The sequence below is a fragment of the Mytilus edulis genome, chromosome 11, assembly GCF_963676685.1.
Source record: "Mytilus edulis chromosome 11, xbMytEdul2.2, whole genome shotgun sequence".
Classification (NCBI taxonomy): domain Eukaryota; kingdom Metazoa; phylum Mollusca; class Bivalvia; order Mytilida; family Mytilidae; genus Mytilus; species Mytilus edulis.
In genome coordinates, this window is record NC_092354.1 from 9,609,866 (window position 1) to 9,672,288 (window position 62,423).

The 62,423-nt window shown below is 33.7% G+C and overlaps 1 protein-coding gene and 2 pseudogenes across 1 annotated transcript; 1 reads left to right on the top strand and 2 right to left on the bottom strand.

Annotated features, from left to right (window-relative positions):
• Positions 1-32,146: 32,146 nt before the first annotated feature.
• Positions 32,147-32,768, top strand: LOC139495079 (uncharacterized; annotated as a pseudogene).
• Positions 32,769-34,674: 1,906 nt separating this feature from the next.
• LOC139495081 (uncharacterized) lies at positions 34,675-36,341 on the bottom strand (annotated as a pseudogene).
• Positions 36,342-36,526: 185 nt separating this feature from the next.
• Positions 36,527-39,536, bottom strand: LOC139495080 (uncharacterized). The gene has a single exon (XM_071283232.1). The coding sequence runs from the start codon at positions 38,930-38,932 to the stop codon at positions 36,527-36,529; it is 2,406 nt and encodes an 801-aa protein (XP_071139333.1). The 5' UTR covers positions 38,933-39,536.
• Between the last annotated feature and the right edge of the window lie 22,887 nt (positions 39,537-62,423).

Sequence of the window (62,423 nt, forward strand, 5' to 3'; positions counted from 1 at the left end):
AAGTTTCATGCAAGGTATCAATACAATTCATGTTTTATATAAGTTTCATTATAGAATTATATAATAATTATTAAGTGTGTTTAACGGCTGAATTATCAATTTGCATAGCTGAATTAAATCAATATGATTTAGGTTAAAGTATTGGAATTTGTGACTAGGGCTAGTATCAACATTACAATCAAGGCCGAGTGTGGATCAGTATACACTTATACATCCAAGGGGTTTTCAACAAGCCCATCAACTTCAACTTCATCAAAGATGGTAATTATTAATAATGACCTAATAACTGTTGCAAATAAATATTCAGGATCAATGCATAAGTAAAAAAAAACAACATGCATATATGGACAAACATATCAATATGCTTCATATTTTTGCCAATTTTTAATTGAATTTCTTTTATTTTGTAATTTTATTATTTTGTAATGACAGAAAGAAAGTAATGAGGTATCTATTGTTATTTGGTTTTATTGTTTTGGCATTTCTTCTTCTTTTCTGATTGTTTTATTTTGTTATATTTATTATTTTGTCGATAAAAGGAAACTTCTGACGTTCCAACTATTCCCGCCTTCCCAGCTCTTCAATCAGATCTAAAAGACTTTGACATGGGAGATGAAACTGACGGTGGTACCAGCAACACTGCGTTTCCGACCACAAAAGGCATTATTGATGACCTTACAAGATTAATAAAACCACTTACAAATGAGGCAGAAAGTCAAACAACTGACAGCTTTGTGAAACAAATCACGACAATCGGCGATGATTGTAAAGTATGTAATGAGGGACAACTAAACCAGCGGGTTATTTGGGTTGGATGTAGCTGTAAGACAACATGTAGCTACTGGGTCCATGCTCGTTGTATGGGTATAGCTGCCAAAACCAATGCACCACTTTCAAAAATAAAATTTTTCTGTCCGAAGCATATTGTTTCGGCTGAATAAACTTTATATGTCAAGTTTTGTTCTCTTTAATTACCTTATCTAATCTGTCGACATTCCTGCAAACTTGTAACCATTTGTTGTTGTCGGGTAATCCAGCGGGAATGAGTAGTTTGGTTTTTCGGTTATAATTCTCAAGAATGAAATCACTCCTTCTCCCTCAGACTAATTCCCACTTACACTGTAAGATTCGTTATCCTCAATGAACGCAAGTACTTCAGGCGGACATTGTACTCTGACAAATAAATCTCTTACGAATGTCTCCATGTAAAAAGACATGTTGAGGCCAAAACAAAGTGGCGAAAATTTTAATTTTGCAGTTGAATAGCAGCCGTATTATTTCGTCTGACCCCTGCCCTAAATACATGGAGTGCCAAACATTAGGTAAATACTATTTCGGACATTAAAGCATAGTTATGATTTTGGACACCCGACAACCACTGGTAGTATCCTACAGCAGACACTGGTTCATTCTTATTTGTCTGCTCGCTACAATAATTCTTCAGCAGCTCCTGAGCCATGGCAAACATAAAAGCTGTAGTATCTGCCAACTTTTGTGGTGATCTGTAAAAAAAAGATATCAGCTAGGTTTCTTCTAACATCGCAATTTGAAATGGGCAAACAAAAAACCTTGAAATGACGAACCAAAACAAATGAAATAATGATATTAAAAATCAGCTTTAAAGCGGTTTTTTTTATTCGGTTAATCAAGAAAACGAATAATCACGCTACAAATTTAAAAAAAGTGTTATTTACATTATCAAACAGTTTAATTTAATCCATTTCAAATTTTAACCGAATATTGAAAATACATACTGGTAGCACCTTGACAGGCCTGGAGAGCTTTTATGGATGAGCATCCTAACATTTTAGCTAAATCAATAAGTCCAATGTCCCATAAAAGCTTGAACAAGGCTTTAACCATGTTTATTTCATAGTGCCCTTGTCCTGTAAGAAACAAAATATACTATATAGTCAACATGCAAACATATATATTTATTTAATGGACTTGTGGTGAATTTTATATCTTTATATGTTAATCTGCTTTTTCAATATTATTCTAAATAATGTTACATAAAACATTATTGTTGCTTCAATAAATGTCATAACTTAGGTTGGGTGATATATAAACTTAGGTTGGGTGATATATATGCATTTGCGGCATTTAAAATAAAACAAAATATGGAAAGGCAATTTGCGCAAAAGCAAAGCGCTACTTCAATTTCATATCTAAAAAAATGATGATACACTTGCGTAAACGTACCTGGCAGTAATAGGATATTGTTGTATTTTCGGCATTTTTCAAGAGGTGTATCCTCGCAATACCCTCTGTAATTTCTATGTTCTTCAAAATCCGTTATATCCTCAAATTCCATATAACATTCAGGGCAAACCATATGGTTGTCGATGACCTTGTTGCCAATTGTATATGGAAGTGCATCGAATCCAAGCACTGTCCATTTTCTTTTTGACTTTGTTAAAACTTCTATGTGATCAAATACCTAAAGTACAAAGTAAACTCAATAAAAAGACCTTAACATGCATGAAATATTTGCCACTGGATGTTAAGCAACCAACAATCAATCAATAAAAAGACAATGGTACACGAATCAATCTGTATATATATTCATGGTTGTATTCAACATTTTGGCCTATCTTGTTAATAATTAATAAATTACAAGGTAGAAATCGTATATATGTTACTTAAAAAAAGATGTGGTATGATTCCCAATGAAAGAAATGTCCACAAGACACTCAGTGGTCACCATACGACCTTCAACAATGAGTAAAAAACATCGGTAACACAATATTATTGTTAAATTATATTAATTGATTTAATTATGCTGCTATACAGTTCTAGCAATGGCAATAATGAATAGTAGTGTAAGGATTGAAGGAAGTAGTTAATCTAACAAAATATTATATAAATACCTTTTCTACAGACTCGAACAAACAGGGTTCTCAAAACAAGGGTCTCCCATCACAACTTTAATTTTGTCAACAGGATGTCCACTTCTTACAAAGTTGTATCTTAAAAATACAATGTTATATATTACAGTTTGTATAAAGATACATTTTTATTGTTAAATTATTGTAGATTGGTTGCTTAACGTCTAGTGGCAAATATTTCATGCATATTCAGGACGAGAACAAGTTCACAATATATACAATAGGTAGGTCTTGTCAAAATAGAGGCCATCTGGGATGATGGTCGGGGAAATTTGGACTGCCACTGGAAAATGAGGGTTTATTGGATAGGGACGGAAATTTTGCCTTGCAACAGGCCACCTACGGACCCCTAATTGAGTTGTTGCAAGGGTTCTTAACGTGCAAAGAGCGTGGCACTCTCTTTACACGAGACATCGGATTTAACGTCCCCATTCTGACCGGACGTGACTGCGAACTTGATACATCCCGCACAGCCAAACGGACGCCCCACTTCAGCAAGTGTTTTACTGCCGGTCGGGAGAAGACCAAGTGACCATATTTCTATTCCCCATTATCATATTCTAGTCACCCTTGGGGAGTTCATACTTTAATTCTTGATTACAAAAAATATGACCAGAAAAAACCTTAAATGATCGTCGAATCACCCATAAGTTTGGATGTTGCACATAGAAAGTAAAGCACATTAGGAATCCCTATTTAGTTTATTATCACCCGAGCTTTTGGCTAAGATGTCAAAGAACAAATGTATGAACTATTTAATCATCGAAAATATCTAAAGACAAGTAACTGGATTTCCCAAATGGCAGCAGTCGTAGGAATATTCTTTGTCGTCAATACGTAGTCAACTACGTCAGTAGTCTTTTAAAATAAGTTCAACTGTTCATGCTGTTGGTGGCAATTTTAAATTAGAAGACGAAATTTTTGTTTCTTTTTCTATTTGGAGGCAGGGGTTCAAATAAGCGGTGATCCGAGGTCCGCGACTTTCCACTTTTACAGTCGGACTTTCGACTTGCTTACTAGCTACGCCCGACGGACCTCCCACTTGAAAGGAAAAAAATAGCTTTGCATTATATATTCATCATTATTAAACATGACAGCGATGTTCATTTTGTTCAACCGCTAGCTTTATACAGAAAATCGCCGACAAATACTGTGTAAATTCTAGTAAAATTGTATTTGACTGACAAAAATTGATGCCGTGAGAGAGGTATATTAAGGGACAAAAATCGTGTCAAGACGGAATACATAGAATAGTGACGTAGTTTTCATAATGGTATGCGCATGCGTCAAAATAGAAAAATGGCTGCTTCCATAAAGATGATATGAGAAAGATGATATCAAGATATGTGATATAAAGAAAAGCGCCTGTTTAAATATGTCAGAACCAGTCAAAAAAGTATGCCATGACAATTGTAATTATCACAGACAAAACATTATTGTGTTTATTCGATATTAAAGTTGCTGGGTACTTTTATGATTATGATATATCAAAATAAATTTATTTTTACTTCTAACAGTAAAACTACAGACTAACGAACTCCCCCATCTATTACATGGACAAATTTTGTCACACAGAACAGACACATGTATACCAACACCCCAACCTGTCTCATGGATATTTTTATGACACATATAACAGACATATTTAAACTAATACCACCCATTGTTAGTTATATGAAAATGGTATGTCACATAGAACAGATACATGTATACCACACCCCCATCTGTAACATTTTATTTCACATAGAACAGATACATGTATACCAACACTCCCTACTGCATCTTCGCTAACTAAGGGTTACGATCCACTCCCGTTCTCTTCACTTTTGGCGGATTAAGCCAACATTTGTGAATAAAGTGTTGCGCCATATATCGGAAGATGGTAGCACTTGAACTCTTCAATTTAGAGGTAAAAACACGGTGGCGTCTAGATTCTACACACTTGCTAAAGCCGGAAACGAAAATATACATGCACTTGTGCAAGAAATATACAAAGGAACCTCTATTAGTCGATTAAAAATATTAAAATTGTTACTGAATGTGGTCGTATGTTTCGGGATGTAAAGACTTGTACAATAAACACGTGGCGATTGATTACAAACACTTTCTACATTTACACGTGATCATGTTATTGGCGCTTTTTGACTGGATGCAGCGAGTTTCGACTGCAATCAATAAAAATCCTTACCTTGTGTCTCCGAAATTTTATCTCAATCCGCCAAGGGTGAAGAGAACGGGAGTGAATATTTTGTCACAAAGTACAGATACATGTATACCACACCCCCACCTGTTACATGGACATGTAATATCACATAGAACAAATACATGTATACCACACCCCACCTGTAACATGAATATTTTATGTCACAGAACAGATACATGTATACCAACATACTCGCCTGTTACATAGACATTTTATGTCACAAAGAACAGATACATTTTTACCAACAGCCCACATGTTGCATGTGCATTTAATTTCACATAGAACATATAGATGTAATAATCATATTATATACCCCACCCCCACATATGTTACATGGACATATTTTGTCACATAGAACAGATACACGTAAACCCGCACACCCACATATTACATGGACATTTAATGTAGCATAGAACATATACATGTATACTAACACCCCCACCTGTAACATGGATATTTTTTATGACACATAGAACAGAAACATTTAAACTAATACCACTATTGATATTTTATGTCACAGAACAGATACATGTATACCATTGACTGTTGGTTGCTTTACGTCCACTGGCAAATATTTCATGCATATTCAGGACGAGAACAAGTTAACAATAAATACAATAGGTAGGACTTGTAATAGAGGCCATTTGGGATGATAGTCGGGGAATTTCGGACTGCCACTGGAAAATGAGTGTATATTGGTTAGGTACAGAAATTGTGCCTTGCAACAGGCCACCTACGGACCCCTCAAAGAGTTGTTGCAAGAGTTCTTCACGTGCATGAGTGTGGCACTCTCTTTACACGAGGCATCGGATTTAACGTCCCCAATCTTACCGGACGTGACTGCGAACTTGATACATCCCGCACAGCCAAACGGACGCCCCACTTCGGCAAGCGTTTTACTGCCGGTCGTAAGAAGACCAAGTGACCATATTTCTATTCCCCAGTCACCCTTGCGGGGTTCATGTATCTGTTACAAGCTATACAAAATACTAAAATTAAAAACCCAACAATTTTTTGTAATGTTAAATTCTCTCTTATTATAACTAATTGGATAACTATATTTGGTATGTGCATACCTTGCAAGTTCTTCATGCCCGTCAGACAGTTTTCACCTGACCTCGACCTCATTTCATGGATCAGTGAACAAGGTTAAGTTTTGGTGGTCAAGTCCATATCTCAGATACTATAATCAATAGGGCTAGTATATTCGGTGTATGGAAGGACTGCAAGGTGTACATGTCCAACTGGCCGATGTCATCTGACCTTGACCTCATTTTCATGGTTCAGTGGTTATAGTTAGATTTTTGTGTTTTGGTCTGTTTTTCTCATAATTTATGCAATAGATCTTCTATATTTGTTGTATGGAATAATTGTAAGGTGTACATGTCTAGCGAGCAGATGTCATCTGACCTTGACCTCATTTTCATGGTTCAGTGGTCAAAGTTCAGTTTTTGAGTTTTGGCCTTTTTATCTAATACTATATGCCATAGGTCAACTATATTTAGTGTATGGAAATATTTTATGATCTATATGTCAGTCGTGCAGGTTTAATTTGACCTTGAACTCATTTTCATGGTTCATTGCTCAGTGTTAAGTTTTTGTGTTTTGGTCTGTTTTTCTTAAACTATAAGTTATAGGTCAACTATATTTGTTGTATGGAAGCATAGCTGTACATGTCTGCCTGGCATGGTTCATCTGACCTTGACCTCATTTTCATGGTTCATTGGTCTTTTTTTAGTTATCTTGGTTAATGTTAAGTTTATGTGACAGTCTTTAATAAAGCTTTATACTTAGGACTATCAACATAATATCAATGATAAGTAAAGAAGGCGAGATATTTCAGCGTGTGCACTCTTGTTTATCTTGTTCTAGTTTATCATGGAGACTGCAATGATAAATTATAAATCACAAAAAATCCTTAATCTCACCATTGCACGTGTCAGAAATGCTAAATATATGGACTCATCTTAAAATTCCTTAATAATAACCCTGATTGGTAAGGTTACCGTAGTATTTGATGATTATTTAAGAAAATTGTACCCTGAATTTTATTTTTAGATTTCAGCAACAGAATTCCAAGAGTCTAATACGGTTTATTAAACAGGATTTTATCATTGAATCAACATCCTACAAGAATATAACATACAAATAAGTAATTATGTGCAGGGAAGAACATTTAAACAAAACTGTAAGAGACATACAGTGGTGGTGTATTTTTAAAGAGACCGAAAGAACCTATAATAACTTGCCATGAGTGTATATTTTCAAAACCAGAAGCTCATTCATAATAATATACAATTTAAATTAAAATTATTGTATGAACATTACAGATAAAGTCCCAAAAGAGAAAATTTAGTTTTAAATGAAACAGTTAAGTACAAAACATTGAAATAGGCCTTTCCATGTTGTGTGACATGTAGAAATTTTATGCTTTCACCATTCATGTAGCTCCATATAGAGGAATGGGTCCCTGTCCCCCTCCCCCCAAAAAAACGCATTCGTATCCGACAGCAATCAATCGATAAAAAACACCAAACAAAAATCAAAAGGGAAACATACCATCGACACTTGATACATGTAGCATGCTCTGCATTGTGAATGAAAACTAAATCAACAAAGATTTTTTTAATGTTTTTTTGGACATGAGACAAGCAATGAGAAGGTCCCTACCTTGGTACAGGCGTTTGAATAAATTATTTTTAGAATATTAAGTTGATAAATGGATTAGAAAAAAATCTTTCGTTCTGTCTTTTGCAAGTAAGACCCTTTCCCCTGAGTAATTTGTTTCAAAGTTGATCAACAAATACAACTAAAATCCAGGATGCGAGTCATCGATGTACATGACTTTGCTGGTCTTCTTGCTTTATTGTCATGCCTGTGACATGCGAAAGATACAGATAACAATCCTACGGCGTTAGCTATTTGTATTGAGCTTGATATTTTATATGGTAATTGACTTTAACTGGAGGTTTCATACCTTGTGGCTTATACATGTATAACGAAAGTCTGTATTATGTCTGTTGGCCTTGACCTCATTTTCATTGTCAAGCAACTGCTTGAAAACAAATTTCTATTTTTATTATGTTATTTTCCCACTTACCTATTAATGAACTACCGAATTGGACTATTTAACGGATTTGTAATAACATGAGCAACAGGATGGGTGCTACATTTATATGTGGAACAGGATCAGCATACCCTTCAGGAGCACCCGAGATCAAACCCATGGTGGGATTCGTGTTGCTTAGTCATTAGTTTTCTATGTGTCTTGTGAACTATTATTTGTCTAATTTGCACAGGTCATTAGTCAATAATAAATTTAGTTTTTTTGTCTATTTCTTTTAGCAATACTAGTATATAAAACTAGATATAGTGTATGAAATGATTTTATGATTTAAATGTCTTGTCTAGCAGGGGTCATCTGACGAGTCACCTTGACTTTATTTTTTCATGGTTCATTGGTCAATATGTAATTTTCATTGTTTTGGCTGTTTCTTGTATGATCTTGTATGAGATAAGCAATAGAAAAACTATATTACGCGTGTATAATGATTGTCAGCTATACATGTCTTTCTGACTTAAATTGGTTTATCTCACATTGACTTCATTTTCATGGATCTTTGACAATGTGTGATGTATGTGACACCTGTACTAAAACTCTAACCTTGGTCTATCAGCATAAAATAATTCGTGAATATAAAAGCAAGCGAAACGTTTCAGCTTGAGCATTCTCGTTGCATCTTATAAGTTGTATTTGTCCGAGACATTATTGGTTAGAGCTTACAGGACTGACTTTAATTGTTGAGGACCAAGACATTTGATCAACAAGAAAGAAATAAAGATAGGTTGTATAAAACATGCTCACGACCAAAAAAAGTCATATTTACTTTCTATAATATTATCTACAATATGTTCAGTTACTGTTAAATTCTTGTGAAGACTCGATTCGTGTTCATTTCCAATTAAAAAAAATCATGTGATAGATCGATTCACTTTGGGTTCATAGGTAGAAAATTTGTCTGTAGTTTAGATCTTTTACACTAACCGTGATTTTGAAAGTGCTTTAGGTCAAGGACAAAAAAAATCATTTTTTTGCACTTGAACACTCCTTTACTTGTAACGTAAAAGATGAAGAAAATCCAATAAGACTCCAATTAGTAATAGACTGAAATATCTTTTGTAGAAGTGTTACTGTTTTGGGGAGATTTAACTAACATTTCTTTTCATATTTAGAATTATGTATTTTAATTGGATTCTGCCTTACTACCCTAAAAATTAGTCTAGCTTTTCATTCAAAATCTACTGCTGTAAAATTCTTATGCTATATTAAAACCACACAAAGAACAATACGAAGCAAAGTTCTATTTTCTTGCCGTTGAATAGAAAATATCAGTGTTGGTAAAAATAAGGAATGTTGTTATAATTTTCAATGATACAACTATAATAATTCACCAAAGTTTTAGGTAGATATACACAATTGTAGTCGACTGTACGACCTTCATAGAGTGAGTAAAAGTCGCTATAAAAGGTTTAAACATGTGAAATATGAATATGAAACAATTCATATCAGAATATTAACTGCCTAATGTACATGTATAACAAAACAATTTACAAACAACAAATATTACCGAAATGAACCAACCACAACCACTAGACTACAGGTTCCTGACTTGATCCAAGGTTAATGTTATAAAAATATCTTGAAACGTGTGCTTATTCTTTTGAATTACTTTTAAATTATTACTGATAACAAACTGTCATGGTATCAACAGAATCTTTTCTATCTATAAGAGAAACGTGAACTATATTAAAGACGTCATTGCATTTCAAGTGCTACAAGAAAGTATGAAAGAGCAACAGTTTTAATATAGACGACTGCATATATATAATCTACATATTTAGTTCTATTAATAAAACAAGGAGATGTGGTATGCCTCCCAACGAACAACAACAGAACAAGGATACTATATAAATAACCATAATGTTCAACGTCAGACGTCGACAAAATCGGTTTAACCCACCATATTTATATGCACCTCTGTCCCAAGTCGGACGAAGTCATGTTATAGATATGTCTTTGTGTAGTTATACATTTAGTTTGATGAACGATATTCTGACATTGTGCAATACATCTAGATGACATCTATTTTTTTTTTGTCTCGGACCTATTCAGAACTTCTTGTATGGTGCTGACTGCTTAATATTGAAAAACTGTATTGGTGACCCCTGTCTGATAGTTTTGTATTTGTTGCTAATGTGATTGAATTTGACTGTTTTTATGACAGCTCCTTTTCTGCCTTTCACATAAATCATCAATAAAAACATCATTGCGCATGGAAAGCTGTAAAAGTCATCTTGATAACTAGCGAAACTAATCGTCAGGAAAAAAAACCCGCACTGGTTTACGCCAAAAACATTGAATAACACCAGTTATGACATACAACAAATAACAACAATCAAAAATGAGAAGTCGTGGCTTGAAACAGACACATAACGAATGTGGTCATAAAGTTCATCAAAAGAATCCTCTTTAATGTATTAATGTGTTGAAATGAAAGATTAAATATAGCCATGGAGTTTTAAAATAAAATTCTTGTTTTTATCCCAAACCAACTTATGATATTTGTTGATGATTAATTTTTATTGATTGTTGATTGCTTTATGTCCAGTGGCAAATATTTCACGATGGTTCTGGACGAGAACAAGTTAACAATAAATACAACAGGTACTAGTAGGTCTTTTAATAATAGAGGCCCATCCTGATGATGATCAGGGGGAATTTCGACTTCCACTGGAAAATAAAGGTATATAAGGGACAAAAATTTTGCCATGCAACAAGAAGAGTTGTTGCAAGGGTTCTTAACAGAGATCTTGTCACTCTATTTACTCGAGGCATTGGATTAAACCTCGATATATGCATTCTGACAGGACGTAGCTGCAAATTTGATACATCTTTCACAGCCAGACGGACGCCCCACTTTAACAAGCTTTTTACTGCCGATCGGAACAGGACCAAGTGAGCATATTTCTATTCCCAACTCACCCTTGGGGCTTATGATATTTGTGATAGGGCCCCTTGTGATAGCATAACCGAGTTTTTTTATTAGGTCTTGAATTTGACTACAACTTTCTGTACTTAAAAATAATTGAATTTTCAGTACTGTAAAATAATTAAATTTTCAGTACTGAAAAATGACTGAAATTTTCAGTACTGAAAAATGACTGAAATTTTCAGTACTGAAAATGACTGAAATTTTGAAAAATGACTGAAATTTTCAGTACTGAAAAATGACTGAAATTTTCAGTACTGAAAAATGGCTGAAATTTTCAGTACTGAAAAATGACTGTAATTTTCAGTACTGTAATCAACTTTTTCCCAACATTACTGAAAATGATATAAAAGTTAATGTACTGAATAGTGATGTTTCCTAAAAGTACTGTTTATATAGCGGCATTTAATGTACTGTTTAGTAATGTTTCCTAAAAGTACTGTTTATATAGCGGCATTTAATGTACTGATTAGTAATGTTTCCTAAAAGTACTGTTTTTATAGCGGCATTTAATGTACATGTAAACGCTAGTCAAATTGTTGGTAGTGTATGCAGATATTTTATCATAGGCTGGTTGCAAAAGTAGGGAGTTTCGCCTAGTGGCCCCGCTTCAACTTCACTGTGCCATGTATGAAAAATAATATTCCCTTCCTTTTAGATTTTTCTTTTTTACTATTATTCAACTCAACTATTTACTGTTTTTCTCTTGATGTATTTTTAATTTGTATGAGAGTATAACTTCCTATGTGATATGATGAATTCCGGCATTGGTATTTATAAACTGTTCTGCAAAATCAGCAATGTTTTTATTTTACTAGATCAGTACTTTGTTGATTCCAAATATGGCAAATTTTGTTACCTTTTATAAATTTTTTGGCTGAAAAATAAGTACATGCATGACATATGTCAGAGGTTGCTGAATTTAATCATATTTATGTTTAGTTCCATTCCAATTTTCAGGACAACTATTTTTTTAGAATATAGTGTACTAAAAAAAGTCATTTATAGATTCAGGATATCAGAGCTTCTGTGAAAAAAGGAGTTACCAGGATTTTAAAGAAGCTTGGTACTCGTTCCTGGATTTATTAGATCTAGACTACATAAATTCTTTCCATTGTCCTGACTGTGGGCCAGGTCCAGACACTAGTCATGGATGCTACATCTGTAGCTTTCCGTAAGGAATTGATTTCATGGGAGAGTTTATTTAGCGACAGCAATGACAAATCCAAACCTTCTAACAAAGCTGATTCTTCGAGGTATGATAATTATCAATACAATACCTCATATCAGAAGCTATAGTTGTATTCAATATTATTGCTTTTTTCATGAATTTTGCTTTATAATCTTTTTTTCTTAGGATTTTTCATAATTAGGGATTGAATGAGAGGGTTGGTTATTGCTAAAAACTGGGGGTACACGTAAGGTTGGCAGTGTAAACATTCATGACATCAGGTAAAAAAGCAATACAAGACTAGCAAGAAAATCAATCTGGTAGGGATGACCTCCTTTCTTCCAGAGGAGTAAGGAGTTACCTTATGGAGTATGTAAAACCTAAGGACATTACCAAGAAATGATCGAAAAAACACTTTATCTGATAAAGAAAATGATTGTGATGCTGTAATAACATTAACGGTACCAATTTTTCTGCACCAGATGCGCATTTCGACAAATAATGTCTCTTCAGTGATACAGTGCTTCATCTAATCCATTCTGCTGTTTCCTGCCTCCATCTGAGGATTTCCATAAGTTTCTTGATAAGATATTTTCTGAACCATACAAATCTGTTCAAAATGATAACTATATTAAAATAATGCAAACAACTGTTCCGGTTATTTTTAGACTGTTGTCTCAATTGAAAGAGAACTTCCCATATCAGGAATTTAAGGATTGCCTCCCACATTTTCAACAGAAAGTGTTAGATCCTTAAGAAAAGGATATTTGTTCTTCTGAAGAGCCAATGAGGAGGATGGATTATCCTATTTTCCGTCACTGTCTATAGTCAGAAGAAGAGGACAATTTATTGCAGATAAGAAAAGGCCACAAATGAAAGATGATGTGGTTTCGAAACTTTCTAAAGGACACCCATCACTGTTACCAGGAGTTTTCACCTTGATTTGTCCACATGGTAAGCAAAATATTTTCTCAAACTGTTCTGTTTTCATCTTGAAGTTTATGTTCATTAATTCCTGTTTTAGTTCAGTTAAATCAGCGAACCTTTGTCCACGGAGAAAAGATTTGATATGCGAGAATAACGCAAAATCCATGTAAAAAATGTTGCTTTGGAAGAAGACTACGTTGAGAAAAGTTAACGTCGTCGAACGTCGGAAATATTTGTTTTGGTGCTCCGGCTGAGAGTTGCTTGTGATATTTAAATTGATGACAATACGATTATTTAAGCCGGTACTGCACTCATAAAGTGTACACTTTATCAGTAAATCATGAATTTAGTTATATACTTCTTTTATTTATTTCGGAGTGGTAAATAATATTTAATTGAGATTGTCCTCAAATTTTACGGACAACCCTCGTATAATAACTTTCATTCTTCCCAATGGACATCAATTTTGTACAAGTTGGCATGAATACAAGACGTAATTAGATAATCTAAACAATACTATACGTAAACACTTTTATTGCAATCATTGTCTCGTCGAAAATGTGCTAGTGTTTCCTTATGCAGGATGCAACAAAACATTAACTAAAGGTATAAAGAGTTATTTCATTAAGATACTAGTGAGTCACAAGCGCAAAAACCTTTTTGCACAACAAGAATTCTATGACAAATTACAGAATCGATTTACTAGATCGAGGACAACTGATTGTGCCACTTACAAAGATATATCAGATGCACATTTAAATCAAGTATGCAGTGAAAATGATGGACCTTTAAGACAGACAGAAAATATTTCCTTTACCTTTAACACTGATGGTGCTCCAGTTTTTAAAAGTAGTAAAGTTTCTGTTATTTATGGTAATCAATAAACTTCCATACAAACTGCGGATGATGAAAGAAAACATGATTTTAGCTGGTCTTTGGTTTGGTGACCAAAAACCATCCATGAGCACTTTCCTTTCACTTTTCTGAAGATTCATTCAAGAAGTTAAACAATGGTATTAATTGTTTCTCTCCAGAGCGAGGAAACTTTTTAAGCAAAGCTTTTTTACTATGTGGTACTGTTGACCTACCTGCAAGGTGCATGTTATGTAATGGTAGCGTCACTGGTGAGTCTTTTGTAGACGAAACGGCTGTCTGTTCATATTTCAACTCCTGTTTTGGAAGATAGTAGTGCATAGATATTACCAGACAGACATAGGTGTTGTTCTTATGGGTGAAAAAAGTTAAAAAATGGATGGAATACATATTCATTAATTATAGATTAATTGTTGATTGCTTAACGTCCAGTGACAAATATTTCATGAATGTTCAGGGCGAGAACAAGTGAACAATATATACAATAGGTAGGTTTTGAAATACAAGAGGCAATTCGAAAACCTCAAAGAGTTGTTACAAGAGTTCTTAACGTGGCACTCTCTTTAGGTATCGGAATTAACAACCCCATTCTGACCGGACGTTATTGCGAAATTGATACATCCCGCCCAGCCAAACGAACGCTCCACTTCGGCAAGCTTTTTACTGACGGTCGGGAGAAGGTAAAGTTACCATATTTCGTATCCCCGGTCACTCGCGGGGATTCTGTAGTAAAGAAAATGTTTATCTGTTTTGTTGCAATGAGAACCACAGTGACCATATAAAAAGAATAAGATATTTGGCTGCTCAGAAACTAGAGAATGACGTTTATCCACATGTTCTGCAGAAATTGATCAATGTTTATAATGCTGAAAATTTGACTCCATTAAATTCATCAAAGCAAAACAAAGTTTCATTCCAGGAAGACAATATCATTCAACCCAATAGAAAAACTTGCTCGTTTTTTTAGTTCTGGCATTGTCAACAACATACAGAAAACTCAAAAAAAAACCAGGTGGTTATTCCAAAAGAGGCAAACTGTTTGCATTGTGATGGAGAATTAGATAGTAGGGTCCCCATAACACATAAGTGGATAGCACATAGCAATGCAACTATTGTAACATATTCATACAAATTCTGAAGCAGCTTGGGGCTGAACAGTCCAATTCATCAAATGATGATGCTGGCGACATTGACTCTTTGCCAGTAGAAATAATGAAAACGAAAGGAATGGCAAACATACCACATCTTTTTTTTTTAAATTGAGAGGATGCATGTAGATCTTACTTTTCTGAATACTATTGCTGTTTACAGTTTTATCTCCATCTATTATAATATTCAAGATGATAACAAAACGTGCAAAATTTCCACGGCTTGTCGGATTCGTCTGATTTTTTTTAAAATATTAAGTTAAAAACTACAGGTCACCACGCAATTACAGGTCACTATGCAATCTTCTACAATGAGCAAACCCTCATACTGCACAGTCAATTTAAAGGCCAAAGTTGATAGATGTAAAACAAATTAAATGATAAAACGAGCAGTCTGGTTTATGTACCAGGATTGAGGATATTCAGCATATATATGAAAGTTTATATTTGGTTATCAAAATTATGTTATTGCAATTATAATCATGATCATGGCTGTCAATCTGATTTTTATTCAATACTTATATATTCTAATCCAGCAGTTCAATTTTATTTTCAATTAATTAAACTTATTTATTACAGGCTGCAAGATAGGACATATCTGTAACTTCAATGAAGTCTCCTTTGTCACACGTAAACAGCACATGAGAACACTAGAGTTCTGTGCCTGTGGAGATGATACTGTAATATTGTAACAATATGATGTGTGCCATCTGCATTAAAGCATCTACATCTTGCTTTCCATATTGCTCTTTTATGATGGCTGAACGGTCTCTTACTTGAGTGCCAGGTTTCAGCCAAAGGCTTCTGTGAAGTGCTAGATAACTAAGTTTATAAATTCCTTGTGACTAAGGGAGTAAGTTATTTATATTTTTTATAATATTGATCGATTGATTGTTGGTTGCTTAACGTCCAGTGGCAAATATTTCATGCATATTCAGGACGAGAACAAGTTCACAATAAATACTATAGGTAGGTCTTGAAATAAAACAGGCCATCTGGGATGATGATCGGGGAAATTTGGACCGCCACTGAAAAATGAGGGTATATTGGATAGGGACAGACATTTTGCCTTGCAATAGGCCACCTACGGACCTAAAGAGTTGTTGCAAGGGTTCTTCACGTGCAAAAAGCGTCGCACTTTCTATACACGAGGCATCGGATTTAACGTCCCCAATCTGACCGGACGTGACTGCGAACTTGATACGAGTATCCAACTTGTGTTTCCTCTTCAACCAACCAAGTGTTCCGGACAAATCCTTAGGCCATATCAAACATCAGCACAAAAGAGCTATTTTAAATATAATGACACAACATAGTTAAAAGTTTTACATTCTAAAGACTTGAAAATAATGTGTGTAAGAAATAACACCAGCCAGTCTGAAACCACATACATTTAATTCGCAACATTATATGCTCGTCCTCTTCTCGTTGTCATCTCTATTATTATACGGTAAACAGACATAAAGTCACAAATTTGATAGGACAAACAAGTCTCAAATAATTTGTAGACATTTGTTTGAATATACAAGAGAACGCTTTTGATAAATGAAAATTTATGAAATTAAAATCATGCAAAGGATATCTTTCTTGGCAACATGAAGCCACCTTGACATTTTCTTTTCACAAAAATAATTTGGTCGTTATTGATAAACATTGAATTAGTTTTCATTACAAAGTTGTTTAATATATACTTGATCAATAAAAACTCTTAAAAATATCTTTAATTTTGTTTTTCCTGTCCCCAGAAATATTCTTAAACTTGAATTGTGACTTTTAATCTGTGTTGTTCTGTCCTACTTTATGACTTACTGTAACGGGCTCGTCTTGGTCACTAAATTGGACTTAGTACGATGAAAATCGGTTTTGAAAAGTTTGTCGTTTCATGTATTTCAAGTTATAAATAAATTCATCATTAGATAGCAAGACCAAATTTTAGTATGAAAACTATTATTCAAGTTAGATAGAGAGTAAGTTAAGTACTGCTAACCATTTAATTTTCGAAATTAAAATGAAACCATAAAATGAAAAAATAACTGTTAATTAATTACATCATCGATTCGGAAATTGACTGTTGGTCGGCTCCGATTATTCGTAAACTTTATCCCAAACACGAGCCCATGTCAACTTATATGCTGTTAAAGCATAGCTTAAAATGTAGGTTGAGTGCAACAAAATTGAAGTTTAAACGACCTGGCTATACAGTCATTGCATGTTTGATCCGTTGTGTGGAAATTTCTTACAGAGCATAAAAAGTAAAATCACAATAATACTGAACTTAGAGGAAAATCAATTCGGAAAGTCCATAATCAAATAACAAAACGTATCAAAAACGAATGGACAAGAACTGTCATATTCCTGACTTGGTACAGGCATTTTCAAATGTAGAAAATAGTGGATTAAACCTGGTTATATAGCGTTAACGGGAGCGTCTAAACACCACCTAGGCCGCCTTGGTGCACTAAGCTCATGAAACTGCACAAAGCCCATGATTGGATGGTGCTATGAACAAAATAAACATACCATCGGAGGTAGTTTTTCATGAAGATAATGTATCTGAAATTTTTAGTCATTAAAAATTGCAGTTAAGTCGTAATTTGATTTTTTCTGTCATCAAAGATTTTGTCCGACGGCACGTGCCAGTAATTATCCAGGTAATAAAATCACTGATCCATGAAGAAATAAAGAAACATAAAAATTACACGGCATATATATTACACCTTCGTGTTTGTCGTATTATATATATTTTGTTTATGGATGTATTTTGTTTTTGTAGGATTTAAAACAAAACTTTGAATTTCTTTCTTTTTTTCTGTGTATTTTTTTATAGGTTATTTTAAATTTATGATACTTTGTTTTTAATCAATACTTCATTGTAATTCGAAAGAGCACAATAAACGACTATTATCATAAATTCATTAAATAAGAGCCTTCCCAGTGCAGAAATAATCAAAACAAATCAAATTAAATTTTATTGCCATATAGATCTGTGAGATGTGGGGTTTAGTATTATTTTAAGTTTATCATCTTTAGCAGTATCTTTCCACTTCGAATTGATTTCTATGAAGTCAAAATATTTGTTTGTATAAAAGTTATATTTAGGGCAGTTGAGAAAGAAGTGTTTTTCGTCCTCTTTCTCATTACAGAATTTGCAATATCTCTGATCTCTAGGGATCTTAAGATGTCTACCCTTTTCTATTTAAAGAGTGTGTTCGCTAATTCTGAATTTTGTTAATAGTTTTCTGGAGTCAGATTGGTTATGTTTTAGGTAAAATTCTTGTTTCAAGTTAATCTTTAATATTTTTGTATAGGAACATTTTATTACTTTCATTTAAATCCTTTTATCTTTTTTCCAATAGATTATTGTAACAGACATTGCAATTAGATTTAATTTGCTTTTTTATGTTATTTAATGCTGTACCTGTATTTTGTACAGATATTATTTTTGGATCAATATCTAATTCTGTTAAATTATCAATTTCTATTGTTTTTTACTATATTTCCGCAAATCTTTTGTTTCGAAAAGCGCAAACAAACAATTTTTCCAAAAATAAATTTCTCACAAAGCATCACCGAAAACAGACCTTTTATCATTACTAATTAGGAACAAAGAAAATAATTTACTAGTTAAAAGATAATCCCTCAGAATTGATTGGATCAATTGACAAAGTGATCAGACATGCATTACACAAGTAGAGCGCGTGTCACGTTAAAAATGTTAATAACTTTTAAATCTCTTTATATCATCGAACCATCTTTTAACATATGTTTTTTAATATAATGATTGATCTGAATATATGATCTTGGTGCATATTTAACCTTTGCTTCATATCCTTAGTGCAGTATTTATAAATTCGTCAAGCTTCATTGGATTCAATTAACAATATGACAACTGGACACATTACACAAAATCGGCGCGTGCCATATAAAATGTTAATAATTCTTTTATTTCTGAATATTTTTACACCAAAATTTAAATATATGCTCTTTATTCAAATCTGTATCGTACTGAATGACCTTGGTGCTTATTTGACTGGTCTATCATGGGCTTAGTGCACTTCCTGGAGCTTAGTGCACCAAGGCGGCCTAGGTGGTGTTTAGACGTACTGGCGCTAACCCTCTCACTTTAATGACAGTCTCATCAAATTCCGTTATATTTACATAGATGCGTTAAATAAACAGACACAATAAATAGAATAGTCAAAATATGGGTACATCAGTCATCATCGTATAACAATTTTACGACAAAAGAGATGATTTCAGCTTTCCAATTGTGAACTTTCCATTTCTAAGTAGCAACATTCCAGCAGCACCTGCATACGGGGTATATATCTCCCAATTGATACGATAATCCCGTGCTTGCATTTCCTATCATGATTTTCTTGATAGAGGTTTGCTGCTCACAAGGAAGCTATTAAACCAAGAGTTCCAAATGGTGAAGTTGAAATCATCCCTTCGTAAATTTTACGGACGCCATCACGAGTTGGTTGACCGTTATGGAATAACCGTTTCACAAATGATATCGGATATGTTCCTTACGTCGTAACTACAATCCCCTTCCCTTTCATGAATATGACCTACCGAATTAGACTATTTACCGGATTTGTAATCACTTAAGCAACACGACGGGTGCCACATGTGGAGCAGGATCTGCTTACCCTTCCGGAGCACCTGAGATCACCCCTAGTTTTTGGTGGGGTTCGTATTGTTTATTCTTTAGTTTTCTATGTTGTGTCGTGTGTACTATTGTTTTCCTGTTTGTCTTTTTTATTTTTAGCCATGGCGTTGTCAGTTTGTTTTAGATTTATGAGTTTGACTGTCCCTTTGGTATCTTTCGTCCCTCTTTTAAAAGGAACAATTTAACGGAACACAAAAATCTACTATCTACGAACACATTCATTGATTTGAGTGTCTGATGTCAGAAAATGTTATACGTCACATAAATTTGTCGTTCAATGTGCATTCAAACGAGTTTAAAATTTTACATAGGCAATGTTAGCATTCAGGGTTAAAAAATCAAAAGTATGTAAGAATAAATTTCAGAAATAGACCGAGATTTAAACTAGTCCAAAAGTTATATAAAAAAATTTAAAGAATCCACAAATAGTTAATTCCACTATGCGATTGAATGATTTTGACGTTTGTGGTACTTGCATGTTCAAGTAATAAATCTGAGCCGACTAAGCCTCGTTGTGGAAATATCGTTCGCAGGTAATTTAGTCGTTGGTAGTAAGCGAAGATTTATAACTATAGTATTAATGTATGGACTTTTTCATATTGGCCCTGTAACATGCCCAAGGTGTTAATAATGGCCAAGGGTGGTTGTAATGGCCCTGAGGCAACGCCGAGGGCCATTACAACTGTCCGAGGCCATTATTAATATCAAGGGCATGTTACAGGGCCAATATGAAAAAGTCCATATATTGATACTTTTATTAACCAAATATAAAGGCAACTTCATTCAAGAACAGTCTTCGAGTCTCGGATCCAAAATTATACAGCTATCCACAAACTACAACAGGACCAATACAGAGAAGCCCGTTCCATAAAATTTTTATTAAATGGTTTTATTCTTCGATTAAACAAAGAGTAAAAAACTTACCGTGAAGAAGATACAGGAATTTCATAGCTGAACTTCAACTTGTCTTTTCGCATTCAATTTCGCATGGAATTTTAGTCAACATTGTGACTGTCAGATGTAATTTCTGATTTCTCATCCAAGTACTTAATTTTATGCTATTAAAATTCATTTCATCTAGCAAATAAAAAGTAGCTGGGAAGAATTAATCAGACAGTAAAGTCTGCATAATGCATTCTGAGGATTGAACAACGGAAATGAAACAGTGATCGTTCTCGAAAAAGGCTGTGAAATATTTCCGTTTCAAGTCGTTACAAAACAATGTTAATGAACATCATTTATTAAACTTATTTTTATGATATTAAGTTTAAAAAAGAATAAAAAAATGTCACACTTATTTACAGAAATAAACGACATTTTGTTTTAATCGATATCCCGTTTCAACTGTTCATAATGCATGACTGTGATTTCGTAATGCACGGGTGTGGTTTCGTAATGCATGACTGAGATTTCGTAATGCATGACTGAGATCTCGTAATGACTGGCTGTAGCAATTTCTCCGTTCATAATGACCAGATGTCGAAATTTTCCTTTTATAAAGCATGGGCATTTCTGTACATATTGTAGTAAGTTGGTTAATAATGTCCAATATAAACCTGTTTGTTACCTGTTACGAGACAGAGTTGACCTGACATTGGTGTCTGAATTCTCAGAAATAATGCAAAAGCTTTATTGTGCAGTAACTATCTATAAATGTTCAACCAATTAAAGCAGGTGTAATATTTTAACATGTAATGATCCTGATATAATACTCATCATCAATTGTCCTTTGAACTTGTTTAGTATTGGCTGTGACGAAAATGTAACGATATGTGCTCTCATCAATTATTACAATTTTTCCATCTTCTACCAGCGACCAAATTACTTGAATCGTTGTGTTGAAATTAATCACTGAGCATGTTGAAGAAATAAAGCTACGCTGACTATTAAGGTTCATCATAAGGAATTGAAAAATATGGCCGTGTTTACACCTCCAAAATGACTATGAGTACAGACAAACTGGTACATCAAGGAAAGTTTTAAGGCATGGCAGGAACTAGATATATACAAGTTATATGAAGTCTACGTTTCAGAAAATTAAAAACTTACCTGGATTTTGATGTTCATTTTTTTCCAGTCTGCAGAAGATAGCAAAATAAACAAACACCCGAGTTCCATTTGATACGGTCCACTCAGTTACACAGTTTAAACCTGTTAAATCACCTATTGTTTACAGGTGTCTATTGTCTATCTATTGTCCATTTAAATCAATACTACTCACAACATTGATTATATGAGGGGAGCTTCTCAATCGTTTTCACTACTTAGTTAATTTTTGCACGTTCTGCAGGAACGAAAAAAAATGAATAGCAAAATCTAGAAAAGTTTATAATTTTCTGAAACATAAAATGCATTTAAAATTTATGTATCTAGTTCCTGCCATCCCCTAAAACTGTTGCAGGTGTATAGGTTAGTCAGTACTCAGAGTAAAATTTGGGGTGTAAATACGGCCATTTTAGCCAAAAGGTTATGATGAACCTTAAAACCTTGTTCAGTTGTTTACGGAGGTAGTTATAAAGTAATTTTGTCGTTGGTAGTAAGCGAAGATTAATAACTGTCCAATATGAACCTGTTTGATACCTGTTATGACACGAAATTGTAATAATTGATGAGAGCACATTTCGTTACTTTTTCGTCACAGCCAATACTAGACAAGTTCAAGTACCTGCGAACATTATCTTCACACAACGGAGGTTGGTACAGGTAATTGTAATGTATTTTAAGAGAATGGGTTTATGATTTTTTTTTTATTTTAATTGGAACTTTGAAATTAAAACATCGTCAGTGCTATTTATATTATATATATGGATTATCTTAAAATAAACCTGGAGAGAAAAAAAAGTTTAATAAGATATGAAACATCAATATCTTTTTCAGATAGACTCAGACTCACAGAACTAAATAACTCCCTCAGTAAAGAAGCATTTGAAGAGTCCAACATTTTATCTAAAACATTTAAAGTCAATTGGTTGGGAAGCATTTATTCATTATTTAAATATCTTAATTTAACCCCAGGATATTTGTTAAATCATAAATCTCATATAAAGTCAATTATCATTAAAAAACTCCGAATTAAATATGATGAAATTTGGCTTAAATAAAGGCAACAGTAGTATATCGCTGTTCAAAACTCATAAATCCATGGACAAAAAACAAAATCGGGGTGACAAACTAAAACCGAGGGAAACGCATTAAATATAATCGGAGAACAACGACGTAACACACACAGAAACGGACCAAGCATCAGACAAAACACCACGAGAATAACAAATATAACATGAAAACCAAATACATGAATTTGGGATAGACAAGTACCGTGCCACGTCTTATCTCAATTTCTCAAAAATAGGAAAAACACAAACGACTCAACGTTAAAATGCAACACACACAGAAACGAACAATAATATAACAATGGCCATCTTCCTGACTTGGTACAGGACACTTTTAAAGGGGAATAAAAGTGGTGGGTTAACCAACTAAATAATGACAAACCTGGCATGGTGCAAGGAAATAAATTAAGGACCTATTTAAAAATAATATAGGCCTTGAAAAATTTATTGTTAAATAATTGTAAAACATTAAATGAGTTAACCAAATTTAGAATTAGTGCCCATGAACTTGAAATAGAAAAGGGAAGACATAAAGGAATACCCCAGATAAAAGATTTTGTAAATTATGTAATAATGACATTGTTGAGGATGAAATTCATTTTCTTCTTCAAAGTCCATCACTTAAAACTGAAAGGTCCAGTTTTATTTTAGATTTATCCCCTAAATTTACTAATTTTAAAACTTTAAATGACCAATCTAAATTTGTATGGTTGATGACAAATGAAGATCCATTTGTTAATAACATAATACATAGTGGGTAGCCAGTAATTGCACTAGATCTTTACGGGTTATAGTACTGTTAAATATTTGATTATACTAGAAATAACAAAATTTGAGACACATGCAATTCTTGGTTTGTTTTATTGTTTTTACCTTATTTTCACTTAATATAGTTATTGAAATAGAAAGTTCTGTTGTCATTATAAATGGAGTGTACAGCGTACAGAGAATGTATCAGAATGCTTGGAAGCAATTCACAGTGTACATCACTTATCACACCGATTAACATAATGTAACGAAGCTCATACAGAGTTCATTTCCTCTTCTGTTCCAGTTGATCACTGCTTTATCTTTAAATCCCAAATTTCTCTAAACCATACTCCGTGCAGTAGTTGAGGTTACACTCAAAATTTCTATTATGTAAAAGATCACAAAATTATCTTGCCATCATCTCAAAGGAGTAGGTCCGGTAAGGACTCATTTTGGCCTCAAATTTCAGTTTCATCTGACGAATGTTTTGACCACTTTTTAAAGACTTACGTTATATCTACTTTACGTGAGTCTGCATTTATGTATGCCGTCATACGACAAAATTATTTTTATGTCTACCTGTGCGAATTTCAAACGCGCAATTTTACACCAGTAATGAAAACCTTCTTTCATTTATGGGTAGACTTTACATAGATAAATTCAGCCGTATAGGAAAAGCAAAATGAGAATGTTGAATTTGATGTATGCCTTTTTGTGCTACTTTGTTACATTTGTTGTTTATGTAGTGATATTAAGATGATAACACAACATTGACTGTTGTACCCCTATTTTTGACATTTTTACTCTTTGAGTATGTTTGTTTTGTTCATGCATCGTTGACAATGTAATGGAATTTGATGCGACTGTCATACAAGTGAGAGGTTTAGCTAGCTATAAAACCAGGTTCAATCCACCATTTTCTACATTAGAAAATGCCTGTACCAAGTCAGGAATATGACAGTTGTTATCCATTCGTTTGATGTGCTTGGACTTTTGATTTTGCCTTTTGATTTTTGATTTTCCTTTTTGAATTTTCCTCGGAGTTCAGTATTTTTGTGTTTTTACTTTTTACGTGTCTATTTCACTTGATTTAATTTAGTATAAGTGAAAGATTTTAACTGATTTAGTCATTAAAAACGATCCGATTCAAGCTCAAATATGAAAAATCTCTCAAATATGCCAAAAAAAACGTCACTTTTCGTCACTTTCGTTCTTTTATATCTGGGCGTCACTTGTAAGTCCTGTGTGGACAAGGCGCGTTTTTGGCGTATTGAATTTTAAACCTGATGCTTTTTGTTATCTATTAATCATGTTTGTCTTTGTCTAATATGTTCTCCTATTAATTTGTATTATAGTCCTGTAATATTATGTTGTCATTTCAATGTTATATTTAACTTTGCCATTAAAGTGCGAGGGTTTGGCATGCCACAAAACCAGGTTCAACCCACCACTTTTATTCCCCTTTAAAAGTGTCCTGTACCAAGTCAGGAAGATGGCCATTGTTATATTATTGTTCGTTTATGTGTGTGTTGCATTTTAACGTTGAGTCGTTTGTGTTTTCTCTTATTTTTGAGATATTGAGATAAGACGTGGCACGGTACTTGTCTATCCCAAATTCATGTATTTGGTTTTCATGTTATATTTGTTATTCTCGTGGTGTTTTGTCTGGTGCTTGGTCCGTTTCTGTGTGTGTTATGTCGTTGTTCTCTTATATTTAGTGCGTTTCCCTCGGTTTTAGTTTTTTACCCCGATTTTGTTTTTTGTCCATGGATTTATGAGTTTTGAACAGCGGTATACTACTGTTGCCTTTATTTTTCAGATGGTTTTTGTCAAAAATGAAAGTGGCCGCATCCGTGTTCATCCACAACCTTTATATATGTTATGTATTATCATAAAATACAACTTACATTTCAATATTAAGGATGAACACGAATGCGGCAACTTTCGTTTTACAAGGAAACCGTCTAAAATTTAACTAAAATGATAGAATTTTGAAGATTTCAGTAATTTAGCATGACTTAATGGTGCTACAACCCGATATATGTGCATTGTATTGTCAAAAACAGCCTATATTTATGTAGCTGAAGCATTCAACTGTCCAATAAATAACTAAAATTTTACATTTTAAAATTTTTGTAAAACTGTTATATTTTGGGGCTAAAAAGGGGTCTTAACAAAACAGGGGAATAAATGTAATAGATAATACAATGAGTGAAGCAGGCATCCATCTCTCCTCCGAGGGATGTTCACGGTGTTCTGTCCTTATGGTATGCATTGGTATAGATAATGAAAATTGGCAATACAAATTTAAAAAGCCCCTAAGGAAAGTTGTGAAAGTCAAAGCTGAACGACATTAGTTGAGTGAATTCATGTTGTTATTTGATACTTTATTTTTTAATGATCAATACTTTATTTTAAATAATTGGATTTTTTTATTTCTTTGGAAACGACCATTAATTAGCCATCATTTTAAAATCCCTATCTAGTGCTTTCTTTTTTGTAGTTCATAGTGGAAAGAACAGACAACATTGGTGTGGCCAGACTACTTCTTGAAGTTGCAAGACAGGAAATTGTCAATTCCAAACTGTTCTGCAAGCGAAAGCACAGTTGACGTTTCAACCATCTTCCGACATAAACCATGTATGAAGCGAAGGCAAATACTGCTGACGGTTTCCACATACAGTATTTCAAATATAACCTTAGCAACATGCTTTACATACCACTATCTTCAGAAATATCCATTTCAAACATCGTCATGACCAAGACATCAGTGCAATGATTTCCTTAAACAAAAGAATTATCGTGTTGAAATGAATGCTTTGATTTTTACATCTCTATTTCATTAGTAGATACAAAAGATGGACGAAAGATACCAGAGGGACAGTCAAGCTCATAAATCGAAAATAACCTGACAACGCCAGGTCTAAAAATGAAAAGGACACACAATAGTACACATGACACAACATAGAAAACTAAAGAATACACAACACGAACTCCACCAAAAACCAGGGGTGATCTCAGGTGCTCCGGAAGGGTAAACAGATCCTGCTCCACATGTGGCAAAGTTTCTGCAGATGTTGATTATTTTCAAAATATTAGTAAACGTTGAGGAAATCTTAAAATAAATATGCATTTCTGTTACTGGTAATTTCCTCCTGTCTCAGGAGCACTCCCAAAGGGATAGTCCAAGAAAAGATATTTACAACTTGCGTTAAACTGTACAGTCATCCCACCACCCTTGGTTATTGCGTATACTAAAAGCATTGTTCATTTGGCATACTTTAAGTCTATTTACACACTGTCTATAATATTACTTCTTATGTTTCATCTTTTAGGAGATAAGTTCTCCTCACATGTAGTCCATAACAGAATGTCCTTGTTATTTGTTCAATATCAGTATATTTGTCCTTTTTAAGTGAATAGATGTTCTCACACTTTCGCAGGTAGAGTCAAGAATACGTTTCATTAGAAGTCCTTCTTTTTCAAGATCTGTGTACGTTCTTTTATTGATGTTTTCTACATAACACTTTAGAGTTGTCAATACAATATACACGAAAATAACGAAAGTTTAACTATATACAATTTTGTCATACCACACACAACAGGTTATTTCTTGAATTTAATTTACATCATTCAAAAGTAATCAACATGTTAACAATCATCTTTACTTTAAATATAAAAGCAGCTACAACCATCAATTTCATAAAAATGGTAACAACAGAATATTATTGCAAACACTCTGTCACAGTAAAATTATTTCTAGTCCTATTTTTCTGCATTTATTTTGATTGTTCAACAGAGGAATCATGCATGTTAGATTTCCATGTTTCCCTTGTTTTCAAAGACTGAGGGTTGCAGTGCAAAGCAGCAGAATTTAAAAATAATATCTCAAATATAAACACTTACGCAAAGACAGAATGAGGTTTTTTCCTATGCATTCACTAGACTGTTGGTGTCTTCCTGCAGCAAGTGTCTTTCAATTAACTAAAAACGAGCACAAAGAAGTTTATATGTTAACATAAAACAAATATTCATTAGGCATCAGTAAAAATGCTTTAAACTGAAGGATGCATGTAAATTACAGAAACCAACGAATGTAGCATTATCGTTTAGTCATAGATTTAATAATGCAAGAAATCAAGAAATAAAAATCAATAAATTTATGTTTGCATATGATGTGAAGTTTAAAAACCTCAACCTATATATATATATCATATCTTATTGGATGGACTATAAGGAACTTGTCATTTGTGTGTAGATAAAATTTATTATTTTTACCATAGTTATATTTGGAAATTCCGATAAACAAGTAAAAAGACATTATGAACTGAAAGTTCCGTCCCAACTGTGAAAACAAATGCTAAAATTTGCAACAACTTGAACAAAGACCATGTAATATTCCACAACAGTTTCAGGATTTCCGTTATATTTGTAATAGCTGCATTTAGAAATGGGGACAATGACAACAGCAGTTTTTAAATTTTACTTCACCATCTTACATTCAATGATGCAGGAGCTACATCTATTTCTTTGTTATGTAAACAGTCTATAAACAGGTTTATTATAATGAATCGATGTAAGTTAAATCTCACTTGAAGCATTTCTCAATGCTTTTTGTTTTCTTGGTAGCGTCTTTCCTTCTTCCATGGGATCCATGTTAACTATGATTTTACTTCTGATGTCAAAGATCTGTAATATTCATACAAAGAATGTTATATATGATAAACATATTTTATGCTGATAATATATAGTGAAACTTACTAACAAATTACATGCATATATATGTATATGTAACTAAGACCGTGTTCACACCAAACGCCGTGTACAGTAAACATGTTTGCATTTGGTTTAATGTAATGTACACTAGTTTCACATTAAATTTATTTATGTTACTAGATTAAGACCGAGTAATGTGTTCCATAGATTCTGTTCAGCCTATGTCAATTTGTAGTTTTTATTACTTTAACTTCACTAAAATCAAAGTTTAGAACTATTAATCGCAAATGAGAAGTAGGATAAGCATCAAAATTATGATTGTTGAATTTGAAGATTATAATAAAAAAAAAACATGACAAAATAAAATACTGACAACTGATAACTGACAAAATACTTCAACCCTACAGTACGTGTACTATAACAAATAATTTGTAAATCAATTAGTCAGTGGATAGATTTTATATGTATTATTTGAGGACTCAAATTTATTTGTGTGACCTGCAACCCGCAACCTGCAAAATAGCACTTCCCGGAAATTTCTCTTTGATTTTTTTCCTTTTTTCTCATTGCTATTTTGTAAAAATGTCTTTCCCCACCAATCTGTTGACCTTTTTTTAATACGGTCGCTTTCTACGGTTTCAGAGCTAGCATAGTAAAGTCTTTTTCTCACTTAAAGAGCATACAAGGACCGCCCCATGTTCAAGATTTACGTTAAAGATAAATATTATCTTTTTATTGTCAAATTAAATATTAAATGTACATAACGGTGGCATTATAGAAGTCGCTTTTTATCGATATATTATTGTGTATTCATAATTGGATTAGACATTCATTGTGTATTATAACATTATGTGGTGGAGGTGTGCCTACATCGGCAGAATTTATATCGATACAGATACAGTTGGTGTATAGTTTTAATTATATAAATATTTCCCCCCACACCTTGTACTGAAAACATAGTTTGAAACAAAAAAAGGAATATGAAACACTAAACAATGCATACATGCTGTTATATTAGATCTGGAAAACTTTTTATAAACTCTCCTAACTATAAAATTATATATCAACACTTTGGCCCTCAAAAGTATCTGGTCAACTGTCCTATAAGAACAAGAGCATTCATAATAAATGAAGACAAGGTATACTAGTTGTGTCTATCATTTTCATTACAATTAAGGGAGTCAAAATACTTTTGCACGGTCTATCTTCTTATTGGTATGTTTTCTCTGTTTACACTTATAGTCTCTCTTATTCAGTGGAGAGCCTGGGCACCACCGGCATGAATTCGTATGTTATCATATATCTATCTTCATACATTGTTAAATTATTTTTAGCTCTTAATTTATGTCTTAAATGTCCAAAGTTTCGTTCCAGAGGATCCTTGTTAAAATTACGAGTAAATATAAAGTCCGCACAAGCCACAATCGTGAATTTACCACATTCACACTGATGTTCATTCAATCTCGGGTATGCTCACTCGGTACCATAGCTACCTTTCGCGTAATGGTTGCAGCACTGTGTCTTTTTCAGCCCTAAAAAATTATCATTATCACTGAACTAGTACATATATTTGTTTAGGGGCCAGCTGAAGGACGTCTCCTTGCTGACAATGCTCCTTTTATATATTACCTTTTGCTTTGTAAAGACATAAAGATGTGGCTTGTCTTTTTCGTAATGCTGAAGTTGGTCAAAGTGCAAAACCTCTCCCTTGAAGTTTCCTAGGTATATATCCATTTCATTCAATTTCCCTTTGTAGTTCTTCCCATTCTGGAAGAATATTTGTTTCATTTCTGCCAATACTTGCACTGGATTGTATTTCAACTATTCATGTGTACAGGCCTGGGACAAGTACTTTCGTGTTTTGTTGTGCTTTTTTGCAGCACATACTTCTTTATGGAGAACATATAGTACTACACGCCAACAATTATTGTTTTGAATATTGTTTTTGATCCTGAAGCTTTCTTCTGACACTAAGAAATCAATACTAGAGGCTTTAAAGAGCCTGTGTCGCTTATCTTGGTCTTCGTGCATATTAAACAAACCAAAACATAATTATGGATTCATGACAAAATTGTGTTTTGGTGATGGTGATGTGTTTGTAGATCTTACTTTACTGAACATTTTTGCTACTTACTAGTATACTGCATACCATACAGTGACTAGAAAGGTTGTGAAGTTCCAACATTCTTGTAACATGAACTGTTTTATTTCGCCACATCAAACTGTGGCATAATGTGTTAAGAATTAGATCCATTTTGTTTAATGTTTTAGACAATCATATCACATCTTCTTATTCTTATAATTACAAGCAACCATAAATATAAAAATTTGCTATTCTTTACATTTGGTGGTTCATAATACTCACCCAAGGTCTTGCCTTGTCTTTTGAAAAGAAACTGACACACTCATAACGCTGTACCACCCTTCTACCAAGATTGTCATAATACTCTTTCGTATATGAGAATCCAAATCTAAGAGGATATCCACCATGCAATTTTTTCATACTTCCATACACGAGGCATCGGCTTTAACGTCCCCATTCTGACCGGACGTGACTGCGAACTTGGTACATCCCGCACAGCCAACCCACTTCGGCAAGTGCTTTTTTGCCGGTCGGGAGAAGACCAAGTGACTATTTCTATTCCCCAGTCACCCTTGGGGGCACTTACTGCAGAGAAGAAAACTGTAACTTATATCCATAACTAAATGCCACAATAAAAAATATACATATTTGTATGTATTAACTAGTTTCATTGTCTTTTGTCTCGTGTTTCTTGTCTCGTTCAAGAAAGGGAGACATGTACACCTTACCATTCTTCCAAACAACAAATATAGTTGACCTATGGGTTATAGTTTTAAAAAAAAATAATACATTATTGTTTTACTTAGGTGTGTGCTGAAAAGTTCATTTCATCCTCCGGCTGAGATTTTCCTGTTCAAACTATCCAAAACAAGGTTGGTAGACTTTTCGTCAATTTACTGAAAGTCCATGACCTTTTTTGAATTCTGGGTCCTCAATGCTATTCAACTTTGTACTTGTTTGGCTTTATTACTATTTTGATCTGAGCGTCTCTAGTGAGTCTTATGAAGATGAAACGCGCGTCTTGCATATAAAATTTTAATCCTCGTACCTTTGATAACTTTTTTTGTAAAATAGGAGAATGTAATGTCAAAGATAATTGAATTAGGGTTTGTCTCGTGTATATATCAGTAAATTGGTATTTTTCTAAAAACCTTTACAAACCTAAAATTAGAAGTTTGTACTTTTTCTTCACGAATACAATTTCATTATGCTTAATATGTTTTTAAAGTATATCATGTTATCATTAACTTTCAGTAAATTGACGAAAAGTCATCTTTTTTCCGTCTCAGCCATTTGGTTGAGATGAGGTGGTTAACCAGGCGTGTCCGAGAATTCAAAATAGAAATTCCCTAATCAAATGATAAAACACACCGAACGAATGGACAACAACTGTCATATTTCAAAATGATAGAAGCATTCTCAAATGTACAAAAAAGGAACCCCAAGGGTGACTGGGGTATAGAAATATGGTCACTTGGTCTTCTCCCGACCGGCAGTAAAACGCTTGCCGAAGTAGGGGCGGGGTGTCCGTTTGGCTCACTCCAGATATGCTTTCACAGATGTTCGACAGGTTATATTGTGAAAATAATCTTTACAACCAGCGTACTATTTCCGCTTGTTTGTTATCTTATTCTGGTTTTTTACGTGTTTCTGAATTGCTGAATTTGAAAACCTGTGATATTCAATTTTTTCTAAGTCATATGTCAGTATTCATACAGAAAAGTAAAACGGATATTTACAGAGATGGTGATCGAATAATCATTGCGAGAACCGGGAATAAATTATGTCCTGTGAAGAACTTTGAGAGTTTTTTTTAGAATGGAGCAATAATCCACTTGATACTGATGTTTTCGTATTTCGTAATTTGACAAAAACCAAGGAAAATTATGTGTTCCGAAAAGAAAACAAACCTCTTTCTTATACAAGAATGCGAGAGCTATTTATAGAAGCATTTTCTCCGATTGTGCCAAATATAAAATCTTTTGGCCTTCACAGTCTAAGGTCTGGTGGAGCTTCTGCAGCTTGTAATTTTGGTATTTCTGATAGACTTTTCAAAAGGCATGGACGTTGGAGGTCGGAGACAGCAAAAGACGGTTACGTTAAGGACTCGTTTTCGGACAGAATGTTAGTTTCACAAAATTTGGGTCTTTAGTATATTTTTTTTTTCAAAATTATATTATTAGTCCTTTTTTACATATTGTCCCTTTCTTTGGTTCAGCAGCGGCGTTGTCGTGTGGCTTTGCACTTTATTTATGAGTTTATTGTTTTCTTCATACTGTTTAGCAGTATGTCATTTACAATTTCATCAATACGAAGTATTTGTGGTATATGGTATATGAGACCAATACGAAGTATTTGTGGTATATGGTATATGAGACCAATACGAAGTATTTGTGGTATATGGTATATGAGACGGCATTGAGTAGTAATTCTGTTTTTTTGAATACAGAATGAAGTTTGTGACAAGAGAAATATAATTTCTTTCGTTTGAACGTAGTGAATAAGAGTGAAATTATTTTCTCTTGTTTGTTCATGATGTATGTAGGTGTCGTGCTTATCGCACGGTCATTTTTCCCGCCAAAACGGGGGTTTTGGTCATTCAGCACGACAGCGCCGAACCGTCAACACACATTTATCTAAAGTTTAATTTTTAAGTAAGTTGGTAAATTTTTATTTATAAGTCCCCCTTTTTATCGTAATTATATGATTGATAGGACTGGAGGGTAGTTTTTTATGTTTGGAAAAATTATAAATTATATTGTCCAGAAACAAGTGTCTGTAACCATCCACAAGAACTTGCGGTTATCACAAACTTCATTCTGTATTAAAAAAAAACAGAATTACTACTCAATGCCGTCTCATATACCATATACCACAAATACTTCGTATTGGTCTCATATACCATATACCACAAATACTTCGTATTGGTCTCATATACCATATACCACAAATACTTCGTATTGATGAAATTGTAAATGATAGTTATCAAAAGTACCAGGATTATAAATTTATACGCCAGACGCGCGTTTCGTCTACATAAGACTCATCAGTGACGCTCAGATCAAAATAGTTAAAAAGCCAAACAAATACAAGGTTGAAGAGCATTGAAGACCCAAAATTCCAAAAAGTTGTGCCAAATACGGCTAAGGTAATCTACTCCTGGGGTAAGAAAATCCTTAGTTTTTCGAAAAATTCACATTTTTGTAAACAGAAAAATTTATAAAAATGACCATATAATTGATATGCATGTCAACACCGAAGTGCTGACTACTGGGCTGGTGATACCCTCGGGGACGAAACGTCCACCAGCAGTGGCATCGACCCAGTGGTGTAAATAGTTATCAAAAGTACCAGGATTATAAATTTATACGCCAGACGCGCGTTTCGTCTACATAAGACTCATCAGTGACGCTCAGATCAAAATAGTTAAAAAGCCAAACAAATACAAGGTTGAAGAGCATTGAAGACCCAAAATTCCAAAAAGTTGTGCCAAATACGGCTAAGGTAATCTACTCCTGGGGTAAGAAAATCCTTAGTTTTTCGAAAAATTCACATTTTTGTAAACAGAAAAATTTATAAAAATGACCATACAATTGATATGCATGTCAACACCGAAGTGCTGACTACTGGGCTGGTGATACCCTCGGGGACGAAACGTCCACCAGCAGTGGCATCGACCCAGTGGTGTAAATAGTTATCAAAAGTACCAGGATTATAAATTTATACGCCAGACGCGCGTTTCGTCTACATAAGACTCATCAGTGACGCTCAGATCAAAATAGTTAAAAAGCCAAACAAATACAAGGTTGAAGAGCATTGAAGACCCAAAATTCCAAAAAGTTGTGCCAAATACGGCTAAGGTAATCTACTCCTGGGGTAAGAAAATCCTTAGTTTTTCGAAAAATTCACATTTTTGTAAACAGAAAAATTTATAAAAATGACCATATAATTGATATGCATGTCAACACCGAAGTGCTGACTACTGGGCTGGTGATACCCTCGGGGACGAAACGTCCACCAGCAGTGGCATCGACATACTGCTAAACAGTATAAAGAAAACAATAAACTCATAAATAAAGTGCAAAGCCACACGACAACGCCGCTGCTCAGTTTATTAAAGATATGAAACAATTCATATAACTTGTATACACAATACAACATTTCAACAATATAATTTATAATTTTTCCAAACATAAAAAACTACCCTCCAGTCCTATCAATCATATAATTACGATAAAAAGGGGGACTTATAAATAAAAATTTACCAACTTACTTAAAAATTAAACTTTAGATAAATGTGTGTTGACGGTTCGGCGCTGTCGTGCTGAATGACCAAAACCCCCGTTTTGGCGGGAAAAATGACCGTGCGATAAGCACGACACCTACATACATCATGAACAAACAAGAGAAAATAATTTCACTCTTATTCACTACGTTCAAACGAAAGAAATTATATTTCTCTTGTCACAAACTTCATTCTGTATTCAAAAAAACAGAATTACTACTCAATGCCGTCTCATACCATATACCACAAATACTTCGTATTGGTCTCATATACCATATACCACAAATACTTCGTATTGATGAAATTGTAAATGACATACTGCTAAACAGTATGAAGAAAACAATAAACTCATAAATAAAGTGCAAAGCCACACGACAACGCCGCTGCTGAACCAAAGAAAGGGACAATATGTAAAAAAGGACTAATAATATAATTTTGAAAAAAAAAATATACTAAAGACCCAAATTTTGTGAAACTAACATTCTGTCCGAAAACGAGTCCTTAACGTAACCGTCTTTTGCTGTCTCCGACCTCCAACGTCCATGCCTTTTGAAAAGTCTATCAGAAATACCAAAATTACAAGCTGCAGAAGCTCCACCAGACCTTAGACTGTGAAGGCCAAAAGATTTTATATTTGGCACAATCGGAGAAAATGCTTCTATAAATAGCTCTCGCATTCTTGTATAAGAAAGAGGTTTGTTTTCTGTTCGGAACACATAATTTTCCTTGGTTTTTGTCAAATTACGAAATACGAAAACATCAGTATCAAGTGGATTATTGCTCCATTCTAAAAAAAACTCTCAAAGTTCTTCACAGGACATAATTTATTCCCGGTTCTCGCAATGATTATTCGATCACCATCTCTGTAAATATCCGTTTTACTTTTCTGTATGAATACTGACATATGACTTAGAAAAAATTGAATATCACAGGTTTTCAAATTCAGCAATTCAGAAACACGTAAAAAACCAGAATAAGATAACAAACAAGCGGAAATAGTACGCTGGTTGTAAAGATTATTTTCACAATATAACCTGTCGAACATCTGTGAAAGCATATCTGGAGTGATCGGTTCTTTCTTTTTAATCGGAACAGATAGACGTCTCTTAGCTCCTTCAAGAATATTTTTCACTAAATCAGAATCTGTAGGAGAAATAACACTAATAATTTTATGTGCCCATCTAATACTATAAAACGCTTGATTGATAGGACTGGGCGTACGATTTTGTTGCACTAAACATGCTAAATATATAGCCACATGTATTGGTTTGGCCGGTAAAATAAATTCACTAGATATTCCATTAGATAAAGCCCATTTTTTCCATCTCAAAAAACCATAATAATAATTTTGAACGGTGTTGTTAGATTTACTTTCGGTTAACAGATCAGGAAGTAAATGGATTTTCTCAATCAAAGTATCAGGTAATTCCAACAGATCGCTTTGGAAAGCCTGCAAAAACATATGTAAAAATAAAAATCACATTAAAACATAATGTACAAAGCACATACAATTTGTATATAAACAATTTCACAATCTAATGTTCATATAACTCGTCTCGCATTTCACTTAAGATTAAACCACCACCACAGCCCCTCAGGCCTACTGTAACATTACCGCCACCAACTCAAGAACTTTTATATTAGTTGTTAAAAAGGTTCAAAATCAAGTCTCAAAGCCAACACCCTGAAGGGTAAATCAATATTTCCAAATACTGATTTATTCCCTTTACCAGAAGTATAGAATTTCTTGTTAGTAGGTAAATCTATACAGCCTTTCACCTCTTTAATGAACCCTTCACCCGTAGGACATAGCATCGGCCAAAAGCTTGCCGACTTCCATAAAGGTAAAACAAGTGTCCCGTGAGCAAAACATTGCCTCATGTAACTTATTACTTTAGACACTAAACATACAGGTGGTACAAACCAACCATTGGCACCTTGCCAGTTAATAGTAAATGCATCGATACCCATCGAGTTCACCGTCCAATAACGGGAATAAAATACCGTTAAATTATGATTGTCATCATTTGCAAACCAGTCTATCTCATGAGGTCCCCATAGGGAATCTACATACATAAATAACTGTTCGTCAATACCCCAATCGTCATAATCAATAATACGACTGATGAAATCCGCTTTCTCATTCAAGGTTCTAGGAACCCAAACTACATCGATAGATATATTATGTATCAAACAATTCTCAAAAATGCACATAGCAATATCCTGTAACTCAGGTTTCATACTACCTTTTTCCACAATAGTTACTACATTCTGGTTATCACTGAACCATTTAATTCGTTTATCTTTTAATACATTGATCATAGATAATAGAATATTTCTAACAGCATTTAGCTCTTTCCACGTAGAACTCTTTGAAGCCTCACATTCGGACCACATACCATGTGCTATATTAAAAGGTGTTTCTACAACATAGCCACCATATCCTGTATTGCTTGCATCACTATAAACTACAGATTGACATGACACATCTGAAGAAAACTTTTTAACATTTACGTGTTCTAAATTTTCTCTCCAAAATTTAATTTGTATCAAGCTTTCTGTTGATAAAACAATACAACTATTCCACGAAGTCATACTTAAAATATCAATGCTTAAATGTTTAGACATGATATAAGCAACGTTACCAATGACGTATGACATGGACACTATTTGTCCCACTAAAGAAGCAACCAATCGTGCATGGACTTTGCCATGTTTAGATACATAGTATTCAACGTCAGCAATGGTTTTTAAAACCTTTTGAACTCTTTCGTTCGGAATGGTTATAGTGCCACGGTTTGTGTCAATTGAATAACCCAAAAATACCAAAAGTTTCATAGGTGACCATTTAGATTTTTCATTTTTAGGAACAAATCCACTCTGAATTAAATCTTGTCTCACTTGATTGGACATAGTTTTGCAAGTTTCTTCGTCCGTATGAGTGCCTAAACCATCATCTAGGTACATTAAAACTTGCTTACCTTCACCCCTCCACTTTTTTATAAGTGGTCTTGTGATCTTAGTAAATATATAACATGCTGACGAAAGTCCAAACGGGAGAACCAAAAACTTATACCATTTTTCGGTGTTTTCATGCCTCCAGGAAAACCCTAAAAATTCTGTATGTGGCATAAAAATATTAACATGGTGATATGCCGACACAATATCAAACTGGAAACAAAAAGAATTGTTTGTGATAAACTGCATGGCTATGCGAACATCTTCAAATTTTACACTTGATTTCCAAAGATGTTTGTTAACATGACGGAGGTCTAAAATAAGGCGTTTTTTCCTACCGTCCGACGCTGAAACTGTAAGAGGATTTACAACACGAGGTTGAAATTCACATTCCTCAATCAAACCCCTTATAAGAAGATCATGTATAGCTTCGGTAACAAACTCGCTATGGATGATTGCCGATCGATTGTTTTTTAAGCATACAGAAGGAGGGGTACTGTAAAAAGGAATTTTGTAACCATTCAAAATAGTATCTAAAATATAATCATAACAACCAATATCTTTCCAAAAAGAATAGTGACTTTTAAGCCTGTCCTTCACAATAATATGTGCCTGTCCCTGTTCATACTCGTAGTAATCATTAGTGAGATTATCCGAGTCACTTATCGAAGATACTTTAGTTGTATTATTTTCAATTAAATAATCTATGTTACAATTATACTCATCTTTTATAAAGTCTGTACTATTTCGATTTTGGCTGGATAGGTCTGGGATTGAAGGGACACTGGCTTCTCCAGTGCTGGAACGATCCACAACCATAACATGCTCCTTGTCTATTTTGTCGTTGATATCCGCTCGTGCTGGGTTGATTTTTGTACAAGGCTTGACCATTGTACCATGACTGGGGTTCACGAAAGGGCTGATTTTTTGTTTGGAAAGTATCAACAAATTGAGAAGGAGTACTGGGAGCAGAATAATTAGCCTTCTTAGAAGCAGACTTTTTTCCTTTTGCATTACGTTTACGTATCGCCCTACTCTCAGCTTTATTAATTTTGTTCTCATCGTCGGAGTTACTGGCCACTGGATTACTTTCATATTGCCTAACAGTCTCCCAACCCCCTTCACTACTATCGGCAATCTTAACAAGTTTATTTCGTCTTTTAATCTTGTCAATTACTTCAGTAATAGTTTCCCGTGCGTAGTCGGTCTTTGAATTATCAATGGCCCAAATAGCTTGTGTCAGGTCTTCTAAAAATTCAGTATTTAGTAGAAATTGAACCTTATTTCCCTCATATTTCCAAATATATTGAGATTCAGTTTTTAACTTTTTAACCTGGGAAGCAACTGCAACGGTAGACCCGTGAACTTCATGTTTTAATTCGGAAATGTCTTTCCTAAGTTTTTCGTTAAATTCACCCTGGGTTTTAACAGCTTTCATAACGTCTCTAAGAGACACCTCTTGTTCTGGGGTTTCCATCTCTTCAGGGTCCGACATTACAAAAAATTTACCAACTTACTTAAAAATTAAACTTTAGATAAATGTGTGTTGACGGTTCGGCGCTGTCGTGCTGAATGACCAAAACCCCCGTTTTGGCGGGAAAAATGACCGTGCGATAAGCACGACACCTACATACATCATGAACAAACAAGAGAAAATAATTTCACTCTTATTCACTACGTTCAAACGAAAGAAATTATATTTATTTTGCCCTCGACAATGTCGGAAATCCCGGGATTTAAAACTTGAAATCCAGAGACCCCGAATTTGCAGAAATTTCAATCCTGACATTCCGAAATTCTAAATCGAAATTCGCGTATCCAAAAAGAACCAATTCCGATCTTACAACCACCTAGAGTCCCGAAAGCCCACCCCCCCCCCCTTTTGTCCTCTATATTTTGATGGCCCGAAGAAGACATAATCTCATGCCTAGTATTTCTTGAAAAAGGTTTAACTTTTGCTTCATTACGGAAAAGTAAAATGTTTTTATTTTTTTTAAACTCCGATAAGCTATCTATCCATTGTTGCATCAAAGAAAACGTTATTTAAATAAACATTCTAATGTGTTTCCCCGACACATTTTTGCCTCTTGCTCTACTATTGGTCTATACAGAATGAGGTTTTCTCTTTTTGAGTTGACATTCACTAGACTGTTGGTGTCTATTTGAATTCTGCTCAAGTCAAGCACACGATTGTATTTTATATCATTCTATAGTTATTCTCATTGTATATGTGTGTATTGCTATTTTTCTTCTTGAGCAAAAATCAGAATGCTCCAAGTATACCCAGATCAATCCTTTTATATTCCCACACAAATCCCTTAACATTTGTCACTTAAATATAAACCATGTTTTACCAAAATTTGCCGAAATACAATACTTAATTTCGGATTCAAAATCAAATACGCATATTTTATGTTTGAGTGAAACATTTTTGTCAAGTAGTGTCAAAAATAAAGAGATCAATATTCTAGGGTACAATTTACATAGAAAAGACAGAATTGATAAATCTGGGGGTGGGCTTTTACTTTATACTTCAAAACAAATAAATACGCTTAGAAGGAACGATTAGGAAATGCAAGAAATTGAGTCAATGTGGATAGAAGTTATTAATATTCATCAAAAGCCTATTTTACTAGGTTATGTATATAGACCACCTAACAGTAATGCTGACTGGGTTACTAAATTTGAAACCATGATGTTAAAAGTTGACACTGAAGAAAAGGAAACTATTATTATGGGAGATTTCAATATTGATATAGTGTCAAGTAAAAAACATGCTAAGTGGTCACACATCAAAAATATTTTCAACATGAGTCAAATGGTTACAGAACCTACCAGAGTAAACCAAAATGTTAATCTTAATTCAAACTCAAGCACCAGTTGTTCTGAAAAACTTGATAACTATATTTCATGTCGTGTACCAGAAAATGTCTTTTTTACCATACCACAAATAACTAATGAATTTGTTCTCCATCAATTAATCACACTTGATGAGAAAAAAGCAACAGGTCTTGATAATATCAGTGCAAAGTTTTTAAAAATGTCATCACACCTAATTTCAGTTCCATTATGCCACATTTTTAATTTAAGCATAAGAAAATCAGTATACCCATCGTTATTCAAACTAGCTAAAGTTCTACCAGTTTTTAAAAATAAAGGTTCAAAAAATGATGTTTTTAACTACAGACCTATTGCAATTTTACCATTACTATCTAAGATCCATGAGTGACACGTAAAAACTCATTTCATGAATTTTCTAAACAAATATAATCTATTGTATGTCATGCAATCAGGCTTTCGTGCAAACCATTCCTGTCAAACTGCTATGACTTCTTTGTTAGATAAATGGTTAAAAGCCGTTGATGAAGGAAATTTAGTAGGGGCAGTATTTTTAGATCTGTGTAAAGCTTTTGATCTTCTAAATCACAAACTGCTCCTTCAAAAATTACAAAAATATAAATGTTCTTATAATTCAATTCATTGGTTTACTTCGTATTTAGCTAATAGACATCAAGTCGTATCAATTTCAAATACTTTTTCAGATGTATCTACATTAAAAGCAGGTGTACCTCAAGGGTCCGTTTTAGGTCCTATATTATTCTTAATATTTATTAATGATTTGCCTTTGTGTAATCCTAATCATAATCTTGATCTTTTTGCTGATGATAGCACTATTTCTGTAATTGGAAAAGACAAAAGGTATATAAGTCAGACACGCAATGTTGTATTAGAAAATATTTGTCAATGGGTTGATGAAAACAAAATGTTAGTTAATGTGTCAAAAACTAAAACAATGTGTATAGGTTCAAAACAAAAACTGTCTGTGATGTGTAATGACACATTAAATGTATCCATTAATGGCCAAAAGATTAATGAAAGTATATATGCGTATATTCTTCCACATTTGGATTACTGTTGTTTCAGTATGGGGAAACTGTAACAAGTTTTTAGTTGACAGTTTACTAAAATTGCAAAAAAGGGCAGCTAGAATTATTTTAAACGAACACGATATTCGTAAACCATCTATTGAACTATTTAAGGAATCTGGAATTATTCCTGTTACTAAGAGAACATTTTACCACAAATCATTATTAATGTATAAATCAAAACACCAACTGGCACCAAAATATTTATCCAATCTTATTGTGCCTACAAGTAGTAAACAATCGTACAATACTCGACTTTCATCATCGAATAATTTTATTGTCCCTAAATCAAATACAGAATTATACAAATCAAGTTTTTCTTTTAGTCGTCCAAAAGTGTGAAATTCACTGTCCAGTGAAATTAAAAAATCAAAAAGCATATCTGCATTTAAAAACTCTTACAAGTCATTTTATTTTTAAAAGTGTTGAATTTATAAGTTAAGCCACAATGTATACCATAGTTGTTTTTGTTGTTGTTGTATATTACTTTATATACGTCTATTGTTTACATGTGTGTAATAGTAGATTAATTATTTTTTATTCATATTGTTAACATTGTATGCATGTAGAGAGCCTTATTGAAAATTGGTTTAATCCAAATGAGTTACTCTCTTTAAATAAAGATATTATAGTGGTTTCAGTTAAGATAGGTTATTGTATTTCATTTGATGTATAGTGATGTTTAACATTGTATGATTGAAAAAAACTCGTGTTATATAAAAGTTACCATCATCTCTAAATTATTTTGATCGACAGTTACCATCATCTCATCTTGGAGTTTTATATAATTTTATATGTCCTTTTTGTATAGACTTATATAATAGCAGGATTGTTTCTTCTTATGGTTTCTTGTATACTAGTATTTGTCAGCTATGAGGAATCCTTTTAAAAGAAATGACTCAGTAAATATTAGATTCAAATTCTACTCTGTTTGGTTTTCTCAAATAAATATATGATATTGGTTGATATTTTACCGAGATTATATATAATGAGTATATATGCATCTTGTGTAACCTTTTGATTAAAACTATATTCCTACCGTAAATCTAGTTTGTTTGTCGAGCCTGCAACTTTTGTTGCAGAAAGCTCTACATAGGGATATTGATCAGGCGGCGGCTACAGCAACGGCGGCGGTGTTAGCTAACTTCTTAAAAGCTTTATATTTTAGAAGGGGGAAGACCTGGATGCTTCATATTTTGTATATAGATGCCTCATGTTACGAACTTTCCGTCAGTCACATGTCCAATGTCCTTGGTCTCCTTTTCATGGTTCAGTGACTACTTCAAATGTAATGTTAAATTCTTTCTTATTATAAGTTATAGGATAACTATATTTGGCAGTTGCGTACCTTGTTAGGTCCTCATGCCCGTCAGGCAGTTTTCACTTGACCTCATTTCATGGATCAGTGAACAAGGTTAAGTTTTGGTGATCAAGTCCATATCTCAGATACTATAAGCAATAGGTCTAGTATATTCGGTGTATGGGAGGACCGTAAGGTTTACATGTCCAACTTGTAGGTGTCATCTGACCTTGATCTGATTTTCTTGGTTCAGTGATTATAGTTAAGTTTTTGTGTTTTGATCTGTTTTTCTTATACTATATGCAATAGTATATAAAAAAGAAGATGTGGTATGATTGCCAATGAGACAACTCTATAGGTCACCATACGGCCTTCAACAATGAGCAAAGCCCATACCGCATAGTCAGCTATAATAGGCCCCTATAAGACAATATAAAACAATTCAAACGAGAAAACTAACGGCCTTATTTATGTGAAAAAATGAACGAAAAAACAAATATGTAACACATAAACAAACGACAACCACTGAATAACAGGCTCCTGACTTTGGACAGGCACATACATAAATAATGTGGCGGGGGTAAACATGTTAGCGGGATCCCAACCCTCCCCCTAACCTGGGACAGTGGTATAACAGTACAACATAAGAACGAACTATAAAAATCAGATGGACAAAAATACAAGTGGACGTGGGCGGGTACTTATACATCCGACACAAAAAGACACAATAAACAGATCTGAGAGTTATCTGACAGCTAGTGCAAAGCCACTAACAACTAATAAAAAAATCATGCATCTAAGACTAAACTATCAATCCGTACACATCCAACATCCAATGGATTTAGTGAAAAGACGTCATAAACAGCCAGAGAAAAAACATGACCTTGTGCAATGCCAAGTTACAGGTATCGACAGATTGTAGATCCATGAATATGTATATAACATACTAGTAATATTTAGTTAGCTTTTAATTTACTGATTACAAAATCAATATTTATACCAATAAAAACAATATTCAATGATCTTAATCCAGTGTGGAATAGGTAACCCTTTAGAATAAGTTTATTTAAAGGAGCTACTATGTTACCTATTATGAGCTACTAATAGGTCTACTATGTTTGGTGTATGAAATGATTGTAAGGTGTACATGACCTTGACCTCATTTTCATGGTTCATTGGTCAAATTTAAGTTTTTGAGTTTTGGATTATTTTTCTTATACTATATGCAATAGGTCAACTATATTTGGTGTATGGAAATAAAGGGACAGAAATTTGCCTTGCAACAGGCCACCTACGGACAACTCAAAGAGTTGTTACACGGATTCTTAACGTGCAAAGAGCAAGGTAAAAATGACTGGATTCGCCCTTGTATGCCATCGGGATTTGAGTTGTTGTGTGTTGGATGTATCATGGATGTACATGTACAAATTCATACTCTCATTTTTATTTGTTATCATTTATCTGTCTGGTATGTTAAAGCAATCTCATTGACAGGTTTACCTCAAATTCTCTATTCCATGTTTATCCAGTATAAATGACAAGACTATAGGTGTAATACCACCATTGATTTTCCCCTATTAGTCTTTGTTAAATTGGCATTTAAAAAAAAATTGTACAGTATTTACCTTTATTTCAACCAAAGAAATACTTTGCATGAATATAGTTTAATCCTTTCAGTGCTACAGTAAAAATTTTATACTACATTTCATTGCATATAAGAAAGTAACCATCAACGGAAGTAAACAACCCAATTTTTAAACTGTTATTTACTGGTTACCTGCTTTGGTAACTTTGTAACCTTAACTTTCAAAAATATTTTATAAGACCATCAAATAAAAAAAAAATGATGCTTTCAGACACCCAACATACATGTTTATGTAATTTAGGTGCATTGAAATGCAGGGTTAATTTTCTACAACTGCCAAATTCAAGGGAATATTTATTTAGACCTACTTTCGTACATTTACAACCGGATGTGACGTACCATGATTTGGTGGTATTACACCTATACAAGATATATACAATATTATTATTGTCAGCATAAATTACAAATAGTCATAAAAATAAATATTATTATTTCTAACATAAGTTAACGAACGTTCATAAAAGTTAACAACATAAGTCTTCCTCAGCATAACATTAGTATTTAAAGTTATAATTTTTTTTTATCTGAAATACATTACAATAGACATTAGACGTTAGTCATTTTTACCAATCATTATTCCTTGCAAGGATGCATGAGCATCATAATACAAATGTACAATATTTATAATTAAACATGTGAGTTTTTAGTGAGAATGTCCAATACACACTACCTTTCCAGGTTTTATGCACGTAAAAATCATCTTTTATGTTACGTCCATTGCGGAAATTTGTTCTACAGATGACTGTTTACAGGCACATTTTCTGTTTTTCCTCAAGATCCGGTGACCAAAACAAGTTATTAAAGTAACTTGCTTGACCTTTCATAAGTATGCACACTGGTACCACTTTGAAAATGTGATCAATGTACGCACTGCACTGATCTTTGGTCATGTACACCGACCAGAATTCACGGATAGAGTTTATGAGGTCTTCTTTTGTGAACAAGGTCTTTTTGGCTAGGTACCTATTGAGTTGGCTCCACACCATTTCAATGGGGTTAATCTGCACTTTCTGTAGAACATAAACATAGAGGTTAATTTGATTGGTTATGTAGATGCACTCCACAGGTTTTTTTAGATTTATGGCCATTATTTACTTCATTGTACATGTATGTGTATGAAAAAATATGAATTGTTTTGAATTACACAAAAAGTCATGTCAATGAAAAATCAAACCAAAAAGTATATCTTAACGCGTAACATTGGTAGCACTGCATATTGTTGAAGACAACAGGGATGGGAGCGGGGGTATTTACAATAAACAATTATAATTTATTATGACAATGTAACCCACACGAGATATTGTACAGCATATAATGTGATAAATTGTGACACACCATACTTTGACTTTTAATTGTTTACTTTTACAAATTTTGAATTGGATGGAGACTCATACCGCATCTTCTTATAAAATGACATCAATAATAAAATACATTATTAGTACTAGTACTGGAAAAAATATCGAACTGTCACAACATTAACGGTACCCTTCATATCAAATTACCATTATCTAATCAAAAAAGATTATAATGAGACACACTTACCTGAAGGCCAGTCGTTCCATCAGTTGATGTCATTTGCAACCATGAAGTCTATAGAAACCCTGGACCGGTGTTTGGGGTCGTTGTCCATCTGGAAACGATGATGATCCGCAAAGTTTCTGTTGATGAATGGCAGAGCTTCATCTTTGAGGATGGCGTTCGTAAATTACTCTCCTGTCATGATACCGTCAAATATGAGAATTGGAGTAGCTCCTCTCTTGCTGAAGACAGCCCATAAATGTACTATCAATGGATGCCTTGGCTTAGGTATTGACGGTCGGTTAGCTGTTATTTTTCGGTAAAATTTTACTTTGTTGTTGTGCAACTGTGCGGAACACTCGTCCGTAAATATGATGTCTTCAAATTGGTCGTCTGCTGCAATGAGAGTCTTGCAGAAGTTGATCCTCTTCTCTTTGTTAACATGTCGAACCATTTGAGCATACTTTGGCTTTGTGTTGGTATAGCCAGCATGAAATATTGCTCTTTTCGTTGTTGTAAGACTGATCTAAGATCCTTTCTGTTTCAAAAATCGGTAAAGCTGTCGGCTGGTCGTACATGGTTTTTTGGCTAACGTCTTGCTGAAGAGGCGTACATCTGCTCTTGAAAGCTTGTTGAACTTTTTGCACTTGGTCGGTGATAAATTTGCATCAAACTTGCCATTTCGAAATTGCTGCACCCAATAGCTAACAAACTGTTTGCAAATGGACACACCCTGTGACTCTAATGACACTTTAATCTCTGTGTTCTTGTAGGACTTTTTATACAGCCGTATAATCTCTAACTTGCTGTCGTGGCTAGTATGTCTCATCGTGTATAGATTCGTAAATTTTAGTTTATAGTTGATGTTGTGGAGTCTTGCGTTGTCTGCTCTATGAGAACAATGATTAAGATTTTAGTTTATATAGTCATGTATTATGATTGTGGATTTCTTTCATTTCGACGAATGATATACACCTTCTTGTTTCATGATATATAATAAATCGTATGTCAACCTTTCATGTGTGAAAGCGTGCCCTACATTTATGGCTTTGTATATCACTAGGTGTGAAAGTGTGCCCTACTTTTATGGCTTTGTATATCACTAGGTGTGAAAGTGTACCCTACTTTTATTGCTTTGTTTATCACAAGGTGTGAAAATACTATCTAATTAAAAGATGCAATATTAACCACGTGTATTACTCGTGTTTCTATAGTCATGAAATCGTGTCCTTTGATGGTGGCTTTGTATATGTGACAATATGTAAACAAAAACAAAGCAACATATATAAATTGTCTAAAAGTACTTTACGAGGACGGCCCACAATTTTGTTCTCGAACATACTGTTCTCTGGAATGAAGTAATGTGCTCAACACAATAAATCAGCCTGCTAAAACATCGCATAAAACAAGGAACAATGTGATCAGGTTTCCATACGGATTGTGGCAGTTCTTCAGATATCCAGAACACAATTTGTTTTTTAGTTTTTAGTAAGTAAGTACAGAGTAAATCATCACTATCGGAGAAAGTATAGCTGTTACATCTTTAAAAATAATTTTTAAGAGAGCATAGCACAGTAGCTGAGTGTGTTTAAAGGTGTTAATGAGAAATTTTTCACCAACTGAAAAAGATATTCGCCATTCTAGATCTTTCTGTGTGGATGCATTTACTCCGATCGGTACAAGAAGTACTCCGTGTTTTATGTTACTTTGTTTGACATTATAACTCGGTCATGAATTATTTGATCGTTTGATCCACTATTCTGCAGGATATACCCACATTTTACAGTGTAAACAAGATAATAAGAACATAATTTTCTGATCCTTCTATTTGTTGACACAGATAACGATACAGTTCTATTTATATGGTTGGTGTTATAGTATGTGTTATAGGGAAAAAAGGTGAATAAATAGATCCTTTTTTCTATAATATATATTTTTAGACACATATATGTGTATATATGTCTCTGACAGTACTAAATGTACTACTCAGACTCAAGCCTCATTTTTTTGTATTAAACTTAGAGAGAGAAAACAAAACAGTGTCCATCTCCTAGGACTTATAAGGTAGATATCTGATATGTGACATACTCAATGAAAAGATTTGTTGAGAGTTTAGTTTACCAAAGAAAGTACAGAATTGATCAGAATTAGAAGATTGTGAATTATTTGAATATTTCTTTTTTTGTTTTAAACTTTTGTTAAGTTTTGAATTAGTCTGTGTGCTACCATAGGCAGATCCAGCCCCCTCCCCTTCTTTCGTGTTAAAAACTGTTGATTATATAGGGCATGACTGGAGCCCCCCCCCCTTTTCAGGTCAGTCAGTGAGTCAGCGGGGCCCCCTTGAAAAGTTCTGTATTCGCCACTGGCTACATGAATAACCGTGATCACATTCAACAGTATAACCAACGTCATTATCCCTGTTCCTTGATGTGGGGAATTATGCGGCAGATGAACATAAGCAGCTGATAAGTAGTCATGGTCAACCAGTGCACCGGATTTAACCCCGCATGCCGCATGGCCATTTAAAAAAAAATCGAAATGTATTGCTTGCGGAGGTTTTTTCTGTGTTCCCATGACTGGACGGAACTTTTACGCTAAATGTGTTATCGAAATATGATTCTTTGACCTTTAAATTAAGTACCTGAGATTATTTAGGTAATTTGACCTCACTGATATTATGGAAAGTCAAAGCAGACGAAACATGGCGTCAGATGTTGTTGTCCTAACTTCGGTAATTTCCGTGGTCATGGTGGAACAATAAAATTTAAATCAACTACACAAGTTACGAAAATTTCTGAATTCTTGTTTTTGTAAACATATAAAAATTCATGTCGTATTTAACATCAAAATTATTCCGATCTGTCCCGTTTTTTCAAGTTCGCGTTGAAACGTTAAATTCGGCCGCCATTAAAAAAATCGTACGAGATTTAACGAGAGTGACGAAACTTTTCAGATGGGTCGTGTAGAGAGAGTTATCGTTCTTTATTCAAAAACGATGCTTCTACCATTGATTGATTGATTGATTGTTGGTTGCTTAACGTCCAGTGGCAAATATTTCATGCATATTCAGGACGAGAACAAGTTCACAATAAATACAATAGGTAGGTTGATACAATAGCGGCCATCTGGGATGATGGTCAGGGAAATTTGGACTGCCACTTGAAAATGAGGGTATATTGGATAGGGTCAGAAATTTTGCCTTGCAACAGGCCACCTACGGACCCCTTAAAGAGTTGTTGCAAGGGTTCTTAACGTGCAAAGAGCGTGGCACTCTCTTTACACGAGGCATCGGATTTAACGTCCCCCTTCTGACCGGACGTGACTGCGAACTTGATACATCCCGCACAGCCAAACGGACGCCCCACTTCGGCAAGTGTTTTACTGCCGGTCGGGAGAAGACCAAGTGACCATATTTCTATACCCCAGTCACCCTTGGGGTTCAAAACTATGTAAGCTAAAGCTGGCATATAAACTATGAACTGAGCTAGATCGCGTATGTTGAGAAGATGTGGGATTTTATAAAAATCTGAACGGAGCAAGGTCGATACACTCAACATGATAACATCATATCTTACAATAAGCCATCCTATTTTTTAGGATAGTTTTTTTTTCGCGTTTAACCTTTTCTAACCGATTTCATGGCGATTTAAATACGTGAATCTCAAATTTACTTCAGGTAGATAGATATGGAGAAATACAAGTTTTACATATTTGCGACGTTTTATATTCGTGTTATTTTTCTACTCGTTAAAGACGTCAGAAAAAAACAAGTCTCAAAAATAAGTCAGTTTCCAGTATAAGTAAGAAAATATGATATGCGGGCAAAGGAAATAGCTCTCCATTCAAGAAACAATGTATAAAAAAGTTACTAATTATTGTTCAAAGTACGACCTTCAACACAGAGCCTTGGCTCACACCGAACGGCACAATATATACATGTTTGCCGTACACATCAATCATGCTCCATTGGCACCACTCATACCAAATTTCTCAAGTCTATTCATTCAAAAGCACATAAATAAAGACAAGAGTAGAATACCGCTGTTCGAAAGTTTGGCATACTAGTGAGAGGTTTAGTTAGCTATACAACCAGATTCAATCCACCATTTTCTACATAAGAAAATGCCCGTTCCAAGTCAGAAATATCACAGTAAACTGTTGTAATCCGTTCGTTTGATGTGTTTGGGCTTTTTATTTTGTTATTATTGTTATTTGATAAGACACTTTGTGTTTTTAACTTTCCACAAAGAGAAGTATTTTTGTGATTTCACTGTTTGCATAGAACTTTTTTTTCTGCTAAACTTAAATTTCCATTGGAGTTCGGTATTTTTGCTATTTTACTTTTTCATTGAGCGAGTCATGGTTGTTTTAAATTCAGTGTCAAATATGTTCCTATCTGTCATTTTGTACTTCTTTGTTACATATTTGTTTTGTCTTTGAAGTGATTAGGATTATGATATATTTTCCCTATTATAGAATTGAGAATAGAAATAGGGAATGTGTCAAAGAGACAACAAACCGACCATAGGAAAGACAACAACAGAAGGTCACCCAACCAAAAGGTCTTCAATGTAGCGAGAAATTCCCGCACCCGGAGGCGTCTCATTAACAAATATAAATACTAGTTCATTGATAATGAACGCCATACTAACCCGTGTCATGCCAACAGCTGGTTTTTTTTTAAAATAAATGTATTTAGTTCTGATGGAAAGAACCTATAAGTGAATCAATATTAATGCCAAAATATGCAATCTTTAATGACCTGACAACAGGATCGTAACTATATTTCTTCTTAATAAGTCTATTTAAAGGTTGTGTTAGCTTCGGAGGTGAATACTGACATGTTTCTGCTTTATAAGTATATTTCCCTAAAAAAATAAATGTGGAATACCTGAGCGTATAAGTCTGCATGTTGAGCTATATTTACGAATGATGTCCTTATACATGATAAAATTTAGTAAATGTTTTGAATAGTTTGTGATATTGAAAATAATATGTAATAATTTTTCAGTAAAACATAAATTTCTCTCGTTAAAATCTTTTATGTCTGTTTGGTTTTTTTTCACCCATCGATGTCAATATTATGGAATTGGATGTAACTAAGTGAAAGGTTCAGCTAGCTGAAAAAAACAGGTTTTATCCATCATTGCTAAGAAAAAGTCAGGACTATAACATCTGTTATCCATTCGTTTGTTGTGGTTTAGCTCTTGAAATTTCCTCGGAGTTTTGTATTTTTGTGATTTCACTTCTTAATGTCGTACGTGCAATTCTGTTCCCTTTTCATGAATATGAATATTTAACAGGTTTGTAATGACTAATGTTATCTTTTAGTATTGGAGGATTTAATCACGTGACACGTGAATGAAAAAGAGATACGTAAATAAATTTGCTAACGTTAGATGGTAACACATTCTCAAAGGACTGAGTTATCTGTAAATTACTCATGAACAGAAAGTTTGTTTTTAGTTGTATGAACCTATATTACCCTTCCGGAGCACCTGAGATCACCCCTAGTTTTTGGAGGGGTTCGTGTTGTTTATTCTTAAGTTTTCTATGTTGTGTCATGTGTACTATTGTTTTTCTGTTTGTCCTTTTCATTTTTAGCCATGGCGTTGTCAGTTTGTTTTAGATTTATGAGTTTGACTGTCCCTTTTGTATCTTTCGTCCCTCTTTTGTATAAACATTCTATACTCAGAAAAAAAATTAGTTTCTTCCGTGTTGGTGTTAATATTAAGTGCAAAGTTCAATTCTATTTTCAATGCTCTCCCTTGTTTAAATGACAGGATGAATGATGTGATTGAGTATGTTGCTGTCGGTCAGTTTTATTCATAATTGTTAGCTTTATTACTCTGTTCATCTTGAAACGGTGAACCTATTTCATATTTACTAAAATTATAAAAAGTGCACAAATTATGTAGTAACATTTTACAAATTACTCGAATCCACACAGAATCATGCATCATAAACAAACTGATTTCCTATATCACTTGAAGAAAATAAAATCATCGTAATAAGACGTCAATAATCCGAATGATGCCCTTGATATGTTTAGATTTGTTAAAATATATAAATAAATTGTTTTTTTGTTTGTAGTGGTTTAAGTGAGAATTATGTGTCTACTTAAAATCAACTTTCGTTTCCTTTTCGAGAGGATTTTTCATTAACACCTACGTGATGTTATGCTTGAGTCATTTTAAATGTTGTCAAAATTAGAAATACGATAACATATAAAACAGTTACTGCTGTATCACAGTGATGAATTCAGGTGTGAAAAGTGTTTTTTTTTTCTGTAAACGTTGATGCTATACAGGGGTTTCGTCAGCAGTCCACAAATGTATTTGTTTTAAAAAAGTATACATTGGACATTGTTGTAACAGAACATCGTTACAAATAACTACATGTCTCAATCTAAATAGAAAGAGCCGAGGCTATTAAGAATTCAACGAAAGACGTAACGAAAAAACTAAGAGATCATATACCAATTGAAGAGTATTTGCCGTTGCTGAAAAACAGACAAACACTCATTGATATGACAATTGTTCACTGTGTAACATACAGTCGATTACTATAGTATAACAACATCACTGTTCGAATTAAAGAAGCATAGTCAGATCATAGCCTATCGATTACCATTTGAATACTGATAGATATCAATTAAACCATCAATTAACATTTAACATAAGGCATAACCTATATAAGGATGTTAAAGTTGTGAAAGCCAACTTTATTTTCACTTGTTATAATTGCTTTTTTACAAAAAAATGTTCTCAGTGCAGCCGAGTGATATGACAAATTATCACTAGAAACTAAGTGCATACGAGCCTGTTGTCAATGAAATTAAAAACGTCATAATAGGTAATATAGCAATAAGCGTTATCATTGGTCATCTCAACTCAATTGCTTTTCTCGCTTTCGCTATACCAGCTCAAGCGAGAAAAAAGAATCTCGTTGAGATGACTAATGATAATCTATAATAGCAGTTGTGAAAGCCAAAAAAATATTTTTACGTTGTGATACATATATGATTCGCCATTTCATTGCATTCCCGAACGTTTTACCGTTTTATAGAAAAACAAATAATGTAAACAAACAGGCTTTATATTCGATAATTTTAGTGTTTGCTACTGAACAGGCAGAACTCGATAGTTCAAAGTCGTAGTAACTCGACACAAGCCTTCAAGTCATTCGAAATTATGGGTTACATGTTTGGTTCTACTAGATAAATTCATCACTTACAGCAAATGTACATTTCGATCTTTTTCATCACATTTAAAAACACATGCCTCTAATTAAAAGCCACAGAAAACATTAAAAACACATGTTCACAATAATAGTTTAAGTCACTAGACAAAATTGAACTCCCACTCAAAAAATGTATCATTTTTTGTTGTTCACATAAATATTACCGAATAACTTTTTGAGGGATATTCATAAAATATCTACGATTAGTTGTAGAAATGTTGGAATAGTTATTGTTTATTTGACCATAATTCTCGTGTCGTACGTTTTTATTTTCTAAAAGGTTACATGTAAACACAAATGCAAATATTTATGATTTTTATAACTGTGGATGTAAATGTCCTTTGGTTTTGTGAGTCTTTGTTTACTCATTGGTTTTCATTGTTATTGTCTTATTTGGTTAGAATACATAGCAAACTTTTCTTTACATATTTTTTTTTGTGTTCACCTCGTCAGATAATTAAAACGAGCCGTTATAATATCTTGGCCAAATAAAAAAAATAAAACCATTTCTACATCTTATTGTATTTACATGTATTTCATATAAATCAGTCTTGTAGAACATTGGTTCTATTTTATTTTTTAAGTATTGATTTGAATTGAAATGATATGATCTCACTTTTGTCCGCTGACTGTACATGTACGTTGCAGGAGTAATGATAGAACAAAATCAAGAACATATTAATTGAGGCGGTTAGGATATATTCATTTGTCGTCTCACTGAAATATGTTGAAGTCTCATTCTTGTTATATCATTTTTGTTATCATTCATTTTTATCCGAGTATGACATTTCAGATCTTTTGACATCCCTAATATTTATACATGATATATATTGTTCGTCATTCTTTAGTGTCATGCTGGTCCACCAAGTTCATATTCTGCTTTATGCACAAAAAAATAATCAATATCACAATTTCAGAAGTTCAACTGTATGGACAGATGTCACAATTAACCTATTAACAAAAGTCTCTTTACAGCAGAATTGTACAATTCGTCCGGGAATAATTTAACTGATTGTAAAAATGCCTGTCTCGTGGATTCCGTATCGCCTAATAACTGTTGAGCAATGCCTAAAAGATTATAAGCTCTTGCTTTCATTTTATCATTCACCATTAAATAACTTTCATCTATAACCAGTTGTAAACCATGGAGCGAATCCTGGCATTGTCTGACATCATTAAGATGATAATAACAAAGGAAATTAAGGAAATAAGCATACGCTGTAGATGGAAATCTACAAATTTTATTCAATTGGTTCATTTGAAGTTCATCTGGTATTAACATAGAATTCTCCTGAAATAGTACTTCGTCCACAAGCAATGTTTTCAGCAAAAACACTAAACTCTTTTTCTGAAATGTTTGTAGTTTAAGCAACTGGTAATGGATATCCGATAAAGTCATCCCGTAGCACAGTTTTTCGGTAGTACATTTCGATAAAGAATACCTGACGACGAATAAGGCTTTACTGTACTGTTTTGTCTTATAGAAAAGAGTAGAAACCATCAGCCACCCAGATACAGCGTCATGATAGATACTGCCTATGACAGTACTAAGGCAATATTTGTACTCTTGGTATTGATATTTATTATTACTTATTGTACTAATGAGTGGTTCAAGCTCGGCATGGAAATGACACCACTTTGATATGTAGAACTTATATATGTCTTTACAAGTAGAAGAGTCAGAAGAAAAAAGTGACATCATTATTCTTTCACACACAATATTCGATGTCTTGAATGTAAAGGTATCATTTGCAAAATGCAATAACGTTGTTGTGAATATTTTTTCTACGTCTTTTGCAAATAGTGTATGCGGTTCGATGTGGAAATTACAAATTGATAAATTATTGTTATGTATTTTGATCAGAAAATAAAATACATCGCCAATTATAACTATGCAACACATATAATTTTTCTAAAAGTACTTCACGAGAATGGCCAACAATTTTGTTCTCGAACATGTTGTTCTCTGGAATGAAGTAATTTAAACAAACTGAGTACTCAACACAATAAACCAGCCTGCTGAAACATCGCATAAAACATTGAATAATACAATCAGGTTTCCATACGGATTGTGGCAGTTCTTCAGATATCCAGAACACAATTGTTTTCAGGAAGTAAGAACAAAGCAAATCTTCACATTCGGAGAAAGAAGCTATTACATCTTTCAATACAATTTTTAAGAGAGCATAGCACAATAGTTGAGTGTGTGTGAAGGTATTAATAAGAAATTTTTCAGCAACTGAAAACGATACTCGCCATTCTAGATCTTCTTTTGGTGAGCCCTCAACACCGATCGGTACAAAAAGTACGCCGTGTTTTATGATACTTTGCTTGACATTATGACTCGGCCATGAATTATTAGATCTTGTGATCCACTGTACTGCAGGAGATATCCAAGTTTTACAGTGTAAACACAAAGCAATGTCAACATATCCTGTCCGGTCAGATATACAAGGTCCATGAATCGTAACAGGATAATCGTTGATACCCAGTTGTTTATACAATGTACTCGACAAGTTAAGTTTACCATTTTGTTCTTCACACCATTTTAACCATTCTCTCGGGAATTGGCAATAACCTAATTCCAATTGAGCATAACCAGGTTTAACATCGTCTCTTTCCATGGAAAAATATGTAATATTTTGAATAAACTTGGGTTTTACATCTTCATAAACCTCTAAGATACTTGAAACATACATTATGTCAAAATCGCTGCCTCGCATATCCAGTCCTTCCCCAAAACTTCCACTAGTTATAATTGTTCCTTCCTTGATACTTGGTAAATTGTCCCTGATAGCGTTCATCTTTCTGATTTGTTTAACATGATCTTCTGATCCTACTATATGTTGACATAGATAACGATACAGTGCTATTGATATGTTTGGTGTTACAGTGTCTGTAATAAGAATAAATGAAATAAAAACTGTGAATACAATTATTTACTATCAAAGTAAATACATTTTACACGACACACACATTCGATTTTATCCAAAACTTAAACATAGATACCGATACAGTGCTATTGGTATGTTTGGTGATACAGTACTTGTGTCTGTAATAAGACAAAATGAAATAAAAACTGTGACTAAACTGATGAATTATTAAAGTAACATGAAATACAGATTAAATTATAATCAAAGTGTAAATATTAATCATAATGCCTTCGAATCACTAAGTTTAGCAATGTTTACTAGTATTTATGTTTAAAAAATTAAGACGACACATAAAAATTCATGATAGTTTGCCGATGTTAAAGTTGATACACTATAGGATTAAATAAACTCTGATTGAAGCAATACCGAGTATGTTGATAACCTTTGGGATAAAAAAAAAACTCTGAACGGAGCAATACTAAGTATGTTGATAACCTGTTGGATTCAATCAACTCTGAATGGAGCAAGACTGAGTATGTTAATAACCAACTCTGAACGGAGCAAGACAGTGTATGTTGATAACCTGTGGGATTTAATAAAATCTGAACGGAGCAATAAATAATACTGTGTACCGAGCAACACTGAGTATATTGATTACCTGTTAAATTAAATCTTAACTCCGACGAAAATTCAAATGAGAAGTTCACTAAGAATGAAAGTTGCGTAATAACGTTACCATGGTTACACTCGAGAACCAAATAACTAATCATTAGATGTAGGAAGAAGTGGTGTTAGTGCCAATGAGACAACTCTCCATCCAAATAACAATTTATAAAAGTAAACCATAATAGGTCAATGTACGGCCTTCAACACGGATCCTTGGCTCACACCGAACAACACGCTATAAAGGTCCCCAAAATTACTAGTGTAAAACTATTCAAACGAGAAAACCAACGGTCTAATCTATAAAAAAAAAACGAGAAACGAGAAACACGTATAAATTACATTAACAAACGACAACTACTGTACATAAGATTCCTGACTTAGGACAGGTGCCATCATTTATAGCGGGATTTAATAAAATATAAGGGACAAACATTCAAGGCCAAAATGCAAACTAACAAGTCCAAACAAGTCCAAACAAAGCCATGGCAAGACACCACTGCGAAATATTTAACCCTTCGAAAATAATCACTTTAAAAAAAAACGATTTAATAATACCTGTATGTATTATCATATACAAAAAAATCACCACATACTGAAATGATTTTCTATAACCTTAGTATTGTGTTGTGATGTAAACTAGGAAACTGCTTTTTTATCCTTGTTTTTTTTTAAATTTTATTTGAAGCAAAAGATTCTATACGGTGAATATCTATGTGATGTGTTTTTTTTTAATTTAAAGTAGGGATGACTTAACATGCCTTTGTCTTAGACAGCCATTTAAGTAGGTAGACCTAATCAAAGGGGAATAATTCTTAAAATCATCAGTACGTTTTAGTCAACAATTTTCATAACCAAATTGTAATCTTGTAAGTTACATAGATTTTTTAAAATCTGTTTCAGGTGAATGCATAAAATATATTAAAAACGCATTAAACTGATTTAAAGAGTTATCTCCCTGAACAAAAGATATACCCCTTTAATTCAAACGTTGGTTAATTGATTTATCAACAATGTTGAATTGACTTTATATCATTTTCCTAGTGAGAGCAGAAATTCAAGATACAAGGAAAAAACATTTACCACATGACAATCAAGGGCGTAGTTCCGATATTCGAGGTCTCATTTCCCGTTAAACTAAAATTGTAATAAATTTGATAAATGTTCGGTTGATATCTAACTCTGTCAGTTTATTGGTCTGTTGGGAGTTTACCAAAGTTTAATGTCATTTGTTTTATATCTTAAGATTAAAAGGACATATTTTATTGTCTTAATTTGATACTTAAATATTGTTTTTTTTCAACTCTTACAAGAAAATACTAGTTAAGATCTTCAGATCCAATAGTCTGCCATATATGTATTTTCGCATTGACCGGAACTCCAAATATTCAGAAATAGTGAGGGGAATTTTATTCAACATGTTGAACTCCTCCGACTTAAGAAACACTAAATACGACGAAACAGTACGAGAAATTGTATCGAATCCCTTCCGGTGTCAGGAAGACCAAATACGAAGTAGCAGTGAGAGGATTTGTAGCGAAATTCTTTTGATGGTATACTTTTTTGCTGAACTGTGAAATACCTATCAACAACAAGTTTATTTCTATTTTGTATTTTCTAAAAAAAAATAACAATTACTACATATGTAGGCATATAGTTTCTTCTGTATTTAGTGCAAAGTTCACTTTTGATTTTACTCTAAATTATTCTTTCATTTTTATTCAGTGAACTTAGACATGTGTCTCAGTAACGATTGTTCATTCAAATGTTGAACCTATTTATTACCAGTATATACAATATACTAGATGTTTTTGAGAAAAGAAAATTCTAACAATTCTTCAAAATGTGTAGTAATATTTTACAGATAACTCCAAACCGGCCAATATCGTGCAGCAAGAGCAGACTGACTTACATATAACTTAGTTACCAAAAGTACCAGGATTATAATTTAGTACGCTAGACGCGTGTTTCGTCTACATAAGACTCATCAGTGACGCTCATATCGATATATTTATCAAGCCAAACAAGTACAAAGTTGAAGAGCATTGAGGATCCAAAATTCCAATAAGTTGTGCCAATATAGCTAAGGTAATCTATGCCTGGAATAAGAAAATCCTTAGTTTTTCGAAAAAATTCTAGTTTTGTAAACAGGAAATTTATAAAAATTACCACATGATTGATATTCTTGTCAACACCGAAATGTTGACTACTGGGCTGGTGATACCCTCGGGGACGAAACGTCCACCAGCAGTGGCATCGACCCAGTTGTTTAAAAAGTTACCAAAAGTACCAGGATTATAATTTAGTACGCCAGACGCGCGTTTCGTCTACATAAGACTCATCAGTGACGCTCATATCGAAATATTTATAAAGCCAAACAAGTACAAAGTTGAAGAGCATTGAGGATCCAAAATTCCAAAAAGTTGTGCCAAATATGGCTAAGGTAATCTATGCCTGGAATAAGAAAAAAAGAAAAAAGAAAGTTTTGTAAACAGGAAATTTATAAAAATGACCACAAGATTGATATTCATGTCAACACCGAAATGTTGACTTCTGGGCTGGTGATACCCTCGGGGACGAAACGTCCACCAGCAGTGGCATCGACCCAGTTGTTTAAAAAGTTACCAAAAGTACCAGGATTATAATTTAGTACGCCAGACGCGCGTTTCGTCTACATAAGACTCATCAGTGACGCTCATATCGAAATATTTATAAAGCCAAACAAGTACAAAGTTGAGCATTGAGGATCCGAAATTCCAAAAAGTTGTGCCAAATATGGCTAAGGTAATCTATGCCTGGAATAAGAAAATAAGAAAAAAGAAAGTTTTGTAAACAGAAAATTTATAAAAATGACCACAAGATTGATATTCATGTCAACACCGAAATGTTGACTTCTGGGCTGGTGATACCCTCGGGGACGAAACGTCCACCAGCAGTGGCATCGACCCAGTTGTTTAAAAAGTTACCAAAAGTACCAGGATTATAATTTAGTACGCCAGACGCGCGTTTCGTCTACATAAGACTCATCAGTGACGCTCATATCGAAATATTTATAAAGCCAAACAAGTAAAAAGTTGAAGAGCATTGAGGATCCAAAATTCCAAAAAGTTGTGTCAAATATGGCTAAGGTGATCTATGCCTGGCATAAGAAATCCTTAGTTTTTCGAAAAAATTCTAAGTTTTGTAAACAGGAAATTTAAGGAAATAAGTGTGTTTTCTCTACGACAATTTGTTAACCCCCTCAAATACTATATGTTAACGAAGGAACCGTAGGTCGGAAATATATATTGCAATTCAATCCCATTGTAATATTATGAATAATTATCAATGAATAGTCTGTACACGTAAAAAAAGTAATGCTTACGGCCAGAAATGTTTGTCTTGTGACCGTAAAGACGCGGCTCGTTTTTTTCTGACCAAAAAGTGTTGGTGTTGATATAAAATGATCAATCATATTTTATATTCTTATTTTAAATAGCTTAGTCCGTTGTGATAACTGTGTAATATTGTTAATTTGCTTAGAAAAAAATATTCTAGCAAAGGTAATATAACATGATCTCTTACACATGCTACAAGGTAATAAGTCCGTTTGGTCTGTCTTTCAAAAAAGAGGCTGCCGACACCAATGGTGTATGACACACAAGTAGAAAAAACTTAAAAACACTGTCAACGCCATGCATGGCAAATAAGGCGTAAATTAGTTGATATATGGAATACAATTAATATAGAAAGTGTTTCCATCGAGAAAAAAGGGGGTCTTTTCCAAAAGCAACAATATGAGAATTGTTATCTGAAATTTTCATTATCACAATATTGACATAATATGAAACAAACTCGCTATGTTTCGACACGAAACAGTCTTAATTAACAGAAGAGAACAAAATAAACCAAACTCACATTAACCTTTGAACATATATGAGATGCAGTGCTTAGTAAAAAATATTCTAGCAAAAAGTATTAATATTGTATCGATCGACTACCATTTGTTTAATTGTTTTTCTCCTTATCATACATGTCCTCCGCGGGCGGTTATCCAACATCTTACTTTTACAATATAACAAGTAAACAATGCAACTACCGCATACTATGAACATATCATGGAAGTATTATATTGACATTTTTACTTCCATGTTCAGATCAAGGGTATCCTAAACTGGCCAACCATTTCATCTAAAGCACCACCCAAAAGTGATCTCTTACACATGCTACAAGGTCATAAATGACACACGTACTGTCTTCTGTGATTAATATTAAAGAAAGGATATGATGCTGGTAATTTTTCTTTTGTCAAGAGTAATGCTTATTTTTTTCTCTATAAAGAAATAATTTGTAATTAAACAATATATTTTTGTTATGGATGGATACCGGGCCTTGAAGGCATAAAACTTTGATCAGTGCTCTGAGCACAAAAATCATGCTCGAAACATGAAATTCAAGTGCTGACTGCTGGGCTGGTGATACCCTCGGGGAAATAAATCTCCACCAGCAGTGGCTTCGACCCAGTGGTAGTAAATAAACTCATCATAGATACCAGGACTAAATTTTGTATAAACGCCAGACGTGCGTTTCGTCTTCAAAAGACTCATCAGTGACGCTCGATTCTGAAAAAGTTTAAAAGGGCCAGATAAAGTACGAAGTTGAAGAGCATTGAGGACCAAAAGATATCTATACTATTAAACGAGAAGACATCATTTTGGGTGTCGCTTCTTTTCCTTCCACAATAAATAAATCATCATGCATCTATGTCCTATAGGTACAGTGGATAGTCATATTTGTCATCCATTCATATGGTTATTCAGATTGAGTTATTTTGGGAGAAAAACGAGAAAAAAGGCGTCCGGATATGTTTCCGTCATTGGACGAAATTTTAAGTCATATTAGACTTCCGGTTTGCGTTTTTCTGTGTCCTTGAACATACATATACTACAAATAAAGAGTATTTTCTGTCTGATATCATTTTCAAGTTAACTATCCACGGCGGTCACAGAGTTTATTAGATAGAGATGGTCTGTATAATATATCAATGACCTTCGTGGATCGATTATTAAACTGAGAATTAAAAGTAAAAACAAAATACACTTTATAGTAATGAATGAGAGGGGGGCAGGACCTTTTCGGGACGTCGGGATCGGGTGCTTTTAAGATCGGAATTTCGGGATGACGGGATATTTAATTCTCATTAAATTCGGGACCTCGGGATTTCATGTTTGTACATGTAAGCCCGGGATATCGGGATCAGGAACCCTACGACACCACCACTCCCTTTATGAATGTTCATAATATACAGTTAAGCGCTAAAATTATTCATGTGTTATTAAAATTAATAGAGAACATTTTTTTGGGGGGAAAGGAGGAGCCGGGCTAGAAAAAAACAATTGTCCTGTCCCAAAGTACATATGACTTTTGATACCTTTTCTGA

Bases quoted from the DNA above. Each gene is read 5' to 3' on its own strand.
- LOC139495080 (XM_071283232.1), bottom strand. From the start codon at position 38,932: ATGAAAGTAATCCAGTGGCCAGTAACTCCGACGATGAGAACAAAATTA.